Source organism: Phascolarctos cinereus, unplaced genomic scaffold, assembly GCF_003287225.1.
Source record: "Phascolarctos cinereus isolate Bilbo 61053 unplaced genomic scaffold, phaCin_HiC Scaffold_4;HRSCAF=312, whole genome shotgun sequence".
Classification (NCBI taxonomy): domain Eukaryota; kingdom Metazoa; phylum Chordata; class Mammalia; order Diprotodontia; family Phascolarctidae; genus Phascolarctos; species Phascolarctos cinereus.
Window position 1 is genome coordinate 203,607,991 of NW_027555847.1, and position 72,089 is coordinate 203,680,079.

The 72,089-nt window shown below is 37.5% G+C and overlaps 1 protein-coding gene across 1 annotated transcript; it reads right to left on the reverse strand.

The window, feature by feature from the left end:
* Positions 1 to 5,598: 5,598 nt before the first annotated feature.
* HSDL2 (hydroxysteroid dehydrogenase like 2) lies at positions 5,599 to 45,956 on the reverse strand. The gene is made up of 11 exons (XM_020972452.2): positions 45,492 to 45,956; positions 39,484 to 39,647; positions 38,475 to 38,573; positions 35,716 to 35,830; positions 29,605 to 29,708; positions 26,892 to 26,990; positions 16,783 to 16,977; positions 14,913 to 14,984; positions 12,507 to 12,659; positions 11,914 to 12,042; positions 5,599 to 6,397 (listed from the first exon to the last, which is right to left on the reverse strand). Exons 1-11 carry the CDS (start codon positions 45,506 to 45,508, stop codon positions 6,285 to 6,287), a joined length of 1,260 nt encoding a protein of 419 aa, XP_020828111.1. The 5' UTR covers positions 45,509 to 45,956; the 3' UTR covers positions 5,599 to 6,284.
* Between the last annotated feature and the right edge of the window lie 26,133 nt (positions 45,957 to 72,089).

Consider the following 72,089-nt stretch of genomic DNA (forward strand, 5'->3'; position numbering starts at 1 on the left):
GAGTGATATTGAGTTTGAAGAATAATGTTAAGACTGCTAAAACTCAGAATGAACTAAAGCTGAGGATAATTGTGAAGGACAATAAAAAGGGCTATTTTAGGTACATTAGAAGTAATAGAAAAATTGAAGAAGGTATAAGGCTACTGAAGATGAAGAAAAATGATAGAAGGCAGAACTACTCAATTTATTTTGCTTCTGTTTTTACCACCAAGGAGAATGATCTTTGAACTGAGAAGGATAGAATTAAAATATTAATGGGGAATTAAAGCCCAAGAAAAGTGAAAAGATAGTAAGAGCATTTAATTGCATGGGTGAATTCAGGGTCTTACCAGGTGTGGAAGAACTATATTCTAGGATGCTGAAATAACATGCTGAGGTGCTGATTGCTGAATAATAGTCAGTGATCTTTGAAAGAAGAGAAAAGGGAGAGCATAACAAGACTGGGTAAGGGCAAAAGTCTATTTTTTTTAAAAGTGAAAAACTACACATCATAGTCTTGTGATTTCTAGTGAAATTCTTAGATACATGATCAAAAGATGGTTTATCAACTTTTGTAAAAGGGAGACAAGAAACATAAAGAGCCAGTATGACCTCATTAAACACATCATGTGAGACTAACCTTGTGTGCTCTTTTTTTTTTTTTATCAGGGTTAATATAGGATAGTCTAGGCCAACGGTTCCCCAAGTGTGAGCCTTACACAAACATGTAAGGGGCCCTACGTTGGCCCCAGGGGAGTGCACAACCAATCAATGATTCGAAGATGGGTCATATTCCAACCTCCCTGGGATCTAGTTAGAGAGCTTATCTCCAACACAACTCCATCACTGTCTTCAGTGATTATCCCCCACCATTTTCCCACTCTGCCCTCTTCCCCTACCCCTATGTAAGCTCCTATCTTTCCCCTTCTATTCTAGGCTGGTCAGCCCCTCTAAATGATTTTAATCCAAATAAGACTTGGGTATTCACAGCAGCTGTGCAAATATCACTGGGAAAATCTCCTCTCTCCCCACATATAGTGAACCCCTCTCCCCAAGATCACCTCCTGGCTTCTTTAAAAACCACCCTTTCCCTTACATTTTCACTGGTGAGTGAGTCACATAGGATAATCAGTCATGGTTAGGTTACTATCAAAGATCTCATTATCTTTTCCCCAAATCAACCCTTCTTCTGAATATTTCCATTTCTAGTGAGGGCCATCTTTCCAACCACCAAGGTTCACATTCCCAATGTGATCCTGGAGGTTTTTCAAGGATTTATCATTTATTCTGCTTTTGTTTGAAAGAATACTCTACAGGTGTCAAGGTGTTTGACTCCTAACTATATACCATGCTTTCTTGCTAGATTTGTGATCTGGTTCCTGAACTTTCTGTCCTCCCACTCACTTGATTCCTTATTCTCATCTCCGTCAACCCTTCCACCCCAAAATCCCCACCAACCCAATTCTTCTGCTGTGCCTTCTGGAATCTGTGCCTTTTCCCATAGGCAACAAATCTGTCTTTGTCTTCTTAAATCCTTTCCTCACCCACTCCTTCCATCTTCTAGCAACCACCAAGACCTGGCTCCGCCTTGATGAAACAGCATCTCTGCCCACGGCTTCCAGTACTGGCTATACTTTCACTTATTCCCTTGTCTCATCTGTCAAAGTGAGGGAATTGAAATGTTCCTTGCTCCCTATTGCACCTCCCAAGTTCTCCCCCTCCCTCCATCACTGAACATACCTTTCTTCCTTTGAGATGCATACAAACCACATTTTCCATTCAACTAAAACCCTGTTGTCTACAGACCTATAGGACACTCCTATATGCCTACAAACTCTCCTCAATGAATTAAGTATCTGGTTCACAATCTTCCTCTCTGTCCCAAACTCCTTCCCTCATATAAGGAGATCAACATACTTATTGACATTCCCTCAAATACTGAAGACTTTTAGCCCATCCTCTCATTAAATATCCACCAATTAGGGTTGGCTTTCACTTGTCAAGGGAATTCCCTTCCAGAAGCGTTATTTAAAGCTTTCAGGGTCTCCATTGGGAGTCTATGATTACCAAGAGAAACCACTGACCAATTTATTGATTGGCAGCTAGCTTAATTAATAAGTTGATTATTAATTCCCCAGAAACTATGTCTTGGAATTTTCATTTGTTTCTACTATACAAGTTTTGGTGTATATGCAGACACTTTCTTTATATCAATTACCTCATCGGAGTATGTGCTTAGTAAGGAAATCTCTGGGCCAGAGGGTTTGGGCATTTTAGATCTTTTATTTGCATAATTCCAAAATGGTTATTCTAAATCACATCTCCTCCAGAAATGCACAAGTGTACCTATCTTCTCACAACCTTGTCAACATTGACTATTTCCGTTATCTTTGTCAACTTGCTGGTTGTGAGGTGAAAGGGTTATCTTGATTTGTATTTCTCTTTATTATGAATGATATGGAGGCATTCTTTCAAAGTTATTCATAGTTTGCAATTCTCTGAAGAACTGTTTTGTCTTCTTTGATCTCTTCTCTGGGGAATGGCTTTGGCTTTTTTATGTTTGTTGCTGTACACAATCTTGGATACCTTAACTTTTTAAAAATAATATTTTATTTTTCCACAGTTACATGTAAAGATGTTTTTTAACATTTAAAAAATATTTGTGTTCCAAATTTTCTCTCTCCCTCCCTTACTTCCCCTGCTCCTTGAGAAAGTAAGCAATTTGATATAGGTTATACATGTTCGATCATGGAAAACATTTTACCGTCCATATCAGTCATGTTGTGAAAAACACAGACCCAAAGAGAGAAAAAAATGAAAAAAAAATACAGAAAGCAAAAAATAGTATGCTTTGCTCTGCTTTCAGACTCCATCAGTTCTTCCTCTAGAAGTGGATAGAATTTTTCATCATGAATCCTTCGGAACTGTCTTGGATCATTGTATTACTAAGAATAGCAAAGTCATTTACAGTTGATCATTGTATTGTACAATATTGCTGTTACTGTGTACAATGTTCTCCTGGCTCTGCTCACTTCACTTTGCATCAGTTCATATAAGTCTTCCAAGATTTTTCTGAAACCCACCAGCTCATCATTTCTTATTTCACAGTAATATTCCATTACAACCATATACCACAACTTATTCAGCCATTCCCCAACTGATGGGCATCCCCACAATTTCCAATTCTTTGCCACTACAAAAAGACCCATTATATTTTTGTACAAATAGGCCCTCTCCCTTTTTTAAAATCTCTTTGAGTTATAGACCTAGTAGTGGTATTGCTAGATCAAAGGGCATGCACTGTCTTATAGCCCTTTGGGCATTGCTCCAAACTATTCTCCAGAATGGTTGGATGGGTTCACCACTCCACCAGCAGTGCATTAGTGTCCCAATTTTCCCACATCCCCTCCAACATTTATTTTTTTCTGTCATATTAGCCAATCTGATAGGTATGAAGTGGTACCTCAGAGTTGTTTTAATTTGCTTTAAGGACCTTTTAATTGCTAAATCCATGGTCTTTCCTCATACCTCATCAATTTTTCTGCAGCACTTCACCATGATGACCACTTCTTTTCTGGTGATACTTCCAATTCCCTTGAATTCTATGGTCACAGATCTGGTTCAGACTGCTTCTTGATCTTCTCCCTCCTAAATCCCCAATTTAGGGTAGTCTAAAGTAGTGGAAAGAACACTGGCTTTGAAATCAGAGGACCCAGTTTCAAATCCTACCTCTGCTGTTTCAGTTTCCTCATCTGTAAAAAGAGGGCTTGGGATTATTAGATGACCTCTGGGATCCCATTCTGCTCTAAATGATATTCTCTCTGTGGAATTCCTAAGTGGGTGACAAAAGTGAAGGGCATACCAGAAGTCTTTTTTTTTAACATTTATTTTTAAAAATTTTGAGTTCTAAATTCTCTTCCTTCAGCCCCTGCCCCACCTAAGGCAACAACGTGATGTCAATTATACATGTAAAGTCATGCGTTAATATATTTCTATATTATTCCTGTTGTGAAAAAAGAGTGGAAAAAAATAGCTTCAATCTGCATTTAGACTCCATCAGTTCTCTCTATGGAGCTGGATAGCACTTTTCATCATGAGTCCTTCAGAATTCTTAGATCATTGCATAGATTGGCTAGTTTTATACAGCTGATCATCATTACATTACTTTTGTAACTGCGTACAATGCTCTTCTGGTTCTGCTCACTTCACATTAGTTTGCATTAGTCTTCTCAGGTTTTTCTGTAACCACCTGTTCATTTCTTATAACACAATAATATTCCACCATGATTTTATGCCACAATTTGTTCAGCCATTCCCCAAATCCCCTCAGCTTCCAAATTCTTTGCCACCACAAAAAGAGCTGCTATAAATATTTTTGTACATATAGGTCATTTTCCTTTTTCTTCGATCTCTGGGATACAGACCTAGTAGTGGTACTGTTGGGCCAAAGGCACATTAGTGGTCTTGGGTTATGGCCCCTTCCCTACTGGAAATATATTTTAGCGATAGCAAAAGACATAACTGGTGGGAACCCTTAGAGTGTAAGGATAAGCTTCTAAAGCCCAATTTAAAGCCAATACTTCTCTCCCCCATGACAATACTTAGAAGAGGGGGAGAATGAGAAAGAAGCAAAGCAACAAAAATGAAACTTAAAACCTCAATTGACCTGTAATTTCCTTGATTTGTGTACCTTTCCAATTTTGTGCAGAGCAAAATGATTTTTCATTCTGTATAATTGTTCATATCTTTCAGTAAATTCTTTATAGAAAATCTAACATAATGGAACCCTTCCTCTGGTTCTTTGAACATTTTGTGGCTACTAGTACTGGTGCAGCATATGGGATGGCAATTAGGCCTAGTTCTTGATACACATTTGACTTATATTGCTACATTTCTATAATTAAAATTTTCCTATGTCTTTTTAAAAATAAACACACTGCCTGAGTATATTTTGGCTTTTTAAAAAATTAAGTATTTATCTTGAACACTGCCATAACTAATGAACTGTTTGTTGTTCTCTTTGGTTGATGCTTTTTTCCCTTTCACAGTCATTTCCTAACTCTTTGTAGGTTGAACCGTCCTTTGTGACAAAGAAAAACAAGCAAAAAACCAGATGAGACAGAGATGCTCTCTAAAATGTACAAGATTATGTTCTAGTTGTCCCCACTTCTCTGCTTCAGGTAGGAAAGTATGCTGCATTATCTGTTCTCTGGAATCTTCACTGGCTTTTCAGTTATTCAGAGTTCAGTATCTTTTTAATGACTTGTTTTCATTTATATTGTTAATATAGTTATTATGAATATTGTTCTTTTGCTTCTGTTTATTTTTACTTTGAATTGTGTTGTACAAATTTGCCCTACTTTTTACAAATTCCTCATATTTGTCATTTTTACATAATAATAATAATAATAATAAATATTCCATTTCATTCATATACCCCTGCTTTACCTGCCACTTTACCCCTCAAAAAAAGAGTGGTCACTTTATTTCCAGGTTGTTGTTTTTTTTAATCACAAAGAATGCTGCTAGGAATATTTTGGCTTATACCAAAACTTCATTTTGTCTTTGACCAACCTGTGGAGGTATATGCCTCTATGATTTAAAAAAAAAGTGCAACAATTATATAGACCAGGTGGGAAAGTTAGTTTATTTCAGAGCATTTACACATAACAGTGAGCATAACTCATATTACAATTAGTTGATTTACATTTAAATTGTTTTTTGTAGATGTTTTGCACCAGACAAGTCAATAATAACAAACAAAAAACCCCAGCATATTTTAAATTTCATTAGATGTTAACATTACTGATGATCTCCTTAAAAATATAACTATTTAAAAATCCGAAATATCAGCAAAGACTTTCATTAATACCAAGTTTTTAAAAACCCTCAATTTCAATTAGTTTGCTTGTAGTATCTGGAATAAAGCTATAAAGATATCCAATTTGACTTCTGATCCATAAGATCAAATATGATTTTATGTACCTAATCCTAACAAAGAGAATTTCTCTGGCCTATACTTAGTGACAAATGAAAATTCAGCCAGCTGGTTTGGTAGATCCAATATTTCTCTATTAGGAATATGTAAGAAACAATAGTACCCTATGGTTCCATTTAACTAAGCTAGAACCATATTAAGATTTAATTATCAAGTTATATGGACATAAAAGTCAAATTTTCACTATGACAAATGTTTCTTTATGTTACAGATAGGCAAAACAAAGTAAACAGTAGTATTTTAAACAATGAAGTTTTTACTCTTTAAGGCCAAATGGTTTACATATGGAAAAAGAACTCCATTCCCATCACAGTCTGGAGTTCATCTGAGTCATCAACCTTTCCAACTTGATTGCTAGAGCCATATTACCTTTAATCTTCAACTTCCCTGATAAGAATGCCCTTGTTGGCTTTAGTTTTCCTAAAACAGGAAAAAACAAAAAAATTAAGTGGAAAAAATGCACATTATTTCACTTGCACATATACTTACTACAGCTATGATATTTGTTACTGAAATAATCTAGTAGAGTTCTATAACTTTCTCTTTAGAGGCAGGTGCAGAGATGTTAATCTTTTTATTAATGTTTTTTATAACATCACAGTGGGAAAATTCCCTACTCCTAGGACCGGAAGTTAACTAAGAATGATATAAAAGATAAAAGCTAAGTGGAAATAAAAACTAGAGGGGAAAAGATCTATTCTGCATTTAAATAATCAAAACCTGAACACTAAGTAAGCACATTTAAAGTCACTGAAATAAACGGTGATAAATAAGACATCACTTTTGTAGTTTATTTCAAAATATATGTCACATATTTTAGTTTTAAACTTTAAATGAGATCAAATGAAGGTACTATTAATAAAAAAAAAAGTAATGCTATTTTGAGGGAATCACTCTATATGGTCTGTGCATGATGCTATATTTTTAATCTATTTACCTACCCATCCATCCATCAATTTAACAAGCATTTAAAAATAAATACCTACTGTGAGCCAGACAATTTACTAGGTGGTAGGGATACAAGAACAAAATAGTTTTTATATTCAAAGGGCTTAGACACTTTTTTTGGGGGGGGGAAGGTTTGTTGGAGGGAAGAAAATTGCATTAACAGTAAATATAAAATATATAGATATAGACAGATACAAAGCAATTTCCAGGAGAAGGGCTCAGTGAATTATTAGGGGAACAGTGGTGGGCTTCCTTCTGGAATGCTGCTTGAGTTTAGAAAGAAGCCTGGAGTTGTATGGAGGAGAGATGAAGAAAAAGTGCATTCCAGGTCTGGGAGGCAGTGGTCTGGGCAAAAGGCATAAAGACAGCAGATGGGGTATTGTGAAAAGGGAATCTCAAGCAGATTACTTTGACTAGAATGGAGAGTATGTAAAGGAGAGCAATGTTCAGTAAACCTAAAAAGGAGTCAACCACAAGCTAGATTTTTGAAGGGCTATAAAAGCCACAAAGAGGAGTCTATATTTTATTCTATAGACAAGAGGAAGCCACTGGAGCTTTTTGAGCTGTGACATATTCCTATATGTAAAGAATACAAGCACTATATGAAGGGAATTACTGTTTAAATACCACCACCAAAATACCAACTATATTTCACAAATACAGACACAAAGATGTTCTTCTTCCATCTCAACTTCTATTGCAGATCTGGACACAAGAAACAAAATAGTAGCTAGCCATACTAAATTGTAATGTGCAAACTATCTAATTTGAACATAAAGAATGAAATTAGTAATGATTTTAACTACAATTATCAGAGACAAAGGAAACTGATGTACTAAACAACTGTAGTGTCAGATTTTTTTTCCCTGTACTAAGGTCAGGAGGACCTATTTTTGTTAATCAAAACTTCATCACTGAAATCTTACTTTTCTCAAAAGCTTACTTATATTAATGTTTTGGGTTTTGCAACTACATGTTAAGCACTATTTTTCATGTATCCTGCAAAACAATAAAAATTTTAAGGATCTGACTTAAGAAATACGATTAAGAAATATACTGAATTTGTAAATCAGAAGATTTATTATAAAAGGAATTTTGCCTTTTATATAAAGACTTACAGGATTCCTTTAAATCAGAGGTTCTTAATTTGAGGTCTGTTAACTTGTTTTTTAAAAAATATTTTGATAAGTGTATTTCAATATAATTGGTTTCATTTGTAATCATTTTATTTTACATATTTAAAAACATTCTTCTGAGAAAGGGTCTATAGGCTTCACCAGACTTGCTGAAGGGATCTATGGCCCCTCCCCCTGAAAAGGTTAAGAACACCTCTTTAAATAACATGTAGTACATTCAAATTTTGGATTAAAGAGCAGAGTTCAAGTACAGGCTCTCTCTCCTACTAAATATGGGACTGTGCGCAAGTTTAAAAAAAATGGAGGTAATTTTTACAGTACAATTCAGAGGGTTATTGTGAGGGAAATGCTTTGTAAACTGCAAAGTGCTAGATCAGGGGGTCATAACCTTTTCGGCAGTTGGACCCCATTCTCAGAATAATGCTTTTAAATCAATAAAATAGATAGGACTACAAAAGAAGGCAATTACATTGAAATACAGTTATCAAAATAATTTAAAAATAATTTCATAGATCCCAGGTTAAGAACCCCTATATGAGGTATTATTAACTATTTCACAGTGGACATAGAGGAACTAAAGCTAGGTGGTTCGTTGGATAGAGCAGTGGGTCTAGGGTCAGGAGGACCTGAGCTCAAATCCGGCCTCAGGTACTTTCTAGCTGAGTGACCCTTGGGCAAATCACTTAACTTCTGCTTGCTTTAATCAACTGGGGAAAGAAGTGGCAATCCACTCTGTAACTTTGTTAAGAAAACCCCATGGACAGTCTTAGGCATGCTATGATCCATGAGGTCATGAAGAGTCAGAGATGACTGAACAACAACAAATAGGGGAAATAGAGGTAAGAAGGCAATTTGGAAGACTATGCCTTTGCAATCAAAAATTAAACATCTACAGAAATAAAGATAATCTAACTCTAAAGTTATAACACATTTTCAATGGGAAAATGAATCAATGCATACATACTTGCTTTTAAGGAATATATCTAGTGTATAAAATAAGCTGATTTTAAAAATAATTCAATGTACTATAAGTATACAGTAATAATATTTACTGTATCTATCCAAATTTCTATTCAATTAAAAAGTTTAAGGTTGTCTCCAAAAGTAACATTTTATCTTAGATGTTTCTGCTAATTAAAAATTTACCAAAATTTGTCTTTAAAGGACTTTTTAAATAAAATAGCATTTATGAGGTCATCTTACTTTATCTTGCAATGCCCTCTATTGACCAAAAGAGGCAATTCTACCTGATTGGAGTATTTGGTCATTTTCATTACAGAACACTGATTAAATGCCTACCAAATTATTTACCAAGCAATTATCAGATGTCTACTATGTGCAAAGGCATTGTGCTAGGCAAAGAAGACAAACACGGTCCATGCCTTCAAGGAGCTTAATTTTTCCAGGGGAGGAAACAACCGATACATAGATGTCAATACAAAATAAATGTTAAGTAACCAGGATACAGAATGTAGTAATAGGTAATGTTTTCTTACCTCAAAATCAATCCTATAACCACATAAATAAAAGGAAGGAGAGATGTAAAGGGGGAGAAAGAGGGAATGGGAAAAAAGAGAAGGAATCTTAATTCTATGGCAAAATCCTTAATTTGGCTATAAACTGTGTTAATATTGTGCTGTATTCAATGGCCCTTGTCAGTCTAAGGGAGCACATTTATAAGAGATATAAAAATAAAAATGGGCCCCCCATTAAAAATTTATAAAAATGATCATATTTACAAGTAAGGGCACATACTAAAGGAGTGTCCTGATCTCTCTTGATTAGAAGTAGTCAAGAAATTTATATTTTCAATATCTACAAGTTACTTAAAAATGACATATTGATAAGATTTTAACTGACTTGCAAAAATTCATAATCAAGGGCATGTCAAAAAAAATCACAGAAATTTTACAACTTTAGGAAAATTAAAGCTTCTAAAAAGATAAGGAAAATCACATACATTGGACCAAATATGTTTATAGGTTATAGCTGAAAAAAGAATCCTTATCTGATCAAATCAGAAATTTGTAGCTTTTGTCTAAAACCAAAACATATAGAGAAGAGATATTATGTGACCTTTAAATTATAAAGATGCAAACAGAATAAAGCTAAAGTTTCTAGGTATAATAAGTAATATTATAGAATTTATCTACTCCTAAAACCAACCTTTCTCCTAACTTCTCTATTGCTGTCAAGAATACCACTCTCAGGGGCAGCTGGGTGGCGCAGTGGATACAGCACTGGCCTTGAAGTCAGGAGGACCTAAGTTCAAATCTGGCCTCAGACCAAACGCTTGTGTGTGACCCTGGGCAAGTCACTTAACCCCAATTGCCTTAAAAAAAAAAAGAATACCGCTCTCTAGTCACTCAGGTTCCAACATCGGGGTTATCCTTGACTTTTCATTCTCACTCACCTCTCATATTTAATCAGTTGCTAGGTCTTGTTCTCTACTACCCCCTCCCTAAAGATCTCTCACCACCATCTTTACCTCTCCATTTACATCATCACAACCACCTTAGTTCAAGTCGTTATTACCTTTTAATCCTAATTGGTTTCTTTGCCTCAAGTCTCTCCTTTCCTCTCTCCAATCCATCCTCCAAAAGCCTAGGTCATCTGACTATGCTGTTTCTCTGCCTCAGAAAGTTTCAGTGGCTCCCTATTGCCTCTAGAACAAATTTTATCGTCTCTCATGATCCAGCCAAAACTGGCCACATTTATTGTTCCTTGTAGACGACAATCCATTCCCTATCTCTGCATTTTTGCACAAGTGCTCTCCCTTCCTCATTTCCACCTCTTCGCATCCTTAGGTTCCTTCAAACCTCAGCTCAAATGTTACTTCCCACAAGAAGTCTTTCCTGACTCACTCAATTGAGAGTGATACCTCCGATTCTCAAAATTACTTTGAACTTATTTTGTATATATATTCTATTTAGTTATCTGTGTACATGTTTACTGATGGTAGAATTTAAGCTCCTTGAGGACAGGGGGTTTCACTTTTGTCCTCAGCACCTAGAGCTATTTGCTGAACTAAAATAAACGGAACTGGACCTGTCAATTATAGTATTATTTTAATTAGCGTCTGAAGTTGCCTGAGCTCTAATTGTGGAAGTCCTCCATACAACCTGGAGACTCTTGCTGTTACATAAACACATGGCTTTAGTGTACAGGACATAACTTACTTTTTCTGGTACACCTCTAAAATGGATCCTAGATTAAATCACCTCCTAAGGGACTTTTCTGTTGGTCCCAGATATAAATGGGTGGACTAGCAGAAGCAGCTCAGGAGTTTCAAAGAAAGACTGGAATTGTGGTGTTCTTTATCACGGAAGCAGCCATATCTGAATGTTCCCTCCAAAATTCCTATTTCTCCATAAACAGTCCTGGGCTTAAGCTCAACATTTTTGTTGATCACGTTGCTATTGAAAACAGATAATTTCCTTCTGGCTACCAGTAATGAATCAAGTGTAAGAATTCTTTTTAAGACTATAGGTCTTTGTCTCCAGTGCTCTGTTCCCCTGAATAACTGCTTGCTAGTAACACAAAAAAAAAAGTTGATTTCCAACTCACTCTTGTGTTACCCAGGTAGAGTTCAGTACTGTGAGGAAAATGGCTATGGCAGTGGCAGCAGTAAGTATAGGAACAGGGAAATGTAGGGATAATTTGGCAACTAATCTGCAATGTAAGGAGTTGCTCAAGATTCATGGAAACTCTAGATTTAAAAAGTTTGTATCTTTGATTACTAAGGAAGAGAGTAAGCATACACTTTAAAATAAGATTATATTCATACTAGCTTAAAACACACACACATATACACATATACAACACATGAGATGGACTTATTTGGGAACTCACCCAAAAACATTTTCACAAAATCACTAGTGGTCATGGTCAATACCACATCTACTGGTTCACTAGGCTGTCCAGACCCAGCACTCCCACCATTGTTTTTAAGATCAAGGTACCAAGTTCCACCATCTTCACCTATGTACGATATAAAGTCATAAAAATTGTCTTTATCAAACTTGACAATGGACTAAAAAGAGATACAGGAGTTTAATATTTTAGAATATAGCTGCACAAATTGACTTTTTATTAACACTACTTATCAACAACATAACATCCTATTTAGAAGACTAAAAGTTACTTCTTTTTCTGTCCCCCAAAACTGGCTTCTGCCTTATAATTCAGTAGTTTACTTTGTATTCCCCAATTCTTAGAGGCAAAAACCAAAACAACCTTGCCAGGAAATAGTTGGTTAAAGCAGTAAGTCTTCCTTTGAAAAATGAAGATATGTCAAGTGGGGTTTAAAAGTACCAGGCAATCCAACCATAACTAATTATCAAGGATATTACTAATGTTCTTGACTTTCTTCCACTTAAAATAGATGTTCAATAAATATTTGCTAAATTGAATTAAAAGCAAAAGTTAATAGAATTTATCCTTACCAGAGAGTTCAAATAGATAAATTGCCTGAGTAGCTTTCACAATATCTTCACTGAGAGCTGTCTTAAGAATTTTAAATGTTTCTTCAACTGCTCCAGCAGCTAATTTTGGTTGTTGTAGATACTGTTTCAAATCTTTTGCTGTTGGAGCTGCATCTGTTGGAAAGGTGGCATTTTTTGCACTTGAAAACTCAGCAACATAAGGCCAAACATTAAGCACTAGTTAAACAGATACCTATCAAACACTGTATAATATGATGCAAACCTAGGTTTACAATTTTACCAAAGCCTGTGACCTAAAGTGCATTACTTAGCCCATCTAATGGACACTAGAAGATTAATAAAATGATAACATCTAATAACTTTACATACCCCCAGATTGTTCCATTTGAAGACACCAGTCACTCAGAGAATGATTAGAAATAGTTCTGAGATGCTTTTGTTTAATAGGTTCCCTATGATATCACCACCACCTATCAACTGGAGGAAACAACAAAATGCTTAAATTCAGTTTAGTAATTCAACTCAACATTTACTAAGTGCCCAATTATGTTCTGGGAGATGCAAAGTTGAGATAAGATATAGCTCCCCCACCCACTCCCACCCCACACTGAGAGGCAGCAGGACATAGTGGATAGAGGGCTGGCCTTGGAGTCTGGAAGAACTAGGTTCAAGTCCTGCCTCTGATATACACTAGTTGTGTGACTTAACCTCTCAGTTGGCCCAAGGCAACTCTCTAAGACTAAAAAGTTACAGAAGAGTTACCCATCAGTATCAGTGGAGGGTTTCCATGCTGGGAGTTCCTTACAGTGATGCAATGAATCCCAGGTCTCGACCAAATAGAAAAATAAAATTTACCCACTGGCAGAAAAACAGACTTGGCCTTCCAAAACAAACAAGAGAGTAATACCTGCTTTTGCAAAGGGGGCTTCCTTTGACGTGTTGCAGGAGAAGGGAAAGGAGGAAGGAAAGCTCTAAAATCAACACAGTCTCGAATGTGTGAATACCGAATACTTCAGTGAATAATAATTACATTTATAGCTGATATTTACAAAGTGCTTTAAGGTTTATGAAGCACTTATACTATCTCATTTGATCCATACAACAATCCTGTGAGGTAACTGCTATGAAAATCCTCATTTTACAGATGAGGAAAGTGAGGCTCAGAGAAGTTAAGTCATAGGGTCACAGATTTAGAGCTGAAAGGGACCTTAATGAGCACCTAGTCCAACCCCCTCCATGTTACAGATGAGGACCTGGGGCCCAGAGAGGTCCAGTGCCTTGCCCAAGATCACAAAGTCGGCAAGTGTCTGAGGCAGGATTTGAACCCGGCAGGTCTTGCTGACTCCAAGTCCTGCTCTCTATCCACTGCACCACACTGCCTCTCAATTGTGTGAACACTGGATACCCTACAATTCTGATGGCAAAAGCACTCATTACCTGAACGTTTACCTGGAAACTGGTTACTTGAAAGAACTTTCTCCTTCTGAATACCAGATGTCCAAGTTCTAACTAGGGAAGAAATCAGGAAAAACTAGTATACTGGAAACTTGTTATAACTCTTCACTGGAGAGAACTTAGCAGGGGGGATGGGGTCCCTCTAGGATCTATTTAGGTTTCTTTTTAAAATAAGTTACAATTAAACCTCATTATCAGCATACTTTACCTAACCTGTCCCATGGTATTGACCCTGAGAACAGTGTTATAACAACGCTCCAACATACTCTGATGTTAACCAATTCTTCTCCAAAATAAAGCAACATTTAAAGAGTCAATAATAGAAAGAAAAACAAAAGCTAATTGTGATGCTATAAAGAGCACTGTGTTTGTACCTCCCTTATGTACTTATAATGTGCATTTTCTATTGTGGTTATTTTCATACCTGTCATATCCTCCTACTAGACTGCAAGCTCCAAGAGGCAGGGACCTTATCTTATCTCAACTTTGCATCTCTCCCAGAGCCTAGCACAGTGCTCAGCACACAGTAGGCATTTAATAAATGTTGAGTTGAATTGAACTGAATTTTCCAATAATTTTTTTAAATGGCTGCAAGGATAATATTAAGGGTCTCTGGCTTTTTTCTGTCTGCAGCCGGTAGGAGGAAAATAAAACCCTTCTTTGTCTGGGAGACTGGGGGTGGGATTTAAAGGATCCTAATTATTTATCCTATACTTTAACTTATCAAGAGCTTTCACAGCGAAGCAGGTATCACTTTTTGAGGGCAATTATTTTATTTTAGACTACATATATATGTGTGTGTGTACATATATGCATATATATATACATACATATGTATATATATATGTGTATATCTATATATCTATATATCTATATCTATAGAGATATAGATATATCTCTATATATATTCCTATCATTACAAACCTATAGAAAATAAAATCATCACCTTACCTTGTTTTTCCACTTCCTTGGTAACCATTTCAGGGTATTCATCCACAAAGAAATCTGGTAATAAAGGGTGGCCTAAAAAAGGTAATCCAAAAACAAATAGGTAAATAAATGAAAAGAATTCCACAAAAATTGACGATATTGATCTTATGTCCCATTCCTAGAGAGGTTTATTCTTGGCTAGTGGACATGACTAGAAAATACAATGATAAACTAATTCCCCAATAAGATGCTAATAACAAATATTGCTTAATGCATTATTTTTTCCTAGAAGTGCCCTGAATTTAGCACAGCCCAGCATAGATTAGGTGCTTAATAAATGCCTGTTGATTGACCAACCAATTGCTAAATAACTTAATAGAGAATGTCTCAATGACCACAAAGTCTTAAAATCCAATTGACTGAACACCTGAGCACCTGATATATAAGCCACAGTGCCTCCTATATCTATTATTTTATTTTCTTATTTTTATTAATTTATTTTGATTTATCAACAATCACTTCCACATGCTTTTGAGTTGAAAATTTTTCTCCCCCTTCCTCCCCACCACCCTCCCCAAGATGGCCCACAATCTGATACAGGCTACACATTTACATTCCTATTAAACATATTTTCACATTAGTGAAGTTGTAAGAAAAAATTAAAACCAATAGGAGGAACCATCAGAAAGAGGAAACAAAACTCAACAGAAGAGAAAAAAAATATAGCAATTCAACTTCCATAGTTTTTTGGATGCAGATAGCATTTTCCATCACGAGGCCTCTGGAGATGTCTTAGATCCTTGTATTGCTGAATAGGGTTAAGTTTATCAATATTAGTCATTGCATAAAGTGGTTGTTATTGTGTACAACGTTCTCTTGGTTCTGCTCACTTCACTGAGCATCAGACCATGCAAGTCTTTCCAGGTTTTTCTGAAATCAGCCTGTTCATCATTTCTTATAGCTCAATAGTATTCCATCACATTCATATACCACAACTTGCTCAGCCATTCCCCAATTGATGGGCATCCTCTCAATTTCCAATTCTTTGCTACCACAAAAGGAACTGCCATGAATATTTTTGTACATGTGGGTCCTTTCCCCATTTGTATGATTTCTTTGGGATATGGCCCTAGAAGTGCTATTGCTGAGTGCCTCCTATATCTAAAAGAGCTAAGGGGTAGAATTCTTAAACAAGGCATGAGAATGGGGGATACAGATTAAGGCAGAGAGGTCTTCACAGGGATATGCAAATCACATGAGGTAGCAGACCATCATTCTGACTGCCACAACAATCTTGTCCTTCCCCAACAATATAGTACATATGAAAGACATTTTCAGAAAGGTTTCACAGCCCTAAAAGGTTTGGAAAAAGCAGATTTTCCAATGTAAGATTACTAAACAAAGTCTCCATTTTAAAAATCTGAGACCAATGTAAAAAACTAGCCTTTATTTTTTATTTTGGATAATTTGAATTGTGATGTTTAGGTTGGAGAAGGGACAAATGAGGAGGGGCTTGATAGCTGTCTTCCAGTATTTGAAGGGATATTATGTGGAAGAATTGGATTTGTTCTATTTGGACCCAGAGGGTTGACCTGAGACAATACATGGAAGCTGCGAAGGAGCAAATTTAAACTTGTCAGAAATAAACCTTTCTAACAACCAGAGTCATTAAATAAATGAAATGGGCTATCTTGGAAGATGGTGGGTTCCTTTTCAATGGAGGTCTTCAAACAGAGGTTGGATAATTATTCTTTTGAGCATATGGTGGGCTAGATAATTACCAAGGCCTCTTCCAACTCTAAAATTCCAGGCTGATTCTAGTAATATAATCTGACTTTTAAAGGACTACAGATAGTATTCCCATCAACTTTTTAAAAAACATAAACTTTACCTGGTTTAACTGCATAGACATCAAAATTTTTAATTCCTTCTTCCTTTAATAGATTTTCATCGATAATAAAATTGCCAGTGAAACTTTTTGGTTTACTGAAGATGGAATATGCAGCATCGGCAACGATGTCAGCTTTTCTGCATTGGCTTTCAACACCAGCTCCTCCCATCATATCCATAGCAGCAGTATGTATGGCTGCAAGGCAGAAAAATAACACACAAAGCACACAAAATCAAGCCACACAAACAGAATGTAAGAGCTGGCCCATGCTCCCTCTCTGATTTGTAAATTCCAGTAAAAAAAAAAAAGACAAAATTGTGTAATACAGTGATGGTTGATGGTACATGTAATTTCATATTTTTGTATTTTACTATTTGCTAACATCAAGGAAGGATATATGCTTTAACTTTAATAATTTGGAGCCAGAATAGTAATAAACTATACTTCTTTGAAAACATTTTACAAATAAGACTTTGCACTACTTCAGATGTGGCCTTTCTCCATACTAAACACCCATCCTTCTTCCTTCTCACCTTCAGTATCTAATCCTGATCTCCATCCTAAATAAAACCCAAAGGGTTTTTTCAGTACCATTTTAAAAATTAACTTGAGATATTACCTAAAAGGGTTGATTGAAAAGGACACTTTAATATGTATGTTCAGAATTCCATTCTGAATATGAAAGATGGAGTAGAAGAGAACAGGACTGTCACTGAAAACAGAAGAGACTGCTCTCAAATTTTGCTTTTACAGTAATTATTCAATTAGTATTGTACAAGATACAAAAATAACAACTAACATTTATAATATGCTTTAAGGTTTGCAAATGCTATACATTGTGCTGAATCCTCACAACATCCCTGAAGGAGATGGTATAAGTACTATACCCATTTTTTTAAAAAAAATACTCATTTTTATAGAAAAGGAATTAAGGTTAGAAAGATTAAGGACATAAGGGTACTTTCTGCCAAGATGGCTGCCTGAACAGGAGGCAGGCAGGTCTCCCAGCTCACACAAACTTACTTCAGCAAAACTCTGAAGTTCACAACAGACTAAAAGTGATCAAGAAATACAATGATAAGCTATGGTGACACCTTCTATACCAGAATGACACAAAAGTCACCCAAAAGCAAAAGGAAAGAAAGGCTCCTCCAACACACAGAGTACTAGTGCAACCAGTGACAATGTATGCGTAGCTTGTGAGGTTTTGGTGTAGAAGGCAGCAAGAGTGGAAGTTTCTCCCAGGGAGGAGCAGTTGGCAAGTTGGCAATGTGATGCCTCAACACTTAGCTTGGGAAAATCCAGGCCCGGGGAATCTGAGGTCCCTAACACACTCTCCTGAGATGCTACAGAAGTTCTTTAAGTTCTAATACTTTGAACCTCAAAGAGGGAGGGAAGGAAGGCAACCTGGGGAAGTAGAGGTCAGAGGATCCAGGACAAGCTTAGCAAGACTGACCATCACATCCAAAAGCTCAGTGCAGGGGCAGAGCCCCAATTCAGTAACTAAAGCTGAAGAGATGAGTAAACCAAAGAAAAATAACCACTACCAAAATTACCGCAACTCTAACTGCAAAGGAACTGCAAGCAAAGACTCAGAGAAAAAAAAAAGGAATTTCCATAAGGACTGCATGAATACATAAATGGAATGAATGAAGAGATTAAAAAATGAAATAAAAATTCTCAAAGAATGAACCAGAAGAGGAATCAGTGGCTTAGAAGAGAAAGTGGTAAAACTTACCAAATAAATGGAATCCTTGAAGCCAGAATAAACCAAAAAGAAATCAATTAATTGATTCCATGAGAATTATTAAAACAAAAGCAAAAGATTGGAAAGAAAAAAAAAGAACAAAATGTAAGACATTTGATGTAAAAAACTGACCTAAAAAAACAGGACAAAGAGATAACTTAAGAATCTTTGAACTCCCTGAAAACCACATACATTTTTTAAAAGACCTGGATGCTCTATTTCAAGAAATCACAAATGAAAACTGCCCAGATCTACAACAACACTTCATTTTATTGCCATTTTATTGAGCTAGGCAGATATTGTGTTTTTTGCAAATTGAAAGATTATGGCAACCCTGAATCAAGCAAGTCTATTGGTGCTATTTTTCCAACAGCACGTGCTCACATCATGTCCTTGTGTCATATTTTGGTAATTCTTGCAATATTTAAAACTTTTTCCTTATTATCATATCTGTTATATCAATCTGTGATCAGTGATCTTTGATGTTACTATTCTAATTGTTTTGGGGCACCACAAATTGTGTCCATATAAGACAGCGAGCTTATAGAAAAATGCCATCTGTTCAGACTGCTCCACCGACGTGCTGTTCCCTTATCTTTCTCCCACTTCTCAGGCCTTTCTATTCCTTGAGACACAACAATGTTAAAGAATATTACATAAACTTAGCTGATAAAGCAGCAGCAGAGTTTGGGAGGACTGACTCCAATTTTGGAAGACGCTCTACTGTGGGTAAAATGCTATCAAACAGCATTGCAAGCTACAGAGAAATCTTTGGTGAAAGGAAGAGTCAATCAATGCAGAAAACTTCATTGTTGCTTATTTGAAGAAACAGCCACAGCTACTACAGCCTTCAGCAACTACCACCCTCATCCAGTAGCCATCAACATCAAGGCAAAAAGCCAACAAAAAGATAACATGATGGTTAGCATTTGTTTTTAGCAATAAAGTATTTTTAAATTAAGGTATATATTTTTAAAGACATAATACTATTGCACATTTAATATACTACAGTATAATGTAAACATAACGTTTATATGCACTGGGAAAGCAAAAAATTTGTGTGACCTGCTTTATTGTGATATTGTCTTTGTTGAGGTAGTCTGGAACTGAACCCTCAATATGTCTGAGGTGTGCCTGTATTAGAACCAAAATGAAGAGATAGAAGGAATCTACTGATAACCTCCCAAAAGGAAAAGTCCCAGAAATGTCAAAGCCAGAACATTCAAGTCAAACTAAAAACATTACATTCAGAAAGAAACAGTTCAAGTACCAATACTTAGTCAAGATCACACAAGATATGGTAACTTCTTCTAAAAACCAGAAAAGATCTTGGAATGTAATATTCTAAAAGGCAAAAGAGATATGTTAACAAGCAAGAATAACCATGCTAAGCTGAGTATAATCCTTCAGAGGAAAAAAGACCTTTATTGGAAAAGAGCATTTTCAAGTATTTCTGATAAACCAGAACTGAGTGAGAACTTTGACATATAAATACCAGAGGCAAGAAAAACCTAGGAAGGTAAATTTATCTGAGCCAACTAGAGGGAGCTATATGATGATATAGGCAGGAAAGAAACAAATGTCTCTTCAGAGCCTTATTTTCTTTAAAGGGTATTGATAGAGTTAGTAATAAGAGAGAAGTCCTGGGGTAGATTAGTTCTGTTCTAAGGGTTTTATGAAATGAAAAGAGAAGTGAAGGTGTAAAAGAAAGAAATAGACTAGTATAGAGAGAAGGAAGAAGGGGGTAAAATTTTCTATTTTTCATAACTGGAGTATTTGAGAGGAATATGGAAACATAGAGAAAGGGGTGAATGAACAGGCATCAGATGAATGTCACTTATTTGAAACTGATAAAGGGTAGTCACACACACACACACACACACACACACACACACGTACGCACAATCTGATGCAGAAATAAGCATGGGGAAAAGGGGTTAAGAGGGCATCTATACCAAACATTTAAAGACCAACTAATTCCAATATTAAATAAATTATTTAGAATAAGAGTCAAAGAAGTGGTCCTACCAAACTCCTTTTATAAGACAAATATGTTGTTGATACCTAAACCAGGAGGAGTAAAAATAGAGAAAGAAAATTATGGGGCAGCTAGGTGACACAGTGGACAGGGCACTGGCCCTGGAGTCAGGAGGACCTGAGTTCAAATCCTGCCTCAGACACTTGCTGTGTGACCTTAGGCAAGTCACTTAACCCCAACTGCCTCACCAAAAAAAAAAGAAAAAAAAAGAAAAAGAAAATCCAGCAGACTCAATTAAAAAGTTAGTTGAAGCAATTAATAATTTTAGCAAAGTAGCAGGATATAAAATAAACATACATAAATCATCAGCACTCCTATTTCACCAACAAAACCTTGTAAGAAGAGGTAGTAAGAAATACTCCATTTAATATAACTGTAGACATTACCTGGCATTACAGCACCAAAACAAACCCAGGAACTATATAAACAAAATTATAAAAAATTTTTATACAAATAAAATCAGATTTAAATAATTAGAGAAATATTAATAGTTCATGTGCAGGCAGGGCCAATATGATAAAAATGACAATTTTACCTAGACTAATCTATCTATTCAATGTCATCTCAATTAAATTGCCAAAAAATTATTTTATTGGGTTAGAAAAAACAATAACAAGATTCCTTTGGAAGAACAAAAGGTTAAGAATATCAAAGGAACTAATATAAAAAAACAAAAAGGGAGGTCGTTTAGCAGTACCAGATTTCAAACTATATTATAAGGCAGTAATTATCAAAACTATCTGGTACTAGAGCTAAGAGAAAGATCAGTGGAAAAGAGTAGACATACAATAAACAGCAGCAAATGATTATATTTATAAGTGTAAAAACTTAAGTTTTAGGGATATGAATTCATTATTTGGTAAAAATTGTTGGAAAAGCTGAAAAGCAGTCTGGCAGAAATTGGGCATAGAGGCAGCTAGGTGGCTCAGTGGATAGAGCACTGGCCCTGAAGTCAGGAGGACCTGAGTTCAAATCTGGCCTCACACCAAACATCTGACACTAGCTGTGTGACCCTGAGCAAGTCACTTAACCCCAATTATCTAAAAAAAAAAGAAAAAAAAGAAATTGGCCATAGACCATTTAAACCATTTACCAACATAATGTCAAAATGGATACGTGACCTAAATATCAAATATAAAGAAAATTAGAAGAACATGGAACATATTACCCATCAGACTGGTGGACAGGATAACAATTTATGAATAAATAACAGATAGAGAGCACTATGAGGTGTAGAATGGATAATTTCGATTACATTAAATTAAAAAGGTTTTGTACAAATAAAACCAATGTAGATCAGAAGGAAAGCAGAAAACTGGTAAAAAAAACTTTATAGATCGTTTTTCAGATAAATGTCTCATATTTAAAATATATAAAGAACTTTGTCAAATCTACATAAGAAAACAAGTCATTCCCTAATTGATAAATGTCAAAGCATATGAACAGGCAAGTTTTCTGATAGAGAAATCAAAACAATTTATAATCATATGAAAAAAATACTCTAAATCATTAATGATTAGAGAAATGCAAATTAAAACAACTTTGAGATATCATTTTACACCTATCAGATTGGTTAAAGAAGAGGAAAGCGACAAATGTTGGAAGGGATGTGGAAAAAGTGGCACACTAATTCATTGTTGGTGGAACGGCAAACTAATCCAACCATTTTGTAGAGCAAGCTAGAATTATGCCCAAAGCGTTATTAAACTGTCTGTACCCTTTGACCTAGGTCTGTTTTCCAAGATGATTAGAGAAAAAGGAAAAGAATCCGTATGTTCTAAAATATTTATAGCAGCTCTCTTTGTGGTGGCAAAGAACTGGAAATTGCAGGGATGCCCATCAATTGGGGAATGGCTAAACAAATTGTGGAATATAATCACGATGGAATATTACTGTGCTACAAGAAATGATGAGCTCATTGATTTTAGAAAACCATGGAAAGACTTGTATAAAATAATGAAGACTAAAAGGACCAGAACCAAAGAATGTTGTATACAGTAAAGCCATATTGTTTTAAGAACTCTGAGTACCCAAGTCATTTTAAGTATTACAAATACTCAAATCAACTACAAAGGACCTATGAAGGAAGATGGTACCTGTTACCAGAGAAAGAACTGATAAATAGATGGTTTTTTATACACACACACACACACACACACACACATTTGCTTCTAATAATAACTATCTCTAGGGTGGGGTAGGGAAGAAAGGAAAAAAATGTAAAAAGTACACAGTGGAAAATAAAAAAAATTTCATAGGAAGCAAAGAAAGCAGAGCAGCTTTAAAAATGATGTGTAGTACTCATACAGTTTTTCAAAAAAAGTAAACAGTGTGAAATGTAAATTCATGGCTCTATAGAAAATCTTCTTTATATGTCGTGCTAAGTACATGAAAATGGTCTTTTTTTTTTCTTTATGTATTTAAGTTCAAATTGAATTTTTAAAAAACAGGGAATATAATACCAGGGAAGGAACAGTCATAAATGAAACAAACTTTCTGATCCTGAAGACATTAAAATGGGAGGAGGGTGAGGAGAAAGAAAAGAACTGGAATCTAAGAATGGTACTTCAGATTGCCTTTTAAACTACTGGGGAATAGCTGAACAAATTGTGGTATGTGAATGTAATGGAATATTATCGAACTACAAGAAATTATGAAAAAGATCATTTCAGAAAATCCTAGGTAGTATAAGCAGAACCAGAAGAACAATTTATACAAGGACAACAATGTGGTAAAGAAAAACTATTTTGAAAGACTCAACTAAGAACTTTGACCAAAGTAAAGACCAACAATATCTCTAGCAATCCAATAATCTATCACATTACCCACCTCTTGACAGGGAAATGATTAATATGAGGTTCAAAGACATACACTTTTGGACATGGTCGCTGCATGGATTAATTTATTTTATTATAATTATTTGTTACAAAGGTTGATATTTTTCCTTTCTTTCTCATAGTAGGGGTTAGCAATAATGGTGGCAAAAAAAGGCCAATGTCACATTAAAAAATTTCTACAGAAAAGAAGGTAATCCATAAAATTTACTATAGTTCATTTTTAAAAAGCAATTAGTGTGAAATGGAAGATCACGGCTTCATAGAATCCTCTTTTTGTGGTTTACAATATATATAGAAATGTTTGCTTGTTTTTTAATTTTGTTTTTTAAATTCAGACTAAGAAAAAGAAATGCAGAAGATGACTGCAATAAAAGTACATTAAAACCAAAAATCTTTTTAAACCAAAATATTTGAAGTTCACTAATTCATCATCACCCCTTAATAAAGTACAGCAAAATTATCCTATAAATGCTTTATTATATTCTGTCTTGACGGAGATTTCTTAAAATGGCTCCAAAAAAGAAAGGTATTGTCAAGTTAAAATTTTTTAAATGTTATTTGGAAAAGACACATTTCACAAAGAAGACACTTGTATGTAACCAAGATCAAATAAGGAGCTGTGAGAGAAGCAGCCTTCAACAAAAGATTCTGCAGCATAGCTAAGCAAACAAGTTAAACTAGTTACAGAATTAGTTCTCAAAAGCACACATCAACAACTGTGTGCTTACTGATGATTTGTGGAGTAGAAAATAAGAATTTGTGATAAAACTAATGAACTTTAGCGGTCATCAACTTAAAACTTGAGACTTTTTAAAGAATAACTAGAGAAATGAGTTCAGATAGCTCTTTGGTCATCTCTGTTACAGCTTACAGATCTGGACTCAATATGTCCTTTGTCAATCTAAAGGAAGGCTTGACTTTATTTCTGTGGATAAATCACAACAGTGAATCAATGAAGTAGGTGCCAATAGGAACAAATAAAAAAATTCAGTCTTAAAAAATGATAACATTTTAGCCTGAGTCATACAACCTTTGCAGTCCTTGCTTACAGGTTGTTATACATCCTACTGGATCTCCTCTTGGGGCACCATGTGGTGATCCTTTAGGGGACATTCAAGGCCTAAAGAAATATAGTCTCAAAGATCTTAAATTGGTTTAGTCTTCATACTTTCAGAACTCTCAGAGCCCCTAATGTGGTTCCTATTTCCTAAACTCACTTTTGTGGATACTTGCTCACATCTTCAGATCTAAGGCAGGCAACTCTTTCAACAACGACTATATAGTATGCTCTCTCCTGCTACTGGGACATGGGAGTAATGAAAGTATCAAAGTGCCCCTCATTAGTTCTAGTTAAGGAAAAACTGGGTTCTATTAATTGTGCAGTTTCATTTGTATTTTGCTGCTAAATTTCATACTCTGGAAGCATGCCTAGATTGACTACTACTGATAGAGGATGGAGAAGACCAAAGTCCTTACTTCACTTGCAAATGAATCTTTTGTTAAAGCTCTTTCACCATATAGCTTTTGGACTTTACCTCAGTTCTTAAAATCTTCAGACTAGACCATTAGAAAATTTTCTGATTTAAGATATATGTTAGGGAAACAGTTGAGTCTTCCACTTAGATAGAAATTAAGAATGTAAGACAGAATAGTAATGGAGACAAGTACTTTCTGTATATCTACCGCCTTATGCAAATAATTTCCTTGATCCCTCCCCCAAAAATGAATCCCAGCAAACCCTGATAATGATTAATTATAATGTTGCTTCATGAGTCCTGCTATATCTCTCTGAGGGCAAGGACTGTATGTTCCATGCTACGTATTGTGCTAGAGACTGGGGACATAGATGAAAAGGGAATAAAACATATTCAAAGATAAGTAAATACAATATATATGCAAAATAAATACATAGTAATTTCAGGGCATGTGTAGAGGGACACTAACAACCGGGAAAATTATTAAAGGTCTCTTATAGGAACAGGCTTTTGAACTAAGCCTTACAGCTGGGGGTTCTAAGAGGTTGAGGTAAAGGAGAGCATTCCTGGCATGGAGGACAAGGCATGGAGACAGACAGGAAGTGGAATGTTTGTACAAGGAAGAGCAAGCAAACCAATATGGTTAGAGCAGAGAGAGGATGAAAAACAGTAATATGTAAAAAAGATGCAAAGAGGCTCCAGTGACTGGGAAGGGTTTTAAATTCCAAATAACAGTTTTATATTTTAAATTATAGGCAATAAGGAGCCACCAAAATATCCTGAAGGAGAAAGTAACATGGCCATATGTGTGCTTTAAAAATATCATTTTGGCAGCTGCATGGAAGATGGAGTGGAGGGGGGAAAATGAGGCTCAGGAAGACCCAAAAGATGGTTACCATAAGATTCCAGGTAAGAAGCGATCACAAGAGTTGAACCAGGGTAATTGCTGAATGAGTGGAGAGATGGAGGATGGGATATAAGAGATGTTGTAGAGGTAAAATCAAAAAGACTTGGCAACTGATTAGATATGACGGTGAGAATGAAGAGCTGAGAATGACCCTGAGGCTGTGAACCTTTGTGTTAATCGGAAGATGTTGGTGGCTTTGACAAAAAGAGAAATTACAAGCAAGGGAGGAAGGCTGCATGGTGTAGCAGAAAGAACATTGGATCCAGGTCAGAAGACCTGGAATCAGATCCTAGTTTTTGCCACCTTATCACTTCTGTGGTCAATTCAATTGGGCAATTCAATTTCCCCCATGAGCCTCACTTTCCTCATCTGTAAACATGAAGAAGTTCTAACATATGACCTCTAAGGCCTCTTCTAGATCTCAGTCTATAATTGTATAAATTCAAGTGTTTAGGAGAAAACATAATGGGTTAAATTTTGGATATGCTGAGTTTGAGATGTTGATGGGGAAAGTCACATAGAAATAAATGTTCAGCACGTAGCTGGAGATGTGCAATTAGAGGTCAGGAGAGAGTTGAGGGCTGGATATGTAGATTTGGGAGTCATCTGCATAGAGGTAATAAACTCAAGCTGAAGAGATCAATGAAAGAGAATACAGAGACAGAGGAGCACACAAGACAGAGCTCTAGGGTACACTGACACTTAGGTTGGCAAGACATACATGAAGATCCTACAGAAAAAGACCTGGAAGAATCAGGTGTGCAGAGAGGTAGAAAAATCAGGAGAAAGCAGTGTCACATAAACCCAAAGAGGAGAAAGTCTCAATGCAGCGGTAAGTGATATGGAAATACATTTCAAAGTCAAGGATAGGAGAAGATCACTCCAAAACAAAAAGGAAAAAAAAACTACTCCAAAACAAATATTACCCTCTAGAAAAAAGAAAAAGATGTACGCGATCTACTCCACAAAATGTGGTAGATCCAAAAGTTAAGACAATTTTCATTTGCTAACAGGTGAACCAACCTTCTACCCCACAACAAAGTACGTATTGAGAATAGAAATGTCTTGACCAAAAATGGATTTTTTTTAAAAAAATTGAACACACCTGTTTTAGGCCACAAAGCATTGACAGCAATTTCTCCTTTAAATTCTTCTGCCATTCCAAGTACACACATAGACATGCCATATTTAGCAATAGTATAAGCTGAAAAAGAGCAAAAACAAATCTTAAGAGAGCAAAAATAAATCTTAAGACAATCAATCCAGAGTTATACAATCAATTTCCTTCTACTGGTCCTTTTCTAAGACACATCTATCTGCTTAGGCTTCTGAAGAATATAAATAGTACAAAATAAGAGTTGGAAGTAAAAATAGTCTAACACTTTTTTCAGAAGGCTTTGAACTAGTTCATATTTATTACTAATTGAATTGAAACATTCTAAAGAATAATTTAAAATGGATTGTTAAAAAATGTGGTTTTTCTCATCCTTTGCTATAAAAGCTACATTAATGACCACATATTTCTATTTTTATTTATTTAGTCCATATCTTCAATGTAAAAAAATAGTAAAAGTCCCACCAATGCAGACTGGCAAATGCTCTGCAATGTCTAGTCTTAGAGTGCTGCTTGGAGGCACTGAGGGGTTAAGGGACTTGTCCAGAATCACACTGCCAGCATGTGTCAGAGACAGTACTTGAACTCAAGTCCTTCTGACTCGGACACCAGGTCTCTATTTATGCTGCCTCTTGACTATAAAATTTCAAATAAAGAAATTAAGATAGCTCATTTTAGGGAAAATTGTGACTAAGAAAATAGTTTCTAAGCTGTTTATTCCAATTAATCTATGATCTAAATTGTCTCAACCTTTATAGCTCTATATTCATACCCCAATAGAAATATACCATGATAATACTATTATGCTATAAGAAATGATGAGCAGGTTGCTGTCAGAAAAACCTGGAAAAACTTACATGAACTGATGCAAAGTAAGCAGAACCAGGAGAACACTGTACACAATAGCAGCAATAATATATGATGATCAACTGTGACTGTCTCAGCTATACAAAGCTAGTCTCAGCAATACAAACATCCAAGACAATTGTGAAAGACCTATGATGAAAAATTCTACCCACCTCCAGAGAAATGATGGAATCTGAATGCAGATTAAAGTATTTTTTTACTTCTGTTATTGTTCTTGGTTTTCGTTTTTTGTCTATTTTCTTTCACAACATGACTAATATGGAAATATGATTTGCATGACAGCAGGTATATGACTTATCAAATTGCTTTCCTTCTCAATGAGGAGGGAGTGAATAGTGGGTGGGAAATAATTGGGAAATCAAAATTGTAAAAAACAAAGGTAATTGGGAAAAAATATGATATTAAAAATTTTTTAAAAGAAATGTACCATGCTAATTATTACTAATGTAAGTTGAAATGAAATAAGCATCACGAGGATTTCTATGCCAAGCATGGTGGTGCTACCACAGTAATTAGTTATTCTTATGTGAAATCATTAATATGTTGTGTCAAAGGTACAGATTTCAAAGAATGAGTTTAAAAGGCAGAGAAGTAAGAGGAGAAGAGGTAAGAAGGATATTAATGCAACAGAGTAAAGGAAGAAGAAAATTTCCCCTTATTCATACTAAGGCCAACACTTTTTAAAAGGTTATCATTTTTATTTCAAGGCTCGATTCTGTCACCTTCATATAAAGGAAAATATTCATAACAAAGGATTAAAAGATTACTAGTTTAGCCACTCTAGTTAATAAAATTGAAAATTTTTCTTTTGGATAGGTTGAGAATGTTTAGCCACCTCAATGAAAGAACAGTTTATCTTTTCTAACTTAGTGGGATGAACAAGAGTACCCTGGCAGTTTGGCTAAGAATTAGAGATAAAAATTATCAGTTTTTCTTCTCTGAACCTTAGATAGGGATGAAGCTCCCCTCAAGAGTGTAACCAATGTGTGTCTCTTGATTTCACATCATCTCTTTTGAGAAGTATAGTTTCCTTTCCTGTCTCAATCAACCTAACATTTATTAAGCACTTGCTATGCGCCAGGCACTAGATATACAAAGACAAAAGTGAAATTGTCCCTTCCCTCAAGGAACTTACATTCCATTGTAGGAGAGAAGCTATATATAACTAGAATATAAAAAACACATGTGAAGCAGATAACTCTAGAATGGAAAGCACTAGAAGGTAGGATGTACACAGAAAGACTTCGTAAGCATTCCAGGAATGGGAAGAGCCACATCTATAATTATCAAGTTTTAAGTGCCCTTTTCCTCCTGAGGTTTGCTTTTAAGAGTTACAAGTAAGGGACAATTCTTTTTTTGCTTTTGTTTTGTTTTGGTTTTTTTGCTTTTTGGTGAGGCAATCAGGGTTAAGTGACTTGCCTAGGGCCACACAGCTAGTGTGTGTTACATGTCTGAGGCCGCATTTGAACTCAGGTCCTCCTGACTCTAGGGCTGGTGCTCTATCCTGCGTGACAATTCTTCTTAATGAAGATATAACTTCCCAAACCAACATCTATTCTACAGATAAAAATAATTCAATCTGAAGTATTAATACATAGTTTACTTTAGGTTCATTAATACCATTCAAAAGCTTAATAAGTTAACCAACAGAGGGGCAGCAGGTGGCGCAGTGGACAGAGCACTAGCTCTGGAGTCAGGAGGACCCGAGTTCAAATCCAACCTCAGACCAAACACTTGACACTAGCTGCGTGACCCTGGGCAATTCACTTAACCCCAATTGCCTAAAAAAAAAAATTAGCCAACAGAAACAACTAGGCTTATTTTCTCTAATACTTACCACAGTGTTGTTTGAACCAGATTGGATTCAGGTTTAGTGGTGGGCTGAGGTTTAGGATGTGAGCAATTTTACTCTTTTTCAAATAAGGAATACATGCTTTTGATCTGCAAACAAAAGTAAAAAAATAAAGTTAGTAGTCTTTCAACCACTTGTCTATGTATATCATGATATTTTTGCTTAGGTTATATTTTAAGATTAACAGGAGAATCCAAGACAATTACAAAAGACTCATGATGGAAAATGCTACATACATCCAAAGAACCGATGGAGTCTGAATGCAGATCAAAGCATATTATTTTCACTTTTTTTTGGTAGTTTTTTCCTTTTGTTCTGTTTCTTCTTTCACAACATGACTAACACAGAAATATGTTTTACATGAAAGCACACATATAACATATCAAATTGTCTGCCACCTTAGGGAGGAAAGAGGGGAAGGAAAAAGGAGGAAGAGAAGGAGAAAATTTGGAACTCAAAATTTTATTTAAAAACTGAGTTTAAAAAAGCAAAAACAACAACAACAACAAAAAAGAGGGGCAGGTAGGTGGCAGTAGTGGATAGAGCTTTGGCCTTGGAGTCAGGAGGACCTGAGTTCAAATCCAGCCTCAGATACTTGGCACTTACTAGCTGTGTGACCCTGGGCAAGTCACTTAACCCCAATTGCCACACACACACACACACACACACACACACACACACACACACAAGTAAAAACAAAAAATGAATGTTAATAATTGTCTTTACATGTAATTGGAAAAAATAAAATACTATTTAAAAGAAAAAAAGATAACAGTAAATATATTCAGAACTGGACTACCCTAAAGAGACATTAGGTCACCGGTCAGTGGGGGTAAACTAGTGTTTATATATTTCTAGGGCAGAGGTAGAAGTAGGAATTTCTTACCAGCTACACTGCCCAGCAACATGGCCTACCCTTGTGCAGGAAATCTAATATTGGGTTACTCTTTTCAAACTTAATCACATCACTGATTTTAAACTCCTTAAAAAACTACAAATCTGAAGTTTGTTGCTTTTAAGAAAAACCAAAATAATCTTTTTTACTCCTTGAATATTTTCACACATATCAAAAACTTAATTCTCCTACAGTTTTATGTATCATTCAAGGGGAAGAGATTCACAGCACAAATATTTATTATTCAGGACAGCGGAAAAATTCTTGGAACAACATAATCATCATTACTAACAGCTTACATTTATATAGCATTTTATAGTTACAAAGAGCTTTCACAGATTACCTTGTTTGATTTTCACACTATTTTCATACTGCTACCAGGACTGAAGTAATACAAATATTGTCAACACTGTTTTAATGATGAGGGAACACAACCTGTGACTTACCCTAGATCACATCTAGAAAGCAGTCAAATACAACAATATAACAGCACCTGGAATATGGTCCTGCAATAGAAGCTCCATGATGTGATGCAGTGAGCCACAGATTTGGGTTCTGGTCATGGTTCTAGCACTAACTAGCCACATGGCTTAAGACAAATCATGTAAGTTTCCTCATGTCCCCCCCTCTTCCCCTTTCCCAGCCATCTGAGATGAATGGACTAGATCATTTGTAAAATCTTTTCCAGTTTATGATTCTATAAGGTTACAAGGTGAATATGGTTTCCTATATACTACACATGGCTTCAACAAAAATACGTTATGCAACGGAAAGAGTATCAGATATGGAGTCAGAAGTCCTGGGTTTGAATTTTTGACTTTGCTACTTATCTGTGACCCTGGATAAACCATTTTTCTTCTCTGCCTCAGTTACCTCATCCATCAAATGAATAGATATGGATTAGACAATATATGATCCTACAAAATATTTTAAGAGAAAATATTTGATAACATGTTCCATAACGCTATGTTCAGTCTCCTATTTTTTTTTCTTCAGGAGTTTTTACTGGAATATAACAAGCCTTACCTGAACTAGTACTAGGGAGCAATCTGTCTATTGTACGGTAAAATTTTAAATTATTTATTTTTTACAAGCATTTATTGTCTCTCTCCCCATGTGCCTCTCAACTGAAGGGTAAAAAAATGAAAAAGAAAACATTCATAACAAATAAATATTGTCAAGCAAAACAAATTCCTACATTGGCCATGTCCAAAAATATACGTCTCCTCCTACATTTCAAATTATAGTGAATTTTTTCATCTCAGTGTGTAGTAATCATACAACACTAGAGCTACAATTTACAAAATAATATACCACTGCACTGAAAGAGTTAATTCACTACCTAGGGAAAGACAACTTATTCATGCTATGATAGAATTTGGTTCAATTTTTAAAAATCAAGCCATGTTAAACCTCTCTCACATTGGTTCTTATATTTTACAATTTTTCCAAGCCTCTGATCTAGACCACTTCTATTTTCAAATGAGCATCTGTTCCTTTTTCCTAAAAGCATAAAATCCTTAGTCAGTTAGCTATTATTTTTTTAAACTATCAAGACTTAAACTTGCTATTGCAAGCACAAGCTTTTTGTGCATAATATGTATGATTTTCAAGTATGCTTTAGTTGCACTGGGGAGAAAGCAATCATGGCCACTTTTTAATTTAAAGAGAGAAAGTGAACTTCAAAACATCATCTGGTGGGGAAAAAAACCCAACCTAGGCTGCATAATCATATTTTCATGTTCATAAAAAGAAGAACTCATTTGATTTACAACACAAAAACAGGCTTTCTTTTGATTTGTCAAACTATACATCCCTCACTCCCATCTTCACTAGACCAGGTACACTTTTCACAACTACATTCTCTTTTATAGAATAATAAGCATTATTCTTTATACTAATGCTACTTTTAACTTACATATAGAAAAATAGAATCCATGCTGCTCTGTAATAAGATTTGCATTAAAAAATGACAGGAAGTGCCTGTTCTGGGGAGGGGAAAGCACACATTTAAAAATCTAAATACCAGGGACTCAAGTGAAGGATAACAAATCAACTTTTGGAATAATAAAAATATAAATCAGGTAAAAATGGAGGACTTTATATATTCCCCTCCATATTCAAGATATATACCACATACAGACTTTTTATCTCTGAGGATCTAAGTAATACTGTTTCTGGAGTTAAAAGTTGAGAAGAGATTCCCTCTCTCTTCGTTTTCTCCTTCTCAGAGATTGAACTCCCAAGCCAACTCACAGTGCAACTGCCAAACTTGCACAAGGCATATTTTAAAGCTAGTGTAAGGATGTGATTCCTTTGCAGCAGAGAAGCCAGATGTACAGAATGGCAAAAACTGATGCACCCTTTAGAAGGGCTAGACATCTATAATGTGCACCAAGGCAGGTGTACAATCCCCTGTCCCTGCAGCTACAAACCAAAGGGCTGTTCTCCCAGACAGGTAAAGAAAGGGAAGATGTGTACCTTTTCCTAACATGGAATCCCATGGAGAAGATATCATCCGGATTCAATAATATTGCCAGGGTGACTCCCATTTAAATAAGTATGGATAATTTTAATTTAAATTTATTATAGTAAACCTCAAATCTAAAAGATAGTGAATAATCTATTGGTCTTTCCTAGCCATTTTAAAGAAGCAGTGTGGCATAGCTGAAAAAGCATTTAGCATCAAAATTGATGGACTGTTTGCTTCTCTTCTGCCACTTACTAACTATATAATCTGGGCATGTCATTTCACTTTTCTGGATCCCAGTTATCATGGAAAGCACGAACTTAAGGAAAATAAAAACCAACTTGTTAGACTAAAGCAAAAGGTACTGTTAATTCATCATACCACTGCCATGGGCTACTACTGTCAACATGCAATTAAATAGTCCAAGAGCACTCTCTAAACTGGTACCCAAGCAGGATTTCCTCAATATTGGAGAGCAGTGAGACACAATAGCTGGAATAGGAAGTGATTGCTCCCAGTAATTTAATTTCCTTTTAGAGAAAGAATTGTCCCCCCTTCCTTCATATGGAGGTGGGAGACTGTTAAGTATGTAATATAGCATATATACTTAGGCATAGTGGATGTGTTGGTTAGCTTTCCCCTCTTCCTTTTGCATTCTTTATAACAAGCAATGGCTTGCTCATCAGGAAAAGGGGGTAGAAGTAGACCAAAAAATAAAGGGGATGGAAGAAACAAAGGATAACAGTAGAAGTTAAGGAATTTTTTTTTAAATAAAGAATTAGTGATGTGGTATTCTCCCAATACTGAGTAATTTTCTCAGCCAAAGATTAAGGAGGAATCCACACTGACATCTCTGTACTGTTGTGCTGTCAAAGATAAGTAATTTCATATTTTTAAAATTTTTCTCTCCAAAAATATTAAGAGAACAATAAATAAATTTCACTAAGATGGACCAAGTAGCCTATGATCCCATATTTTGGATTCAAGTAGATGAGCCAAAGCTGGTGAAAGCATGGTGCTAATGATGTGAGAGTTTTTCATACAGACAAAAAAAATTAGCTTCTCCCCAGTGACCCAATGCAGTCTGTACTGCACACACAGTAATTCCAAGTATCAAGTATCAGGTAAAATTAAAATTTGAACTCATACATGGAATGCTATGTTAAGTGATATCACCACTACAAGAAACAGTTTAAATACACACACACACACACACACACACACACACACACACATACATACATACTACATTAATTCAATGTTGTAATTGTGAATTAGTCCAGCCACTCTGAAAAGGCATTTGGAAATAAGTCTCCAAAGTTAATAAACTGCGCAAGCCCTCTGACCCAGCAATAACACTACCTAAATAACTTCTACCTAAATCAAGATGTATCTTCAGAGTCTTTGAAACAACCCAAGGTCCTATTGTAAGTCAATAACTGCTCTCTAAAAGTATACACACAAGATAAAGAACCTTTGCTGACAGACTGCAGTTAACTGAACTTAGGCCTCTTCCTAACTGGGTTCAAAATTTTTACTGCAACCACAAAACTGAAACTGTTAAAAAATGACTGAAATTCTGAGGTAACAGATGAACTAGATGGAGTTCAATGAATCAATGTGTCAAGCTGATTTCTTTACCAGTGTTTCAGTTTCTTTCTGGACCAGATTCCTGGCAATGCCACATGCTAAGCTAAGCATGTAAGTGTAAAACAAAGTTTCCAGTGTGAAGGCTTTGGATTGTAACAGCCTCATCCCAGGAACTGAAGCCAAATTTACCACAATGTAGCTAACAGGAGTATCATATTAGGAGTGTTATGACATGGAAGGGGTCAAAGTAGAAGTCATGTGTCAAACTAAAAGAAGGGAATATTATTATACTATTTATAGATGAAGTACATCAGTGACATGGTGAAGACAAATACTACCAATGTCAATAGCTGAGTAGACTGGCATGAAGCCATCTTCTCACAGAAGGCATAGAGTTCAATTTCAACAAAATACATACGTTGATCACAAGGCCAATATGCAAGACGTCCTATGAACAAGCTTCGGGTATAATTTTCATGTTAAAAGATTTTGTTAATATGTTAGTGTGGTCAGTCCTATCATGCAAATACTACTACTCTATACATATAAATACCATCAGCAGAGTCACTTTCAAAATAGAAAAGATAATGAATAATACGTACAATTAAGTCAATACTGTGTGCTAACAAAGCAGTGGCTTGGTGAATTTAACTAATTAAAAATTCTCAAATTATTTATATTTGGGTTTGGAATGCATTTCCTTCCTAGTCAGGTTTTGCTTTGGCTATCTGCATTCCCTAAGCATGTGTTGTTCAATTAGTGGCAGGTAAAATGGCCAAAATTGCAATAGCAATCAGACTAAGATTGAAAGTTTGATACTAATAATCCCCCAAATCATCCATGTATATAGATTGATCTAAAGCTAACTATAACTAGAAATTTTATGAAGCCCAGGGACCTTTGATATACTGATGGAAAATTTCCTTTGGAGAAAGAGAACACAGCCCACCTCATCAGATCTATGGAAGAAACTTCTACCATTCATTTTCAGCACATTATTTAAGCTTTCATTAGATATGACAGGTGACAGAAATTATTAGATTCGACACAGTACTATTAATCAGGTTAAAAACTGTAATTAAAACATTTCCTCTAAGAAAACACCAGGAGATTTTTACCACCTTCTCCTCTCCCCACTTACGCAAGATAGGTTCCTCTGGTGTTGACACTCATCATCAAATCCACTCTCTTTGTTGGTGTTTCCAGTGTGTTGGTTAAGCTGATCGCACTAGCATTGTTTACCAAAATGTCAATTCCTATTTTTAAAATAAAATACCTAATTTTAATGCTTTAAACTTCCTCTGAGAATAAGATGAAATCTTACTACTAAATCTACTCCTAGTTTGACCCCTAGTCACATGGGTTCAAGTTAACATGAGCACACATATGTGACCACTGCTCTAACTTACACAGGACACTCCATATTGACATAGTAAGGTAAATAATCTAATGTCTAATAACTGACCTAAAGCTATACTGAAATGATTTTCAGTGGAACAGAACCACAAAAGTCCTAGGTAGGCTTACTTTTTCTTTGACTTACTCTTACGTCTTGGGCCTCCTCCTCTTTCCCACTCATCCCCAAACACACTTCCAAATTTATAGTATCTTCATGCTGCTTTCTTGGTATCCAAAAATCCCCACAGTGGTACCCAGTACAGGCACCCATCCTCTGCCCAAAGGTATAATGCTGCCCTCCCTCTTGGGTTACTAATTCTAAATGGAGGGCTTACTTCCTAGCTGATGTTATAGGCTGGAATGTTGACACTTTTTTTCACTTTTGGGTCTCATTCTGAAAGGAGATATCTGCTTCCCTGCAGAGGACAAAACTATACCATGAAGACTGGTACACAGGTCCAACCACAGATAAAATTATGAAGTACACTGAGACATGGCAACCTTCTACCTCTCATTTTGTACCCCTCTCTAATCATGTCCCCTTTAATTTGGAGAAGAGGTTTTAAATGAGACTATTAATTCTGTTAATTCTCTTTATTTTCTTTTCTTTATCCTCATTTTTTTTTAGGCAATTGGGGTTAAGTGACATGCCCAGGGTCACACTACTAGTGTGTCAAGTGTTTGGTCTGAGGCCAGATTTGGACTCAGGTCCTCCTGACTTCAGGGCTGGTGCTCTATCCACTGCACCACCTAGCTGCCCCCAATTTTCTTTATTCTCTAAAGGCTTAATGGCCCCAGGTACATATTTTAAAGTTACAAAGTTCTTTGTAAATATGCTTCCCATATAAACAGGATTTGAGTGTGTCAATCTTTTTTTTTCTCCTTTTGGTAAGGCAATCAGGGTTAAGTGACTTGCCCAGGGTCACATAACTAGTAAGTGTCAAATGTCTGAGGCTGGATTTAAACTCAGGTCCTCCTCACTCCAAGGCTGGAGCCCTATCCACTGTGCCACCTAGCTGCCCCAAGTATGTTAATCTTTATTGTTTCTAGAGAACCCAATTTAATTTTCAAATGGAGAATTTTTATTTTTGGTCAGTAGTATAATTAGGAATCTTCTGTCTTGGACTAGTTCCTGAAACTTTAGTTCCAGTTCCCTTGGCATTCCCACTAATAATTTATGGAAAGGGCACTGAAGCAATTGCTTAAATGGGCAGCATAGAACCTGTGGGAGAAGTCTCAGATTTGGGGCATGCTTTATATTTGCCTCCTTGTCATCACTGCTTCTACCAAATAACTACTCAGTACCTAGTTTGTCCAAGGCCTTGTGGGTGAGCAAAAAAAAAAAGAGAGTATAAGACATGGTTCCCTACCTTCTAGGATCTTATAATATAGCTGGGAGATAAAGACAGAAACACATTAAAAAAAACTCTAAATATAATGCAGCACAAAATAAGATCCAAGTCAGTGCTTTAGGAATTTGAAATGGTATAGCAAAAATGGTGTATTTGTTTTATGTTTTGGGTTGGGGTAGCTAGGTGGGACAGTGCAGAGTGCCAGGTCTGGAATAAGGAAGACTCATCTTTAAATCTGGCCTCAGACACTTACTGTCTATGTGATTGTGGGCAACTCACTTAACTCTGTTTGCCTCAGTTTCCTCCTCTATAAAATGAACTGGAGAAAGAAATGGTAAACTACTTGGTATCTTTGCCAAAAAAAACCCAAAATAGGGTTATGAAGAATTGGACACGTCTAAAATGACTAAACAACAATAACAAAAGCAGAAATGGTGTTAGATTTAAGAGTCAGAATCTTTCACTGGACAAGTTAATCACTTTGTAACTAAATTTCCTCATGTATGAATATATGTATGTATAATGTATGAATAATAATACTTCTACAACTATATTTCAGGCATCCCTGTGAAGAAAGCTTTCTATAAATTGCTATTATTATTAAGAAAGCTCTCTACAAACATTAGTAATTATTATTGTAAATAAAGCTCTGTATAAATATAAGTTATTATTATTATTATTTAGAATTGTGAAGGTGAAAACCAATTCTTTCAGTGATGATCAGAGAAGGGGTGAGATTTAAGCCTTGAAGAACAGATAAGATTTCAATACATAGAGAAGAAAGAAAGGTAGGCATTTCAGGCAGGCAGAAAGGCAATGAGGTAAGAAAGGAGAGAGTATGTGTTCAGGGACTAGGGAGGAAACCACTTTCAAAAAGCAGAGGGTTAGTGAAGGAAAGGAGGTTAAGGCTGGACTGTGGAGACCTCTGAATGCCAAGCTGAGGAGTTTGAAATTTACCCTGTGTGCAATGGGGAACAACTGAATGCTTTTGAAGCAGTACTGTAGGTGGGAAAAGTTATACCTAGCTCCAGGGATGCTACAAAATTTCTAATTTAAAAGCCCTATGATTCAATGATTCCTGATAAAACTGCTCTAGCTCTAGCTACATCGCTATGTTTAGCCAACATTTAACAAGTAATTAAGAAATTACCTCCGAACTTCTGTATGGCTTTCTCTACTGCATCACTGATTTGCTGTTCATCTCTCACATCAACAACACATGGTAAGGCCTTTCCTCCAACAGCTTCAACTAGAAAGGAAAAACATGAAAAGCATTCATATTTTTTCCTAAGGAAGAAACAAAGATATACCCAAGTAGACTTTATAATTTTACCAGTGATGTCATCTTACAATAGGGGTATATTCTCCTAGGATTATCCTAGGAGATTAGCAGTAAAACCAATCCTACTTTAAAGAAAAGAGAGGAGTCAGTTAAAGACAATTTTAGAAGAAACTAATTCATTCTTCAGTGAATTAACTATTACCTTGGAAAGGTGTTAAAATTGAAAAAAACTCAGGCCTCCATCTTCAAGCAGATGGAACATGATTTTTTTATAACACTTTTTACTGATATCTTTTGATACATATAATTTTTATTTCTAAATATAACCCTACCTCTTCCTCACCCAGAGAGCAATCCCTTATAACAAAGAATAAAGAAAGAAAAAAAGCAATTCAGCAAAACTAATCCAACACATAAATAGAATCTAACAGTATAGTGTTTCACATCAATAGCCTCTGAAAATAAGGAAGGTGAGGGGAGGTTGTATGCTCTTGATCTTTTTTGAGGATCAGGCTTGATCATTATAATTACATATTAGGAGATATGATTTTTAAAGCACTTTTCAGATGTGATGGAAAGACTAGGATAGTATATTGGAAAGCACAAAGGAGCAGTGTTCAGGTCATGACTCCAGACCTTATTAAGGGCTTAAACTTAAACTTTCTAAGCATAAGTTTTTTCTCATCTGCCAAATGGGGCTACCTACTTGACAGTGTTGCTATGGGGAAAATGATCTGATTCTTTAAACATAAATCATTATACAAATACAATTAGCTATTTCTATGGAAGGCTTTGATTAAATTCTCAAGACGGTGCTTTCCCAGCTCATTTTTTAAAGACATTACACCAAAAAGGTCATTGCCATAATAAAACTTACTTTCTTCAGCAGCAGTATAGATGGTGCCTGGAAGTTTAGGATGGGCCTGGGTAGTCTTTGCAGCAATAACAATATTTGCCCCATCTTTTGCAGCTTTCAATGCAATTGCTTTGCCAATGCCACGGCTTGCACCCGTGATAAAAAGAGTACATCCTGCTAATTTTCTGAAAGAGGAGAAAAATATCAGTTAATATAAGGAATTTAGTTACCCTTATATAAAATGCATGTTACAACTTAAATGAGAATATACACTAAACTGCAAACTAATTCAGAGATTTTGGGTAAATAACCCTTAAGAAGAAATTTTTCAATTTTTCACTGAAATTAAGTCAAGGAAGCTAATAAAAGGGGCAGAGCCAAGATGGCAGAGTGAAAGCAGTGACTTGCTTGAGCTCTCCCCCAAACCCCTCCAAATACCTATTAAAAAAATGGCTCTAAACAAATTCTAAAGCAGCAGAACCCACAAAAAGACAGAGTGAAGCAAATTTCCAGCCCAAGACTGTCTGAATGATTGATTGGAAAGGTATTATCTTGCCGGGTGGGGAGAGAAGCTCAGTGAGGTGAGGGCGCTCAGGCCTCAGCAAACCTGGAGCAGGCCTCAGAGCACTGAACCACAGGCAGCTGTGGCGGCTTCCATACTTCTCAACCCAGGAACGCCAAAGACTACTTAGAAGGTCAGTGGGAAAAGTCTGTTTCTGCGGTGAGAAAGGAGCTAGGTTTCAGAGTTAGTTCCAGAGCGCAGAGCACGGGCCCTGTAGCATTGGCTGTGTCCTGAGCTTCCAGCCCACAGACTGAGGGGGAATCCAGTGGCTGATCAGAGGGGATTGCAGGGATCTCTTTGCCAGTGCTAAGGCAAGAATCTCTTGCTTTACCCATGCTTGAATCTGGGTCACAGTTCTGGGCAGTGGTCCTGGGGCAAGGAGGAACGCTGGCTTGGTGGACCTTGTAGTGGCTGTGGAGACAAAACCTTCCTCACAGTTCCAGGACAGAAAGGAGTGCTTGTGCTCACTAACAGACCAGAGCACAGGCCAGGAAAGGAGTAAACACCTCACCCCTTTATCATACCACCTTGGAAGAAATGAAAATTTACAGGTCCCTACAAGTATCTCTGAAAACAGCTGCACAAACCCCTGAAGCTTGGGACAGTACATTCTCCACATTGGAAGCAGACTCTTACCTTAACAAAGAGTTTAAAACTCAAGTAATTGGCCAGGATCATGAGCAACCAGCACAAAAAGTATCTTACTTTGGTGACAAAGAAGATCAAAACATACAACCAGAAGAAGACAACAAAGTCAAAGCTCCTACATCCAAAGCCTCCAAGAAAAATATGAATCAGTCCCAGGCCTTGGAAGAGCTCAAAAGAGATTCTGAGAAGCAAGTAAGAGAAGTAGAGGAAAAACTGGGAAGAGAAATGAGAGTGATGCAAGAAAATCATGAAAAACAAGTCAACAGCTTGCTAAAGGAGACCCAAAAAATACTGAAGAAAACAACACCTTAAAAAATAACCTAATCCAAATGGCAAAAGAGGTCCAAAAAGCCAATGAGGAGAATGCCCTCAAAAGCAAAATTGGCCAAATGGAAAAGGAAGTCCAAAAGATTACTGAAGAAAATACTTCTTAAAAATTAGAATAGAGAAATCGGAAGCTAGTGACTTTATGAGAAATCATGACATTGTAAAACAAATCCAAAAGAATGAAAAATAGAAAAACTGTGAAATATCTCATTGGAAAAACAACTGACCTGGAAAATAGATCCAGGAGAGAGAATTTAAAAATTATTGGACTATCTGAAAGCCATGATCAAAAAAAGAGCCTAGACATCATCTTTCAAGAAATTATCAAGGAAAACTGCCCTGATATTAGAACCAGGGCAAAATAGAAATTGAAAGAATCCACTGATCTCCTCTGAAAGAGATCCCCAAAGGAAAAGTCCTAGGAATATTGTAGCCAAATTCCAGAGTTCTCAGGTCAAGGAGAAAATATTACAAGCTGTCAGAAAGAAACAATTCAAGTATTGTGGAAACACAATCAGGATAACACAAGATTTAGCAGCTTCTATATTAAAGGACCACAGGGCAGGGAATATAATATTCTGGAGGGCAAAGGAGATAGGATTACAACCAAGAATCACTACCCAGCAAAACTGAGTATAATCCTTCAGGGGAAAAAATGGTCATTCAGTGAAATAGAGGACTTTCAAGCATTCCTTGATGAAAAGACCAGAGTGAACAGAAAATTTGACTTTCAATACAAGACTCAAGTGGAACTTGAAGAGGTAAATAGGAAAAAGAAATCATAAGAGACTTATTAAGGTTGGACTGTTTACATTACTGCATGGAAAGATGATATTTATAACTCATGAGACTTTTGTCAGTATCAGGGAAGTTGGAGGGGGAAAAATTATATGGATAGATAGATAGATAGATAGATAGATAGATAGATAGATAGAGGGCACAGGGTAAGTTGAAGATTAAGGGGTCATATCGGGAGAATAAAATTAAGGGATGAGAGAGGATTACACTAGGAGAAGAAGAAAGGGAGAGATAGAACGGGTAAAGTATCTCACAAAAAAAAAACCCAGAAAAGAAAAGGCTCTTACAGTGGAGGGGAAATGGGGGAAGGTGAGAGGGAATGAGTGAATCTTATTCTCATAGGATTTGACTTAAGGAGGGAATAACATACACATTCAATTGGGTAAGGAAATCTGTCTTACCCTACAGGAAAACAGGGGGAGAATGGGACTAGTGAGGAGGGCAGATTGGGAAAGGGGGTAATCAGAAGCAAATACTTCTGAGGAAGGACAGGGTCAAAAGAAAGAACAGAATAAATGGGGGGAGGCAGGATAGAATTAAGGGAAATAGAGTTAGTTTTTCACAACACATCTACTATGGAAGTGCTTTGCATAACGGCACGTGTATAACCTATATTGAGTTGCTTGCCTTTTCAGTGAGGGTGAGTGGGGAGTGAGGAAGGGAAAAAATTTGGAACCCAAAGTTTTAAAAACATATGTTTAAAAAAATGTTTTCACATGCAACTGGGAAATAAGAAATACAGGAAATGGGGTACAGAAGTCGATGCTGCCCTACAGGATAAGAGAAGGGGGGAGAAATAGAAGAGAGGACAGACTAGACAAAGGGGTATTCAGAAGGCATGCCATCTTGGGGTGGGGGGAGGGGCAAGATGGGGTGAAAATTTGGAACTCAAAATCTTGTGGAAGTAAATGTTGAAAACTAAAAATAAATGAATTTATATTAAAATTTTAAAAAAGGACACTAATAAAAGAAAAAAAATGTACCTGTTATATAACAGGGCTTACTGAATGTTTTTTGACTAATTGATAATAGGCCTAACATTTCCCAATGTGTTCAAAAAAATTAAATTAACAAATTTTAGTTAAATGAAAGCAGAGTTTTATTTATTTATATTTTTCTTAAAGTCTCAACTCAAAGTGTTATTACTTTAACCCATGAATTAACATTCTGTCTTCACTTGGGTACATTCTGTTTGCTAACAGTTGCTTAGATAACAAGTGCTCCCTTTGTGACATATTCTTAGCTCACTTATGAGAAACAGCCATTTATTGAAGTGTCTCTACATTGTAAAACTCTATTAATCTGTTTCTACTCTGTAAAAACATAAGAATTCTGAATTATTCTATATAGAATGTAAAAGCAGCACAGGGGTTCATCAAAGCAGTTTCAGGACAAAGTTTCTAGAACTGGTTCTTGTGCTTACTCTCCTCCTTCATAATTTCTCAGTTCCAAATTCTAAATTTTCCTGTCATCAGAGAAGTGAAACATCTAATCTATAGTTCGATGATATGCATAAATGCAATAAAAGTATTAGACTACCTTTTTAAAAGGGAAAGTATAAATACTTGTTTAGCTATGAAAAATTCAAATATTTCAAAACAGTCATTAGTAATTGTAAAAATGAAATATATAAATTAAAAGTTAATAATGTTAACCAAGAGAAACAGAGATAGTTGGGGGATGGGGAGCTAGCCTTTGAGATCAGGAAGACCTGAGTTCAAGTACTATTCCTGAAATATACTAGTTAGTGAGCATCAGCCAAGTCTCAAATTTTCAGTGCTCCAAGATTCACTGTAAATTTCAGACAAAGTGTGGAAGCTTCCATACTTGAAGAGTTGCCTTGCACTAATGAAATCACAGGTCCTAACCAAATAAAAGTTTTAAACAGCATACAAAAGTATTACAGGTTATTATAGTCTACAAACCTAATAAACTAGTCTATGTAACTGACAAACCTTTCCCATGTTCCAAGAGAAATTAGTAGTAATTATCAACACAGGCAGAAAATTATTAAAACTTCAAGCTAAAAACAAGAATGTTTGTGAAACTTGGTTAAGATAATAAAAAGTAAATTAGAGCTAGTTGTTTATAATGTATCTCATAATTACAGTATTTTAACAATAACATAAGCACTTCAAATATTTAGGTCAAAGGCACAATATCTAAAGCTTAAATGTTTTATAATACAGAATTTAAAAAAAATAACTTCAGAAAAAATAACTTTTTTAACTATTTAAGAACTGAATGATTGAAACTAGTAGGTTAGACTAGATGTCCACTGAGGTCTTTTCCAAATGTGACATTCTGGAATTGTGGGAGAAACAAGGCCTGACAAAAAAGAGATCATAATGAAGAGAGTGAAGAGAGAGTAAAGAGAGAGAGTGAAGAGAGAGAGGAAGAGAGTTGTGTGTTTATAGTAAAATTTCACCTAAATGAAGATCTCACAAAGGGGGTGGGTGTGTTGTGTGTGTGTGTGTGTGTGTGTGTGTGTGTGTGTAAAGTATAGTAAACTTTCGCCTAATTAAAGATCTCTCAAAGCTTTCCTGAGGGGAGGGGGAGGGAAGGCAAAGAGGTTATGCAGCCAAGATCACGAAGAATACTGACAGAAAGGTCTTGAAAGCCCCCAAAATGGGAGAGGGCCCCCAAAACATAGAGAAGGATGTCCCTGGAAATGTCTCTTTAAAAAAGTTTGTCCTCTGAATTCGAATTTAAACTTTTATCACTTTGAGTGAAAGTTTCAAGCAGCACTTAAGCCCTGCTCCCCTTCATTCCTCCTGTCAAGACCTTTTGTAAGAAGTTAGCTCCTTGATTTCCTGGCAGTACCCCTCAAGTTGATGTTAAAAGTGACTTCAGTTTATAGTTTGGGGCGAAGAAAAAGCTGTACACAGGATTCCCTTTTGGAGAAGAGGACATGTAAAAATGTATTAAAGTGGAGATTTTTGCGGCAGAAGTCACTTCCGTTTGGAGGTCAGGGATTGTAAATTATTCCGGTGGGATACAAGTCATTCGAGAAGGGGAAAGAATTGTAAGGGTCACTCCACTCCCCCCATTATTGTAAAAGTCCCTACCGTTTGGGGGTGAAGCAAGGGATTGTAAAAGTCACCCTCATTTGAGGAGGCTTGTAAAAAGTTACTTCTATTTGGGGGACAGTGGGCTTGTAAAAAGACGGACACGGAAACGGTGTTTGCAAAAAAAAAAATCACTCCCGATTGAGGGAAAATGCTTGTAGAGAGGGCCCCTGTCACTCCAGGTAGGGCAGGAGCTTTGTAAAAAGTCACCTTCGCATTAGAGGGGAAGGGACCAGGGGATATGAGTGTTTGTGAAAAAGCCCTCCTTTGAGGGGAAGGGGACAAAGGGGTGTGTGTGTGAGGGAATTATAGAGGTCAGGCCAGTTGTTACGTGTGTTGTGTGTTTATCTCCATTTATTGGGAGTGGAGGGGTCTGGAGGGTGTTCAGGCCAGGTGTGTGTCTGGGGTCTGGCTGATTCGAGCTGTCTGTGTGTCTCCATGTGCATCGTGTCTCTGTGCTGTGTATTGTCTCTCTGTGTAGTGTCCATGTGCACTGCGTCTTTGTGTCTCCGCGTGTATTTCTGTGTTGTGTCCATTTGTGTGTCTCTGCGTTCTGGCCGTGTCGAGGTGGGGGATATGAAGAGGGTCCGGCTGCCGTCTCCCCTGCCCCACGCTCGGGCCCTTACCCGGTGTTGGGCAACATGCTTCCCGTGAGGCTGGCGTGCGGCACAGGGCAGTGGAGGGCCTATGGAGGCTCCTGGACAGCAGCGGCAGCAGCTCGGGTCGTCCAGCTCAGGCGGAAGTGGCCGCAACCGAGGAGGAGGAAGAGGAGGAGGAGGAGGAGGAGAAGCAGCAGCGGCGGCGGCGGCGCGTGGCAGCTTCGGCAGCGGCGGCTGCGACCAGAGAAGGGCAAGGAGTCGGGCTCTAGAGCTCGGTACGAGCGGAGCTCGGCTTGGGGCTCCTGGGGTTAGGAGTGACAGGAGATAAACTTGAGGAGAGTGGAGGTGAGGAGGGTGTGTGACCTTTAAGTATAAGTCCCGCAGCCGCCTTTCCCTGTACAAAAATCACAAGACTCTCACAGCCAGGATGACGATGTTAAATCTGCTGCAGCAGCGGGAGCCCGCGAGCCACCCCACTCGGCCCAGGCTCGCGCTCCCTGGCCAGGGGGAGGAGCATGCGTCAATCCGTCCCCCAGCGGTCTACGGCTGGCTCCGTGGGCCCTGCGCCCGGCCGGCCCGGCCAGCCCACCCGCTAGCGCGCGCCTCGCGAGGCAGGCCCCGTCCTCTCTGGCACCGCCCCTGGTCGCGCGGGCACTTAACTTACCTGAACAATCGGTCTCCTACTGACGTCCACGTTCCGGACGTGTAGGCTGCCCCGTACGGGTGCGCGCGATGAGGGGCGCCAGGATCCCTGTTACCTTGCGTGCCCCACCCACAGCTTCGCCTCTTCCTCTTTCTCCCCATTTTCTTTCTCTAGAGAGGGTAGAAAAGGACAGGTTAAGGTCAAGGTCATGGTCATAGTAGAAGACTACACTATGTTGGGGTAGAGTGGAAAAAGAGAAAGGAAGAGTGAGGAGAACGGGAGAGAGGCCTGGGAAAGGAAAATACTCTAGGTTGTGTAGAGTAAGGGGTACCGTGCTTTGAAGGCATGATTGCCTTCAGTTCCCGGTGCTAGGCTCCATTGCCTCATCTATAAAAAGAAGAGTTGGTCTAGTGCAGGGATTCTTAATCCAGGGTTTGTGGGCTTTAAAAAATATGTAATTTTTGATAACTTATCTCAATATAATTGGTTTCCTTTATTTTATTTTAGGCATAGTCTGAGAAAGGGTCCATTAGCTTCCCCAACTGCCAAAAGGGAGTAATTTAAGTTCCATTCCAGCTCTGAAATTCAATTACTTTTAGGAAACCCATTGACAAACTAGAGGGTGTCTGGAGTAGGGCATCCAAGATACTGGATTTAGAAACCATATCATATGAAGAAGAGTTGAAGGAAATGACAGTTTTGCAGCTTGGAGAAGAGGAGAGGGGAAGATAAGAGATTTGACTGCTGCCTTCAAGGTTTTGAAAGGCTGTCGTGACAGAAATAGATGAATTCTGGGTCACTGCAGAAGTACATAAACACGTTTTCTATGATGGGAGTTCTCCACCTCAATGAAATGAGGTCCAGGAATACCCTCACCCCCACTCTGTATCCCCCAAATAGATAGAAATTGTGAATGTGAGAGATGATCTCTCAGAAGTGAAGCCTCCTCAAAGAGTCAATAGTTCTTGTTAACGATTCTTGATTGTTGCTTTCAAAACCCTCCCACTGCTCAGTTAAGCACATAGCAAAAAGAATAGCCCTACCCCCAACCTTGAACTGCTTGCCCTTGCAAAACTTCTAGCCTTTTCTTGTCTCTGGGCAAACTTGTGTAACTACCTTTGTTCTAGATTTTTGTGAATAGCTTGTGTCTACTGAAAGCCCAGACAATGGGATAAGGGGAATGGGGGTTATGGAGGAGGAGTTCAAATTAGGGTGTAAGTAAGGCTTCCTTTCTGCTCACCAATTTGTACTCTCCTGGCCGACAATGGCAACCAGGTGTGGCACCGTTTCTCATGAGAAAGCAATAAACTCCTTTCTACTTTCAAGGTATCTAAGTTTTTGTTTTTATTTTTGAGTAAGTGGTCTCTGTCCCACACATGAAGAAGCAAATTTGGGGAACATTAAAAAAAAATAGAAACAACCACCAGTGGACTGTTTTGTTAGGTAATAGAGATAGTCCACCAAAAGTTAAATGACATTCTATGTCGTATTCTGCCTTTGGATCATAAATGTAGAACTAAAAAGGACTTCATTGTATAGATGTGGAAACTAAGGCACATGGAGTTTAAGCTACTTGACAAAGATCATACAAGCATAGAGATGTGTAGGATGCCACTCAAATTAAAAAACAAAGCACAGAGGTATCCAAGGAGAAACGGAAAGTTGATTTATTATTTCAAATCTCGAGATTTGGGTGTCCCTCCACCGGTATACTCTGATGAGGGGAGACAAAGACACAGAAGCAGAAAGCCAGGTTAAATATTCCTAACAGGTAAATTCCCCCTCCCACCAGCTGTCCATCACTCTTGAGACTCTACCATAGAACAAAGGAAATAGTATACTTCTCTACATTTCTTAGTTTGTTTGAGATAATGTCAAAGAAGCAATTAAAAATGTGCAGTCAAGATAGATGTAGTACTGTGGAGCCAGGCCACCATGACAGAAAGATAGTTTACACATGTATTGGGAGGTCTGAGAGATTGAACAGACAATGGGAATAGATAATGGAGGGAACTGGAAGGCATCAGAGTAAGGTCCTTTCAAAGGGAGATAAGGGGAGTAGATAAGGAACCTTTTAAGAGTTTTCTGTAGACATTTGTCTGTAGACAAATGGAAGCCAGATTCTTTTAGGGCAAGGGGCAAAGGTGCATCTGAATCAGATTAAAAGATAGGCTAAGCTTTAACAACTAGACAAATTTTAACTACTGATATATGGCACTAAAAAAAGAACTTACAGAAATCTATACTTAACCCTATCCTACCTCTTCAACTTACTACCAGATTTAGGATAGTCTTATCCCAAACCTTAATTACACTGAGAAGTCTTCACTGGGACATCCCACTGAGGGATGAGATTATGAACCCAGACTCTTCGAGTCAGTGCTCTTTCCACTGTAGCACTAGGAATGCCTAGAAAGGTTAAAATCTGTCTCTGCTCTCAAAGAACTCAGAGTCTAAGGGGGGAGACAACATACAAATAACTATATGCAAGCAAGCCATATACAGATTAGTTTGAGATAATGAACAGAGGGAAGGAACTAGCATTTAAAGGGAATAAGGGATGGATTCTTATAGAAGGTAAAATTTTAGCTGGGACCTGAAGGAAGCTAGGGAAGCCAAGAGATGAGATGAAGAGTCAGAGCATTGCAGGCATGGGGGACAACCAGTAAAAGTTCACAGAGGAATACAAGGAATAACAAGGAGGCCAGTGTCACTGGTTTACAGATTATATGGAGTTGAGAAGGTATAAGAAGACTGGAAAGGTAAGAGGGGGCAGGTTATGAAGGGCTTTATATGCCCAATAGAGGTTTTTTATTTGATCCTAGAGGTAATAGGAAGCCACTAGAAATTATTGAATGGGGTGGAGTGTTTGGGGTGGGAGGAAGATGAGGGATGACATGGTCAGATCTATGCTTTAGGAAGATGAGTTTAACAGTAGAAAAGAAACTGGACTGGAGTCAGGGAGAGACCTGAGGCAAAAGACCAACTTGAAGGCTATTGTAAAAGTACAAGTAGGAGATGATAAGGACCTGTTACCAGGGTGATGATCTAGATGAATGAATTCAAAAAGACATTCTGACCTCACTCAGTATGCCTGCAGTTTGACCCCGACCCTTTTTTCATGTTAATCTTATTCCTAGCTAGATGTTGAAGGAGTTCATGGTATTTGCTCCCAGGAAAGGCTGGCTACCCCTCCAGGAACCAGATATTCATAAACAGGAATACTCTCAAGGATATTTTGAGAGCAGCTCCTTTCCCACAGATCATGTATTTTTTGGCTAACTGCCTTCTTTATTAGAAGGAGCTACTAAAGGCAGATAGTCTTAAGTCATCTTTGGAGTCTTGCCCTGTGGTACGGACATGTAGCCTAGGATTTTCCTACTGGGACTCTGTGGGCTGACCTGGGACTCCCCAGCCTCGTGATGATTGATTATGGTATAATTTGATACTGATTGTGACTGAAGTTGTAATTATTGAGATTTATACCAATTGAGACTTTAGTTATTACTGATTGAGACTTATGCTGTAACTATTGGGACTTACTAACCCTATTTTACTTACTAACCCCAACCCTATTTTACTATTTTAATAATAAATACTTTTACTATACACATATATAAATCAAACTTGAGACTCTGTGTCATTTCTAAACCATTCCAAACCGAAACTAATTTATAAGCTGCTTCACAATATACGTGGTAGCAGTGTTTTGGGAGAGAATAAAGACTATGCTAGAGATATTATGAATGTAGAATATACAAAATTTGGCAACATTAACAATGGTGAAGGGGTAGTGGGCAAGAGTGACAAGTTGAGGATGACACCTAGGTTGCAGTCATGGAGGAATGAAGAGGATAAAATCCTTTTAATGTTTCCTTATGAGCCTAATGATAAAGTCCAAGTTCCTTCAATCAATCAAGTGTAAGGAGGTATATGTGTGTTGCCCATTTAGGCTATATCCATATAGGCCAGTTTAGATTTGGCTTGCAGGAAAACATGAATAGATATTTTTAGAGTCTCTTCCACCCACCCTTTTTGAAGGAAGACATTGTTCCCACCAAGAAGAGAAGCAGGAGATTGGCACCAAAGGCTGACCACTCTGCTCTTCTTAGAGAATGGGTACCAGACTAGGATTACATCTTTCTGCCCCCACCAAATATTGTTAGTTTAAGGGAAATAATTTTTAAGTTCAAGCTGAGTTCCTGATTGCTATCTTTAGCAGAGAAGTAGTGCACCAAACTGTATATCCAAAGATTGGTTCCCCACCAAATGCCATTTCCTCTAAGACAACAGATAGCAAATAAACCCATTTATTCCAGTGGAGTGCAAACAGAAATCAGAGAAAGCATACAGATGAGTATATACCAGCTTGGAGTGAATGAGCTCTCCCATTGGGAGTAGCTATCTTGAATCAACTAAAGAGTTCTAGATTTCACCCTGGAATATTTCCTAAAGTCTATTGTGTAATAAACTGAGGATAGAGACATGCAGAGATTCTGGAACTGCATGTACTCTTTATCAAAACCCAGAAGCCAAAAGACCAGGCTCTTTCTTCCCCCAAGCTCTTGACATCTCTGTTCCTCAAATAAGCAAAGCATTGTGTAATCAATCTCCACCAATAAGGAGAATCCCATACAAATAAATTTGAGCTGTAGGTTACACAAGGATTTATTAAGCAACCAAAAAGTGAAGAATTAAGAAGCCACTTGATGAGGGTGAAAGAGGAGTATAAAAGTTGATTTGAAGCTTAACATAAAAAAAACCCTTTGGATCTTGGCAACTGGTTTCATCACTTCCTGGCAAAGAGAGGAAGAAGAAATAGAAGCAGTATCAGATTGTATATTCTTGGGCTCAAAGATCGCTGCAGACAGCAATGAAATTAAAAGATATTTGCTCCTTGGAAGGAAAACTATGGCAAACTGGACAGCATACTAAAAAGCAGATACATACATTACCTTGTCAACAGAGGTCTATACACTCAAGGCTATTGTTTTCTCTGTAGCAATGTATAGCTGTGAGAATTGTACTATACAGAAAGCTTAGTGCTGCAGAATAAATTGTTCTGGAGGAGACTTTTAAGAGTCCTTTGGTCAGCAAATCAGTTAATACCTAAAGAAATTAATTCAGGCTATTCTCTGGAAGTTTGAATACTGAAGCTGAAGCTTTAATACTCTGGTCACATAATGAGAAGATGGGACTCATTAGAAAAGATACTGATGTTGGGAAAGATTGAAGGCAAAAGTAAAAGGGGACAGCAGAGGATGAGGTACTGATATTATCATGGAAACAATGAACATGAATTTGGTCAGACTTTGAGAGACAGCGGAGGATAGAAGGGCATGGCATGTGATGGTCCATGGGGTCACAAAGAGTTGGACACAACTGAACAGCAATAACAGGGATATAAATATAATGAATGAAATAAACCCTGCTCAAAAGAGGCTTACATTTTAATGGGGGAGGGAGGAGACTTCCACAATTTGGTCCCAAACTAATTTTCCTTATTGCTTACTATTATTCACTGGATCCTGAATATCCCTTGCTGATTCCTAGACCTGAATCATTTTTAAAAATCACTCTAATTTTTGCCTAGGCAAACTCTACCTATCCTTCAAGACCTTGCTCAAGTATCATTTCTTCCATGAAGCTTTCGACTCTAGCTCCTTTTGAACATTTCTTCTTCTAAAGTCCTATAGTTTTTACCATGCACTCAAGTTCTCAACTATATATCTTGCACTATTATTTATGTTTTACTTATGTTATCATATCTGAAAATAAATGACCAAAGAGCCACAGAGGTTATGCAACAATTGTTAATTCTGAAAATACCAAAGAGTTCACAGAGGTTGTACACCAACTATTAACTCCAAAAAAATAAAGATAAATCAGCCAAAGAGCCACAGAGATTATTACACCAATTGTAAACTCTGACCAAAAAGCCACAGAGGTTATACACCAACTTAACTCTAAAAAATAAAACCAAAGAGATGGGGCAGCTAGGTGGTACAGTGGATAGAGCACTGGCCCTGGATTCAGGAGGACCTGAGTTCAAATCCAGCCTCAGACACATAACACTTACTAGCTGTGTGACCCTGGGCAAGCCACTTAATCCCATTGCCTAGGCAAAACAAAAAAAACAAACAACCCCCCCCAAAACAAAACAAAAATAAATAAAACCAAAAAGCTCACAGAAGTTATAAGCAAAAAGCTTTCTTTATTCCGTTGGAGGAGGGAAACTAGAAATGTGTGCCAAGGTCCACTTTAGGACTGAGCAGACCCAGACCCCAGGCAGTGAGGCTAAGCCTTGATACATATAGTTGTGGCTAGACAAAGAACTGGACAGTGAGGTGTAGCCATAGCAATGAGAGGTCACAGCAAGTTTGCCTAGGGCTGCATGACCAGAATGTGTTTCCTGCCGTTGCTTGTCTGAGTTCAGAGACCACCTGGGGCTAGTTTGAGCCAATTCTGTGATTTATTTGCAGGAGAATTCATCCAGAAGGTGAGTGAAAAAGATTGTTGTGCCAAGCTCAGGGCCTCAGCTCTGGAAAACAAAGTGTCTCCTAATAGTAAGAACAAAGAAGATTAAAAAGAGAAGTGATCTTGGCATGGGAGTCCTGACGATGTGTATATGGCCTTTCTACTAGATTGCAAATTTCTGAAGTGCAGGGATCATATTTCTTGCTAAGTCATATGTGTATACAACCATGCATGGCGAAATACCTGTCTATCTATCTAAAAATCCTGTGCCCTAACCTCTGTTTGTTATGTCCAATCATGGGGCTGTCCATGAAAAACATTCTCCAAATGTCTGTGCTGTTCATTATATAACCATGCCAAATTCCTACTACCCTACCATGCATCCTTCCCCCAAATCTTTCACCACTGAAGACAGGCTAAACTAGAGGAAGCCAGGTGGTACAATATAATACTGGATTTAGACTCAGAAAGACTGAGTTAAAATCTTGCCTTAGAAACTCTGTGATCCTGGCTGGGCAAGTCACTTAACCTCTCTTAGTCTCAGTTTCATCATCTATAAACTGGGTATAATAATAGCATCTACCTCATAGGGTTGTTGGGAGGATCATATGAGATAACACATTTATAACAATTTGCAAACTTTAAAGCACTCTATAAATTCTATATATTATTTTTGATGTTATCATTATTATGATGATACCCAACAGAACTGCAAAGTAAGCAGTTTATCCCACTTCCCATTCTGTATCCACTTCTTTCCCATTCTCTGGAATGATCTTTGCCTCCCAAAGCATCCCTATCCCTGACTCAAGTAGATTTCTTTTTTATTCTCTTCTGACTAGCCAGACACTCCTGGCTCTGTTAGGTGAGCATTTTGCCCCAAACTGAGCTACCATATCACGTTTGGGGCATTTCCAAACTTCATACATAACCCTTCTACTCTTACCTCTACTGTTTTCTAGATCCCTTTCCTCTATTAGAATGTAAGCTCTTTAAGGTAAGGGACTTTCTTAGTTGCTTATCCCGAGTGACTGGTATAGTGCATGGGACATAATAAGAGCTTAATAAAAGCTTTTTCCATTCATGCATTCTTTCATTCATCAGGACCAATCTCCAATATTTTCTCTTTCACAAAGATGGGATTTTAAAAAAATGTTAAAAGGCACTCTCCAGCACTTCATTCACTGTTGGATGGAGGTTTAACCTTTCAGCACCTCAGGATTAAATCTGGATACTGAGGACAAAGTTTTTAGCTTCCTTGTAGAGCTAGGTTTTGATGAGACTGATTCATCTGAAAGTAGATAGAGACAAGATTCAGGAAGTCTAGGTACATGAGTTTCTGGGAAACATAGTCTCAAACAGATGTAATTTTTTTGTTACTGCCACAGCAGAAACAGAAAGACTCTCACAAGAGATGTGCACAGACATTGTTGGGAAGAGGAGGCTGTGTGCACAATTTGAGGCAGAAGTAAACAGACGAGATGGTCATTGGGAAACAGAATAAACAGGGGCAGGTGGCTGTGACTGGTGTTGAGTGCAACTTGACTCCACCGTGGCTCTTGGCATCCTTGTCCACTGAAGCCAGGATGTCATGTGACAAGAATATGAAGTGTGAACTTTCACCTGACCAAGAATTCATATAGATGTGAAATGTCTTTTACCATCTTTTCCACCTTACTTTCTGTATGATAGGAAGGATAGGTTTAATCCAGAGTGGTTTTTGTTCTTTAAAGTTAGTTGCTTGCTGTTTTAATTAGAACAAAACTGGCTTACTCTAGATATAAAATTATGACCAGTCATATCTACTTTTATTTGTGAATTGAATTATTTGTAAAGGGGGAATGGAGGTAGCAAAAGAGAGAAATAGTAACTGATATCAGTTTATAGAAATAAACGGAGATCTGAACCCCATATTTAACATGGTAGGATTCTATGCTAGCTGGAGGCTTTGAATAAATGAGAATCTTGTTGATACTGATTTTTTTTTCTTATTTTGTATAAATGTCCTAAAGCAGAGTAAAAGAAATTTTCTGCTCTCATACTAGAGTGAGTCAGTGATTATTGCTATCTGAAAGGTGACAGGTTGTCAGGTTACATTTCCTCCTTCATTTTTCTCCCTCTGCATTGTCAATATATAGAGAAAAATCTCTGAAGAAGTGGAGTCAAGGGTGCTAACTAGGGAGTAGGAACTGCCCAGTGGGAGGAGAAAAGGAATGTCTAAACATAGGTTGTAATGCCTATATTCCAAAGGTGGAGGCCAGAGGAGGGTATGGATACATTTTTCCCTTCACTCTTCAAACTCAGAGAGCACAAAGGTTATAACTTTTACACCTAAATCTGGCAAAAACAGTTAACATATTGCTTCCTCCTCTGCCTTACAGAGCAGAGAGTGATGTGAGGAGACAAATCAGAAGACAAAACTCAAGAAATGGCCTCAAATATTTTATATACTAAATGCACCAAGTATTGGAAGTAAATAAGGTGAAATGAAAGTCCTAATGTAAGGAGGTAAACTCACATGTCATCTTCTACTGTACTTATAGATCCAGAAAATCAAGCATGTTGCAATCATATAGTTTATTTTTTTAAATAATGTGGAACTAAATACATATATCTATAACTTTGTATATAAACATGTATATAAATTCTTCTCAAGGCTTCCCCTATCCCAGGATTTTCTATGTGGAAGGATTCCCAATCCATACATACCTATGGCTCATAACTAGGAATAGTGAATGATTTCATTCCCTGTCTCCACCCCCTACTCATATCTCTGGCTTGTGGGGAAAAGAAAATTGGGTAAGAGGAAATTCCTTGCAGCTAACCAATCATGAGTAGTCTAATATTTGCAGCACTTGATGGTTTGGCATGACACTGGTTTGTGGTGTGGTGTCTGCTCCTCACTTGGAAATTACTCCAATCTGTACCAGCACTCCCTAGTGATTCTTGCTGTTCCTACATCATGCTGATACAGCTTTCCTCTGCCTCTAGTGTACTATTTAGAAAGCACTCCTCTCCAGAACAACTCAGTACCAGAGTATTCTGGATAGTTAAGATTGATTGTATTAAACCACTTTACATGTTGAAAATGTGCCACTTGGCAATGTAATATGAATGCTTAATTTTCTTTAAGATTGATTTATTTCTATTTATTAGAAATATATACTTGTAAAAAAAAAAAGAAACATACTTCTATGCTACCAAGTATTCTATATAAACATATTCAAACTTTTTAAAAATTATGACTTGTAACCAATAATGGAAAATGCTACCCCACATCCTGACAGAGAGAATGAGAAGTAGAATTGGACGTGGTTTTGGACCAATTTGGGAATTTGTTTTGCTTAACTATACTCATTTATTACAAAGGTTTTGTTTTTGTTTTGAGAGGAAAGCAATTGGCAGCACCTATTATAGATGGCCTTTTTGAGTTTAGCTACAAAGAGCAGAATAAATACAGGATGATAGTGGGGATGGAAGTGAGGGTGTTTTTTCAGGATGAGAGAGACATGGGCATGTTTGTAGACTATAGGAAATTAGCCAGTATACTGGGAGAGGTTGAAAATAAGTGAAAGAATGGAGAGGAGAAAGAGTCTATTGGAAGAAATAGAATGGAATGAGGTTGCTTAAACAAGTAAAAGGGTTAGCTTTGCTAAGAAGTAAGGCCACTTCATCATGTGAGACGGGGTGAAGGAGGAGATAGTGGCAGAAGGCATCTGAGTGATAGGAAAAGAGGAGAAGAGGGAGTTCACAGAGAGTAACCTAAATTTTTTTTTTCTGTAAAATGTAAGGCAAGGTTCTCAGCTGACAGAGTAGGGGGAGGGAGAGCCATGGGAAGTTTGAGGAGGGATGAAAAGGTCTGGAAGAACTACTGTGGAGAGTGAGATAGTTAATAAGGGAGGTATAGTAGGGTTGCTTATCAAAGGTGAAGGCTCAGTTTAGATTGTGTAACATAAATTTGTTCTCCACCTTTTTTCAGCAGCACATATGTAGGAATAAAGTGATTGGAGTGATCCAACTTTGAGTCTTGACTGGGCATAATCAATAATATGGTAAAGGGGATAGGGATTCAAGAAAGGAGGACAATATAGAGTTGAATTTGTTTGCCAAGAGATCAAGAGAGTGGCTAGTGCAGAAAAGACAACCTAGGAGAGAATTGAGGGGTCAAGGGATTAGAGTTCATAGTGTGGATGAAGAATAGGGTTTTGTAAGCGAAGGACAAAGGAGAAGTGAAAAAGCCAATGTATTAGTTACATAAGAAGATTTCAGAATTCTTTACTATAGAAGTTATACATTTTTGTGTGATGGATATGTGTATGATGGATTAAGGATATGACCATCTTGTATGTGGCTGAGGTGGGGTGGAGAAGTAGTTCATGGGACACTTTAGCGGTGGCAGAAGCATCCAAACTAAAAAGGGACTGGGACCAAACCTGACCTGTCAGACCCATCCAAGAGTGCTGGAGGGGACTGATCTGAGCACAAAGTCCTAACTCCGGAACTGAGAATGGAAATATGAGTAATTGGAAGATATTACCAAACATAATGAAAAAAGTACTTTGGGTTAGAATTCCAGGTCACAGAACAATAAGGTAGTAGACTTGACAATTTCTCCACTCCTTAGTAATTCTCACAAATGCCTAAAAGACAAATTGTGTGAGAGATACGGAGCAATTATGGTAGAATCCAAGGAGAAAAAAAAGAACTCCAACAAGTGAAAAATTCCTATGAACTAACATGTAAGAATGATAATCCTTAAAGCAATCCCTTAGCACTTCTGCCCTACCCACCAGGGGTACACAAAGTCCTCCTGTGATGTTCTGATTGCTGGATCTTCAGGCCCCTCTATGATATTACTAACTGCTAAGGAACCCAGAATGCTGAGTGTTCTAGTCTGAGTTGCACTCCTACTCCTTGCTCCCACATCTGCACTGGTTGATGCTGCTCTCGGCTCTTCCAAAGGTGCCCCCAATGTGGGTTTACAAGCACCCTCAGGCTTTTTCAGGAGAGCCCTCTACTCTTTTTACATTTGTACAGAAAGCCCAATAGGCATCCCACTGAGAGAATATAGGATTATTTGCCTTTGCCAGAGCTGGCTTTGCTGGCAGCTCCCTTTCCTATTGCCCATGGACTGCCAGCTGACTTTTTGTATGGCCCTGAATGGAAGAAACAACTTAATATAGTTCCTTATTAGATTCCTGGTCATTATACTATCTGATGAGAATACCAGATTTTTGTTAAGAGTAGGTGTGGGGGAGTTGGGCAGCCTGCCTCCGTTTAGGCTGCCATCTTGGATGGAAGCCTATTTTGTGCTTTCTTTTGTTTGTTTCTAAAATCACTTCTTCCAAGAAGCCTTCTCCTGTTGATTGCAAAAACAAAACAAAACACCTGAGTGCTTCATGTCTACCCTTTCAGTCTTGACTTGGAACTGACATATAGATAATACTGGTACACTCTTCTTAAATTCGTTCCAAATAGATTTCCTGTTTTGTGTACTCTCCCCTTAAATATATACAGAGTAAATTTCTTACTTCCTACATATATATTAAATAAACTTTTGTTAAGGACATACTAGGGAGTGGGGAATGGGACATGAACACAAATAAGTATAACATAATAAATCCAAAAAGAAGTTCCAATAGAATTGCATGAGTGATTTGAGAAGGCAGAAATGAGCTTATAGGCATTAGAAGGTTTTATGTAATTTGACTTTAAAGGAAGAAAAGGATTTCAACAGGCAGATATGTGAAAGAGACTACTTTTTTTTGTATTCCTGTTATTTTTCCTCTGAACACTTGTTTCCATCAGTTTTTTTTGTTTGCTTTTTTGCCTTAGATTGCTAGCTGCTAGGCAAGAACCAGAATGGTGCTTTGTCAGCATCAATATGAGATCATATGTACAATCAGGTTCTTAGTAACAAAACCTTTTTAATTTTCATGGTGATGAAATTCTCAAAGTTCTTTTCACTTGAGAGTTATTTTCTAGGTCAACAAAAACTCTCCTCAGAGCAGTTTGGGTAATATTAAATAACTTATTTTTATTGTTCCCCTGTACTTCATATATCTCCATATTGTGAACTGTATGTCACCCAATACAAAAAGCATCAGGCTTTGTTGTTGTTGTTCAGTCATTTCATTTATGTCTGATTCTTTATGACCCCATTTGGGATTTTCTTGGTAAAGACACTGGAATAATGTGACATTTCCTTTTCCAGCTCATTTTACGGATGAGGAAACACAGACAAATAGGGTTAAGTGATTTGTCCAGGGTTACACAGCTAGTAAGTGCCTGAGACCATATTTGAACTCAGATCTTCCTGACTCCAGGCCCAGTGTTCTATTCACTGCAATACCTAGCTTCCCATCAGCCCTGGAGCAAAGTACAATGGATTAATGTAGGTCATAGGGTAGATGATACTAATGTGTGCTAATAGTGGAAAGAACAGAAAGAATGAGAAGACCTTTGTTCTTGTACCAGCTCTGCCAAATCTCATGACTATGCAGATAACTGAAACTCTCTAGATACCATTTTCCTCATTTATAAAATAAAGTTACTACCTATCTCATTATATCACAGTGATGGGGTGATGGAATGATGGGACCTGGACCCCTAAAAGGAGAAGACTATGTCTTTTGAAAGCAACCCAGTCTCTGAATATTTCCATACATTTCAACAGCCCAGATCACTGGTGCCTCCACCCAAGGCAACTGGCCCACCACAGCCTTACCTAGATCACCTAATTAGCTTACTTGACATTGCTTTCACTGTCCTCTTGGCCTACCCCAGATTACTCATATACCTACCACTCCTTAATCTCATCTAGATCACCTAATTAGTCTATGGGGATAGTCCTTTCACTGTTTGCACCTGGCCCACCTCATAAAGTTTACCTCTCCTTAATCCCATCCAGATCCTTTCATTATCCTTTTTGTATATAAGCATCAGTCTCACCCCTATTAAGTCTCAGGTTCACTAGGACCCTGCCTGCTTCTATTGGTGTTATAATAAACTGCTCTTTGACTGGAAGATGGTGTGAGTGCATGAATTCATTCCAGGAAGACACCATCCTGTACCCTGACATTCTGGAGTTCTCAGCAGACCCAAACTATGTTATCGGGGTTCCCAGCACCCTAAAATGCATCAACAGCATTGTGAAAATGCTTTTTAAACTGTAAAGCATTATGCAAATTTTGCTATTTTGTCTATATTTGTGTTTCATCTTCCTATATAATTTTTATGGCAGGCAGGAAATATAGGGAAGTAGAGTGTTGTGATAAGAGCACTGAACTGGGAGTCAGGAGACCTGTGCTGAAGTCTAAGGAAGATTTTGGTACAATATTAGGAAGAAACTTTGAACAATTAAAGATGATCTAAAAAGAAATTAAAGTAGTAAAAAGCACTGTACTATGCACTTCACAAACAATAGCACTGAGAGGTAGATGCTATTATCCTTATTTTAGGTTGAAGAAACTGAGGCAAACAGGTTAAATGACTTGCCCAGGGTCACATAGCTAGTTGGCATCTGAGGCTGAATTAGATCTCAGGTTTTCCTGCCCCCAGGCCCAGGGCTTTCAACTTTATCACCCAGCTGGCTTATTAAATAAATACTGAAACAATGCCCTGCACTAAATCCAAAGGCCAACTAGTTTGAGGGAGAAAACTGGTAAAACAGTTCAGGGAGAAAGCTGATTTTCCCTTTTAATATAATTAAAAAGGTGATTGGACAAGAGCCAATGGGTTTTAATGGATCCACTTAGAGGGATCCACTTATATGATCCACTTATTGATCCACTCTTCCCCCTTACCCCCCCATGCATCTCCCAACCCCTCTTAATTCTAGGGCCCCTCTTCTATTAATTATTTCCTATTTATCCTATGCTATTTCCTATTTATGGGGTGTTTAGGAATACTAGCACCTCTGGTGTAAAGGCTTGCTTGAGCACTTTTCAGGGCTGCTTATCCACCTTTGGTGTCCACCCTTCACTCAGCTCTCACTTGTGGCTCCAAGAAGCTATAGCATTTCCAGTAGCCACACCTTGGTAAACTGTCTTGGCAAAGGAGCTGAACCAAGTTTAGGCCTCAAACCCTTCTGTGAGGTAGGGAGATGTCTAGCCTAAGTGAAGACTTTCCCCTGGCAGAATGGGTAGATGAGAACAATTTGTTTCAGTGCCCATGAAGGTGGCTGATGCAGGTGCTGTGGAGCACCTTAGACCTTGGTCAAACATTGAAGATGCCAAGGTCACTCACTTCCTCTCAGGTCATATGACTTTTGTCTTGTCACTGGACTTTGATGACTCAGGAAGAGTGAGGCTTGACAACTTTGTGTAACTCTGCCTCACTTAAATCCAACTCACATACAAGTCAAAACATTACCCTGTAATGTCATTGGTCCACTTTGAAAATGAAGGACAAACAATATTTATCCTGTACAAAGCTTGTTTGTAAGGGGTATTTAGGTTAGAGCACCGGCCCTGAAGTCAGGAGTACCTCAGTTCAAATTCGGCCTCAGACCAAATACTTGATGCTTACTAGCTGTGTGACCCTGGACAAGTCACTTAACCCCAATTGACTTAAAAAAGCAAACAAAAACAAACAAACAAACAAAAACAAAGCTTGTTTGTACATAGTTGTTTGCCTTTTGTATTCCCCAGTGGATTGTGAGCTCTTTGAGCACAGGGGCTGACTTTTGCCTCTTTTTGTATCCCTATCTCTTAACACAGTGCCTACACATAGTAGATGCTTAATAAATGTTTGTTGATTATTGATACTATGTTCCAGAAACTGTTCTAAGCTTGCCTGCTAAAGGTGTGCTGAAAGTCAAATAAATCTTGTTCTGTTTGATGAAGCAAAATGTTAACTGGACTTTCATCTTTCAACTTTCACTGTGCTCTGTCACCATGGTCTATCTTACTGGGGTGTTTTGTCTGCTGTCTGGGTATGCTATAAATTTTAACTAAACAATGGCTTAAGCTAGAATGATTTCCAAGGGCTCTCTCTAATAAGAAAAATGCTTAGTTTCGAAATGTAACAGGGACCGGGCCAATGTGAGTCCCATCTTTGAGCATGTGCAGCGTACTTTGACAGCTGCCAGACCTATGGAAGAGGCTAGGGAGTCTGGAAAAGTATGATGACAAGTAATGGAAGGGCCTTTCTGCAGAATTTGGAGCACATACAGAAATCTGTAACTGATTCTGGTTAGTAACCTTGAGATGAAGAGACAAACTGTTGATTAGCTTCTGAATCTGAACTGAGGCTCATTCAAAAGGCACAATCAGCCAAAGCAAGACCCTTTTGCTTCCTCTTTTCTAGCTGTGTTCAAAGAAGAAGGTAAAGAGTGGCAAAAACCTTTGAAGGGGAGAGAGATCTCAGGCCTTTATAGCCCATCTAGGGCTGTGTAGGGTTGGCATGCTTGTGAGAGCTGATTGCAACATTTTTGGAGTGAACATTTACACCCCAGAAATTAGCAAGTGATGTGCAAATTCGGTTATGAGTTATTGTTTTGTTGATTGTCAAGGCTTAATAAAGTGATGGAGAAAATGTTACTATTGCAGATTAAACTTTAAAGTGTGTCATGCAAAATTTTTTTCCCCCAAAGAGCTAGCTATTTAACATTTGCCAGCCCACCCCTGGCAGCCTCCATGTCACCCAAGAACACATGGCTCTGCTGTTGCTTCTGTCTCTGTTATATCTGTTCATAATCTTAGATGAAAGAGGATTGGTGATGGTTACAACCTTGTGAGCTTTAAAAGATCATAACAGTAGGTCCTGGAAGTTTGGGAGCTAGATGATAAATGGACCCTAGAAATATAGTCTGTCATTGGGTCAGTGCCAGAGGCTTTTACAGGTTGGTAGCAATTGCCAACACTTTTGAGACTTCAAGGTCAATAAGAATAGGCTACAAGGAAATGAAACTATCACTCTTTGCCGATGATATGATGGTGTACTTAAAGAGCCAGAAAGAATCAACTAAAAAAACTAGTTGAAAAAATTAACAACTTCAGCAAAGTAGCAGGATATAAAATAAACTCACATAAATCACCAGCATTCCTATATACTACCCAAGAAAATGCAGCAGCCAGAGATAAAAAGAGAAATTCCATTTAAAAATAACTGCAGACAATATAAAATACTCGGGAGTCTTCCTGCCAAGACAAATCCAGGGACTATTCACACAAATAAAGACAGATGTAAACAATTGGAGAAATATTAATTGCTCATGGGTAGGCCAAGCCAATATAATAAAAATGACAATTCTACTTAATTTAATTTATTGAGTGCCATACCAATTAAACTACCAAAGAATTATTTTATAGAGGTAGAAAAAATAACAAAATTATCTGGAAGAACAAAAGGTCAAGAATCTCAAGGAAAATCAATGGAAAAAAATGTGGACTGCAGCTAAGCAGTACCATATATCAAACAATTACAAAGTGGTGATCATCAAAACAATTAGATATTGGCTAAGAAATAGAGTGGTGGATCAGTGGAATAGATTAGGTGTACAGTATGCAGTAATAAATGGCCATAGTAATCTAGTGTTTGATAAACCCAAAGATCCAAGTATTGGGGGCAAGAACTCACCATTTGACAAAAATTGCTAGGAGAATTCAGCATCACCTCCATGCCATGATGAGGCATCGGAAGCCAACTTTTGTCATAGAGTAATAGTAATAGTTTACATTTATGTAGTGTTTTTGAGTTATAAAACACTTTGTTATACAGTATCTATTATACCAACACAGGAATGCAGTGCTAATCATTTGTATCATAAAACAGTAGCAAGTTTAAAAAAAATTGTACATTTGGTTATAATGCCTATCCAAAGTTATCCTGTGATTTTTTTACACCATTGGCATTAAAGTACAGATTCATTCATTATACAAAATTACTTTTTCTTTCAAAGAAAATACACATAAATACTTTTAAATATACATTGTAAATGTAGATTGTAAGTTCCATGGAGGGAAGGACTATTGTAACTACTCTAAATTTTGTACTTTTCTCATTATAACTGGCACAATGCTCTGCACATAATAGGAACTTAATTTTTGTTGAATAAATAAGTGGTTTGAATGAATTTATACTTATATCTTTTTAAAACAGCCTACTTAATTTAAAACTATGTGATTCTATAATGTGGTATCTTCAAAGAATGAGCATAACTTTGAAAGTTGATAAGTAAGTAGGAAGTTTTCAGTAGCCATAAGTATAATTTTATTCAAGAGTGGTGCTCCCTTCAGGGCTACTCTGCCAACTTAAACTTACACTCACAAGTTGGGGATCCCAGAGTCAGTTGACTACCATTCCCCTCAGATTTCTAGGGATAACCGTAAAGGACTGGAGTTTTCTAGTACTGTCACACATTAGCCCCCATCAGTGTCCTTCCCACTGATTATAAGCCAGACTAAATTAGCTTTTAGAAAGTGGTATTTATTAAGCAGATATATCAAGGACAGTTAGTAAAGAAACAAGTCCCCCAAACTGGAGTCACTTTCTCTTCCCCTTCCCCAAAGTTTATAATTATAATAAAATAGTAGTGGTGAGGCAGATGGTGGAGAAAAGGTAGGGACTCTCCTGAGCTCTCCCCCAAGCCCCTCCAAACACCTTTAAATAATGCATCAAAACAAATTCTAGAGCAGCAGAACCCACAAAAGGATTTTCCAGCCCAAGACAACTTAGAAGATCGGCAGGAAAGGTATTTTGCACCAGGGTGAGAGTGGAGCACAACCCTGTCCAAGCTACACCAACACAGACTGGGTCCCAGCAAATCAGGAGCAGGCCTTGGGAGTGACTGAATCAGTGGCAGCAGTTGTGGTTTCCAGACCTCTCAGCCCACATATTGTAAGGGGGTTGGAAAACTGGTCAGAAAGAGATTATAGGGGTCCCTCTGTTGCCACCTGGGGCAGGACTCTGAGCATTGCCCATACTTGGATCTGGGTCACAGTCCAAGATCTCAGTCCCAGGGCAAGGAGGAGGACTAGCACACTAGAGCTTGCGGCCTCAGGGCAGTAGGGACCCTGGTCACACTTCCAGGTTTGAAAAGAGTACTTGTGGTCACTCATAGACCAGTGCACAGTATAGGACAGTAGTAAATACATCTCTTCCTAGATTATACCACTTTGGAAGAACTGAAAACTTACAGGTCCTCAGAATTACCTCTGTAAAAGCTGCACAAAAAACCTGAAGCTTGGGATGGTGCCCCCTCTACTCTGAAAGCAGAGCCCCACTTTAGCATAGAATTAAAAGTCAAGAAATAGGCTTGAAAATGAGTAAACAGCAGAAAAAAAAATACTGACTATAGAAAGTTACTGTGGTGACAGGGAAGATCAAAACATATACTCAGAAGACGAAAAAGTGGAAACTCCTTCAGTCAAAGCCTCAAAGAAAAATATGAATTGACCCCAGACCATGGAAGAGCTCAAAAAGGATTTTTAAAATCAAGTAAGAGAGGTAGATGAAAAATTAGGAAGAGAAATGAGAGTGATACAAGAAAATTATGAAAAAAGAATGAACAACTTGGTAAAGAAAGCACAAAAAACACTGAAGAAAATAACACCTTAAAAAACAGAATAGACCAAATGGTAAAAGAGGCACAAAAATCCAATGAAGAGAAGAATGGCTTGAAAAGCAGAATTGGCCAATTGGAAAGAGATATACAAAAATTTACCGGAGAGAAATGCTCCTTAAAAATTAGAACTTGTCAAATGGAAAAGGAGGTATAAAAGCTCGCTGAAGAAAACAATTACTTAAAAATTAGAATTGGACAAGTGGAAGCTAATGACTTTATGAGACAACAAGAAGCTAAAACAAAATCAAAAGAATGGAAAAATAGAAAAAAATGTGAAATATCTCATTGGAAAAACAACTGACCCGGAAAATAGATCCAGGAGAGATAGTTTAAGAATTATGAGACTACCTGAAAGCCATGATCAAAAAAGAGCCTAGACATCATCTTTCAAGAAATTATCAAGGAAAGCTGCTGTGATATTCTAGAACCAGAGTGTAAAATAGAAAATGAGAGAATCCACCAATCACCTCCTGAAAGAGATCTTAAAATAAAAACTTCCAAGAATATTATGGCCAAATTCCAGAGCTCTCAGGTCAAGGAGAAAATATTGTAAGCAGCCAAAAAGAAACAACAAATCAAATATCATGGAGTCACAGTCAAGATAGCAAAAGATGTAGCACTTTCTATATCTAAAGATCAGAGAGCTTAGAATATGATATTCAAAGGGCAAAAGTTAGGATTACAACCAAGAATCACCTACCCAGTAAAAATTAATATAATCCTTCAAAGGAAAAAATGAGTATTCAATGAAATAGAGGACTTTCAAGCACTCCTGATGGAAAGACCAGAGCTGAATAGAAAATTTGATTTTCAAATACAGAGAAATTATAGGGGATTTAATAAGGTTAAACTATTTACATTTCTACATGGGAAAATGATACTCATAACTCCTAAAAACTTTCTTATTATTAGGGCAGTTAGAAGGAGTATATGTAGACAGAGAGCACAGGTGTGAGTTGAATATGATGGAAACATCCATCTCAGTACAGTCAAGAGGAGGAGATGGGCTTGATGTCTGGGTGGTAGGGGGTTAGTTACACAGGAGGGGTTTGGGAAAGCTGGCTTTTAGTCAGATGATTTTTCCTTCCTTTAACTATAAGATCAAGCGATTCTGGGCACACTCATAAGATAACATATAGAAGTGGAGCACAGAAGATGTGAGAGTGGGGAATTGAGATTCCAGACCCTGCCCATGAGTGATGCTGCTGCTCTGGAATTCTATATCTATGCCTTTTATTTTTCAATTTTGCTTCAGTAAATTTACTTTAATCCAAACGTAAGTCATGCTTTAGTGCTCACACCAGAGGGAAAAAGAGTATGGGGAAATAAATGGAATGGGGAAACAAGCCCAGATAATTATGGTCGTGGAGGAGAATTAATGTATACTCCTACAAAGAGATAAGAATCTGGGGAAGGCAACTATGGGGCAGTTATACATGCTAACATGGTATTGAACCAGTGCCTGTAAGTCAAGATACTGGCTCCTGTCAGCACATACACAGCGAAATTAAGTTGGTATGGTTTGAGTTTGGAGCCCCACCTGGTGGCTGTGGCAGATTTGTGCTCTATGCAGCTATTCCAGCCATTCTCCTTTCCCCCTTAATGACCATGTAATGCATGACCCTTACATCGGGAGGTGAAAATAGAGGGAAGGAGGTTATCTGTTTTTACAAAACTATATGTGCTTTACAAATTTAATGGGGGTGAGGGGAAGGAAACAAGAAGCCCTCCCCCTCCACTCTGGCTGGAACAAATCCCATGGAGTGCTGAAACCTGCTCTTCTAGGAAAAACATATAGGTCAATGTTAAGAGGACTTGGGGCTTTAGTATGACACAGCAAACTCTTGATGATACCTTGATCCTCTCCCTGCTCTGTGACAATGGCAAGAGAGTAGGGAGCTGGTGCTGCATCAATTAAAGAAGAGACAGCTCAGTCTCTTCCTGTTTCTGGGAATGTATAGCAAGTGCCTCTTCCTTTCTGTGCTTCCTGTGAGGGGTACAGAGGGTTGTATCCTTCTGGTGCCAATGTTTAAGAACAGTTGGTAGCTAAAGCAGGGGCCTGACTACATGAACTGAGTCTGGACCTTAGACCTCTAGCTGCCTTTTCTGCTTTGTTATGCTTTCCTCAGTATAGGTGACTGAATGTAATCCTGAGATGGGCATTTCCAGCTTTGGTGTTGGCTTTGTGAATTCAAGTGATACTGCGTCCCTTAGTTAGAGATGATTGGGAGTAGGAGATGTTTCTACATCAAAGAGGATGCCATTAGCAGGATAAGCCCAATTACTTGCCTGGCTTGTCAGAAGACAGAGATCTAAGGAATGGTCTAGACAATGCACAGCTGAGGTGACATGTAAAATGCTATTCACCATTCCTGAAAACTACTTTGTTTTTTGATGTTTGTCTTAATTTCCTATTAGAGTATAATAGTAGTATAAGTTACAGTAGCTTGTTAACTTTTTTCTATTATTGCCTGCTTGTGAGTCTTTTGTGTTTAGGATTTCTCTCCTGCATGTGTGGAAGAAATAAATAACTGTTCTATGCTTGATTTATTTATATCTTATACATGGTTATTCATATGTTCTCTCCCATGTTAACTATGAACTTGAGAGCAAGGACTGCTTTTTGCCCTTTTTTTGTATCACCAGGCTTAGCACAAAGCTGGCACATAGCTGGCACTTAGTAACTGCTAGTTGGCTGATTCGCTAACATTGCATACCTTTTTTGTACCTTTCTATATCACCTTTTCAAAGACTAACAGAAACTAGACATAAGCTTTGAGTAATCTTCCCCTCCCACACTCTACCAGGGCCCTAGGGTGGAGCTGCAAAGAGGTGAAGGTGAGAAAGAGAGCCTTAGTGTCAAGGAAGAGAGTAAATGACTCAGTTCTCCTTAGACTGAGATTATTGGTATTATTGCCAAGGGACAGAAACAAATCCTACTTTCCTAGTGAATTTAGTTTGCAATTTCATAGTTCCTTCAGTTGCATTTTTAAAATGGATCTTCAAATGGAAATGGCTTCCAACTCTTTTGCTTTAGCTGGGTATCCATGAGTAATGCAAATAATCTCCCCAACTGTATCTTTTCAATTTGGGAGTAACCTAGTATCAGATTTTCTTAAATGGCAAAATCTGTGTTGGAAACTGCACCCAACCCCCTCAGGCTACTCTGTGTCTTATCATTTATTCTCAGGGTACAGTCTAGCAAAAGTGTTTCACCCCAGCTCACATTCCCAATCCCAGAAATACTCTAAAAACCTCACTAAGGTGTGGGTTTGGATCAGAATGGAAAGTCCGTCTCCAGTCTCCAATTTCTGCAGAGGATTTTGGGACTAAGTGGGTAATAGAGGACTCTTGAAGATGGCGGAAGTGGAGTGCTAAAGGGATAGTTGAAGGTGAATCACAGCATTTCAAACTACTCTGTGGTGGACTAGAATTACTTCTAGGTTCTGTCCCTGATTCAGTATTGATCAAGGTATATAAAAAGTAAATGGAATATTAATTATTAAAGTTATGGCATTCTCAATTGTTTGAGAATCCCATGACCAGAAATTTTTTTGTGTGTGTTGTAACCTTTTAGGCTACCCTTCCTCCCCTCAAATCACACTTGAGATGAAATGAAATAATATTTGTAAAGAGCTCAGCACAGTGCCTGGCACATAGTAAGTGTTTAATAAATGCTTATAATAAATTCCATGTATTCCCTCATGAGCTTCTGAAGGTTGATTACCTAGGTGATAACTACTCCAGGTTTAAGGAACTATGTGAGTCTCTACTTCAAATATTACAGCTCATAAAGACCCATAAAGTAATGTGGTTACCTTTCAATAGTCCATCAGAGGGCAAAGCAATACTTGTACATCACATCCAGTTCCATTACATCTAGTAATTTCATTAATTGAATTTGGTGACTCATTGGAAAATCAACATAGCTGTACCATGCCTCTCTCAAAGTCATGAAGGCTTTCTTAGGTTAGTAATTTTCCCCACTGATAAGCCAGTGCAGGCATACCTCATTTTATTGCACTTTGCTTTATTGTACTTTGCAGATAATTGTATTTTTTACAAATTGAATATTTGTGGTAACCCTGCATTGAGCAAGTCTATCACTGCCATTTTTCTAACAGCATGTGCTCACATCATGTGTCTCTGCCACATTTTGATAATTCGTGAATATTTCAAACTTTTTAATCATCATTATATCTGTTATGGTGATCTGTGATCAGTGATCTTTGATATTACTATTGTAATTGTTTTTGGGCACCACGAACCATGTCCATATAAGACAGTGAACTTAATAAATGTAATGTGTGTTCTCACTGCTCCACCAACCTGCTGTCCCTGTCTCTCTCCCTCCTCTCAGGTCTCCCTATTCCCTGAGACACAACAATATTGAAATTAGGCTATTTAATAACCCTACAATAGGCTCTAAGTGTTTAAGTGACAGAAACAGTCAATTGGCAAACTTCATTTTTGTCTTATTTAAAGAAACTGGGACTGCCCACCCAACCTTTCGAAACCACCACCTTGATTAGTCAGCAGCCATTAACACTGAGGCAAGACCCTTCACCAGCAAAAAGTCTACTACTCACTGAAGGCTTAGACGGTTAGCATTTTTTTAAGCAATAAAGTATTTTTTAATTAAGGCATGTACATTTTTTTAGACATGATACTATTGCACACTTAGTAGACTACAATATATTGTGAACATAACTTTTATATGCACTGGGAAATCAAAAAATTCACGTGACTTGCTTTCTTGCAGAGGTTTGGAACAGAACCTACATATCTCCAAGGTATGCCTGTACTGTCCAAAGAGGACAATGTAATAATAGGCAGTCTCACATCCCTGAGTATCTGTCTCTGCTCATGGGGAATGGCAACATTATTATTTGCTCCATTACTCACTACTCACTTCTCCCCTGAATTCCTATAGCTGCCATGTTTCAGATTCAGCAGAAGTCCTCACTTAAGAGGCTGCTATTGACCCACATGCACAAAAATATTCATAGCAGTTCTTTTTGTGGTGGCAAAGAATTGGAAATTGAGAGGATGTCCATCAATTGGGGAATGGCTGAGCAAGTTGTGGTATATGAATGTAATGGAATGTACTATTGTGCTGTAAGAAATGATGAACAGGCTGACTTCAGAAAAACCTGGAAAGACCTATATGGTCTGATGCTGAGTGAAGTGAGCACAACCAAGAGGACTTTGTACACAATAACGGCCACATTACACAATGACTAAGATTGTTAAACTGAAACCTTCTCAGCATTACAAGGATCTAAGACATCTCCAGAGGCCTCGGGATGGAAAATGCTGTCCACATCCAAAGAAAGAACTATGGAAGTTGAATCGCGATCACTTATTTTTACCTTCTGTTGAGTTTTGTTTCCTCTTTCTGATGGTTCCTCCTTTTGGTTTTAATTTTTACTTACAACTTCACTTATGTGAAAATATGTTTAATAGGAATGTAAATGTAAAGCCTATATCAGATTGTGTGCAGTCTTTGGGAGGGTGGTGGGGAGGAAGGGGGAGAAAAATTTTCAACTCAAAAGCATATGGAAGTGATTGTTGATAAATCAAAATAAATTAATAACATTTTAAAAAAAGAGATAGTAAAAAAAAATGCTGCTATTGAAGCCCATATTCCAGTATTCCTTCACCAGGTAGGATGCCGCCTGGTGAAGGTTGTCAGGGCCTTTCTGAGCACCTCTGATGAAATCTTCTAACCAGGGTTAGGGGATGTCTTCACCTTGTCTGGGCCAGAGTCAACATGTTCCTGTAATTAAGATAAACAGGAAGGGTAGGTAGGGTATGATCTGGGGTGAAAACAGGTATAATCTGAAAAGCCAGCCTGGGTTTATTACTAGGGTGTGTCAATGGGACAGGATCCAAAGGCTGGGAGAAGGGGTTGAACCTGCTGACCTTCAGAGAATTTAAACTAAAAGAAGTGTATAGAAGATTAATTAGCCAAAAAGCAGGCAGCACGAGGAAGCTGACACCGTCTGAGTTCTTCAAACTTAGGCCTTTTTATTATGGTGACTCGTTGGCCTCATCCCAGACTGGAACTGAAACTCACTTGGTTACGGACATGGATATGGTCTGCCACCTCTCCTTCCAATTCAACTGTTCCCATTGTGCTATGGATTTATATACAGTGGAAAAAGCACTGTGTCCACAGTCTGAAGACAAAGGTTCAAATCTTGCTTCTGATGTCTACTTTCTGTGTGACCTGAGGGAAGTCACTTAACTTCCCATGTATTTTAGCTTTTTCAACCACAAAATAAAGGGGCTGGATCAAATGGCCTTGAACATTCCTCGTGGCTCTAGATGGATGATCTTCCCCAGAATCTGGTCCTGAATCTTAAAGGGATACAAATACAAAGAATGAAACTATCCCCATTCTCAAAGACCTTACATTAATGGAGGAGACAACAAATATGTGTGCATGTATATCCAGAATAAATGTAAAAAGAAAAATATAAAATTACTAAATACAAAGCAGGTCCAGAGAGAGAACTTGGGGGAAATCAGAAAAAAAAAAACTTCACTGGAGGGTTGTGCTTGAACCATATCTTAAAGGAATACAAGGATGCTATGAGTTGAAGAGGGAAGGCATTCCAGATGAAAAAGGGTGAGGATCCCTTTTTTACTTTAGATTACTATAATTAGATTAATTAACAAAAATTAATTGGGATGTATGGGGGTTCAGGGAAGGCTAGTGCCTCCAGTGTGAAGGCTGACAGGAACAGCAAAAGCTTGGTGGGCTGCCACAGGGCTATCACAATGATGCCCAGAAGTCAATGATTAACAGTAAGGGAGTGGTGTTTTGGTTATATTCCTTTTTCCGTATGAAATTAGGGTTACTTTTGGGGTATGTAGGAAATAACTGAAAAGGGGGAATTGATCAGATTCTCTAATCTATATTAGTTCCTTG

Bases quoted from the DNA above. Each gene is read 5' to 3' on its own strand.
- HSDL2 (XM_020972452.2), bottom strand. The intron at 16,978-26,891 runs GTGTGTTCAATT...TCTGCCTTGCAG, and splicing joins TGCTTTGTGGCCTAAAACAG to CCATACATACTGCTGCTATG. The intron at 12,660-14,912 runs GTAAGGTGATGA...CCTTTCCAACAG, and splicing joins CAAGGAAGTGGAAAAACAAG to ATGCAGCTCCAACAGCAAAA.